Genomic DNA, 72089 nt, shown 5'->3' with positions numbered 1-72089 from the left:
TCCAGTGTCCATACCGTCCACTATCCTTGAAGGATAATGATGATGTAGACAACAAAAACGACAACGACAACAACGATGTGCTGGATTGACTTTCAGAAAGCATATGCTTCTGTCTCTTTGGGAATGTTTGGACATGTAGAAATTATCGTCAGTGTCCACATCGTCCACTATCCTGGAAGGTGTATCTTGCCACATATGTTTTCGGGTAGAGACACAAAACCAAATACAGACATGACACATGTGTATGCATACAATTTGGAATGATATGGACAGTTTACAATCCTAGACACATTCCACAGTAAGCCATGTTAGATCATGTTTTCACTGATGTTTAATGTATGAGAACACAAGAAAGTAGGTATTTGTCAGTCATTCAAATCTCGGGTTCAGCAAAAGTTTTCGTATCTATTTTAAGTAAAAATCGTTAGGAGTTTTGCGATCAGGGTGTTAGTTGTCAATTTTAGGTGCTTAAAATGCACTTTAATGAATCCTATCACTATCATCCACAACATGAGAGATATTGACCACGAATGTGTGTACCGAACTCTCGAACCTATTCTCCGATCACGACCGCCTCACCATAAAAATACATATAGATTTGGACCTGTGAAGATCAGGGTTAGAACAGATCTTCAGCAACCAATGCTTGTATTAAAAGGTGACTATGGTTGTCGTTAGAAGCGATTAATGGGATCGGGTTGGTTGTCAGGCTTGCTGACTTGGTTGATTGGATGCATGTCATCTTATCCCAATTGTGTGGATTGATGCTCGTGATATCAATCACTGGATTGTCATGTCAAGACTTAATCATTTGCATGACCTCCGTCATATAGCTGGCATATTGCTGAGTGTGGCGTTAAACAAAAAAACAAACAAACAAAACATATAAATTTAACCGCTTATTTCAAATTCGAGATAAAAATACATAGCGCCATGTCGAACTCCCAATCTGACTTGACCGCCTTCCGGAGAGCGGAAGGTCCGGGGTTCGATCCCCGGCCGCGTCATACCAAAAGACGTTAAAAGATGGTACTTGTTGTTACCCTGTCTGGCGCTCGGCGACGTTAAACCCCATTTCACCACATTCACCACCCAATCTGACTTTACAATAAAACTGTGTACTATGATATGGAAGTTTGAATTTGCCACCGTGACAGCTTTAAGAAATCTTTAATGAAGTCAAAGAAAGTGATCATTTGCAACATTGTCAAACTTAGTTTCATCCACAGAAACCACGGACCTTTTTCGCAAAACTAAAATTCAACTCAATCTCTCACTTGTTTTTCTGTCACAATGTTTATTGATTATAACCTGCGAAATACATTTCATAAGTCATCGAGATACATTTCAATTAGCCACACCTTACACCTGTTGTATTCTGAATTGATCGTCTATGCAATCGTATTTCTATGGATCTATAATACACAGTCTGTTACTCAGTTTTATTTCGCTTATTGACTTTCAATATAGGTGAACAGTGACATTTATTTTAAATGCAAACAACATGTTATTCAGGAAAATATAATTACATGATAGGGGTTTGTGAACACACACATAATTATTTATTCAAAAACCTCTTCCTTTAAAAAACATATATATTAACACACACAAATGTTTTTTACAAACAATAGTTGATTTTATGCTTCCAGACAAACCACATGCAAGCTATTGTTGAATTTTAAAATATAGCCAAGGTAAATGTATCCACAATCATATTTAATCACAAATATCGTTCTGTTATATATAAATGTAACAAGTGAACTAACCATTTCAGTGGATCTCAACATGGATAAAACTGTTGGAGATACTCAATGAGTGAATGTTTATTTAATGAAGTAAAAACGTAGATTCTTTCTTTTGGTACATACATGTAGCTGTACATCTTATAGATGTTCCAAGAGAAAATAATATAATATCTGCCTATATACCACTTTATAGTGTCTCAGATCGCGGTATGTAAAGAAAACTTGGTGCTCAAAGTGAAGCCCTTTTCCCTCTACATTGATGATACATCTGTATGTTTAAAGTTGATTTTGACAGCTCGGGCCAAGTCGGACCAAACGCTTCTGACAGAGATTTTCTTAAGAAAATATAGTAAAAGTGTTTGACTTTAACGGTTCTGTTTTCTTTAAATGCGGTACACTATGGCATTATAAAGTGGTATATAGTAGATATCACACTGAACTATAGATGTAAATACATTTCATGTTACATCTGTAAGTTTAAAGTTGATTTTGACAGCCCGGACCAAGTCGGACCGAGCACAGGCCAAACACCTCTGATAAGAGACTATGTTGAGAATGTAGAGGGAAAAGGGCTTCACTTTGAACACCCTGTTTTCCCTAAAAATCGCGATCTGAGGCACTATAAAGAGATATCTAGGTAGATATAATACTAATCGATAGGTGTGAATCCATTTCATGTTACATCTGTGAGGTTTAAGTTGATTTTGACAGCCCGGGCCAAGTCGGACCCAACACTTGTGAGACTGTTGAGAGTATGGGGAGAAGAGGTCTACTTTAACCAACGTGTCTGCTTTATACACGATGAACAGTGACATTATTCAGTGGTATTTACATAGACGTAGTACTATCCTATAAATATAAACGCTATGCCGACAGATGGAAATTTGTATCGCGATAGTTAGAAGTATTTGATAGGTTTCAAATCTTATTTCGTTTAACGATTGCTCTTTTACATGTTACCTAGATCAGCGACGCTTACACACAGCTCCACTATCTGGGTTTTCAAGCGATTTACTTCGAAATACCTTATTATGTTGTACGTTTTTGGTTGGTAATTGTTCATTAATGACATGTGTGTATGTTGCATCAATAATATGTAGGTATGAACGCCGATAATTAAATAATTAGCTAATAACACTTTGGCCCGTCTTGGCCCGGCCTCGGTCCGACTTTTAGGGAATGCCCGGATGAATTCCTTTGTGGTGGTGATAGACTGATCAAGTACAGTGACATACACAGAAGGATTGTTGTATTGGACACATTATTTAGTTTAGTGTAAGCTATTGACTGCAAGGGGGGTTATGATATGACTGGAAATGGAGAAACAGGAAAAGCGAGCTGTTATCAAATACCTTTAAAAGAAAGGCTTAACACCCAATGCCATATATGAGAATATGTTATCCTAACTAGGGGAAGATGCCCCGTCATATGCAACAGTGAAAAGATGGGTGGCAGAGTGTAAACGTGGGCGATCGAGCACTGATGATGAACCCCGTCCTGGTTGGTCCACCTGTTGTGTCTTCAACACCTGAAATGGTACAGCGAATCCTGGACATAGTCATGGACGACCGACGAGTGACACAGCGACAGATAGCCAACTAAGTGGACATCTCCCAGGAGCGAGTGCATTTCATTCTGACAGATATTCTAGGAATGCACAAGGTTTCTGCTCGATGGGTCCCCAAACTGTTGACAGCTGATCAGAAACGTCGAAGAGAGAATCTCTCAAGGGAGAACCCCAAGCTTTTTGAAGGTGATCCAGATAACTTTCTCAAACGGACAATGGACGAAACGTGGGTCCTCCACTTTGAACCTGAATCAAAACAACAGTCTAAACAGTGGAAACATGTCACATCTCCTACTCCAAAGAAAGCAGCTGGGAAAGTCATGGCATCCGTGTTTTGGGATTCTGAAGGTGTGATCATGGTGGACTGGCTTCCTAAAGGCCGTTCTGTTACAGGGGCTTACTATGTGGAACTTCTGAGACAGTTAAGAGAGCAAATCAAAGTTACGCGACGTGGAAAGTTGACGAAAGGTGTGCTTTATCATCACGACAATGCTCCAGCACACACAACACTGATAGCAATGGCCAAAATCCATGAGTGTAGCTTTGAACTTCTCCAACATCCACCTTATTCACCTGATTTGGCCCCGTCGGACTATCATCTGTTCCCACAGTCAGATGATGACGTCATTACAGCGGTCAACAACTTTTTGAGTGACCAAGAAGTTGACCTCTACAAATGTGGCATAATGGCATTGCAACATCGCTGGCAGAAGTGTGTTGACCTTAAGGGGGACTTTGGTATCAAACTGACTTTGTTTTCTTTGTTAGGCTTAGAACTTATCAATCACCCTCGTATGTATACTGAAACACAAAGGTTAACCTGTAAATCTGTTCGTACAGAACAAAATTGTGAAATCTGTAAAGGAACTCAAAAGACCTTTGAATAATTAAAAGTTGTAGGCTGAGAATCACAGAAGGCAAAAGGATAAAAAATGTGGCGGCAGCAATAAATAACCTTACATCACGTGCACTCACGAATGTCCTGAATTTGTCACGGTCAAATTTCTTGAAAGAGGTTTGTTTCGTTCTTGAATCTGGTGTATTGTTGGATGCTGGCGCAGGAATTCAATGTTTTCAGATTAGGTATGCCATTTGCACTTGGCAAGTAGACAAGACGCAAGTCAGGTCCTTAAAGGCCTCGAATCCCCTCCTTGTCACTCTTATATAGGTCTCATATACAGAGCCTCCAAGAAACCGCCACGTCACGAAAAGTCTCGAACGATGAAGCTGACCTGTTTATCAACAACCAAGAGAGGCAACTCACAATCAATCTGGCCACAACACTTGCTATTTTATGAGCGTTTCACTCATTTGCTGCCACTCACAATCACTAGACATACTCTTACAACAATCTCACATAACAATACAGAAACCCATCTCATTTCAGTTTCTTCCGTTGAGGCGTTCTGGTTGGTGGGTGGGCACGGGTGGCCCAGTCGCCTAAGGCGCTGCGATTCGCTGTGCAGAGTTGCGTCCCTTGGGCACGCCAGAAACCTATGATTGTGGGTTCGAATCCCGGTTCGCCCCGATTATGTTTCTAAGTTTGTCAGCACCATACCCGTGCTCGTGGGTTTCACCGAAATGGTAAACGTCTGAGACCTGCATCACTTCGGGCTTTCCTCCCACATTAAGCTGACAGGCCGCGATATAATTGGAATACTGTTAAAAGCGGCGTTAAACCCAACTCACTCACTCACTCTGGTTGGGTGGACGCTACAGGGGAGGCTGGAAGAGGGTGGACGGGTCTCCCTTTAATTACACTGCCTGGTTCTCTGGGGAGCAGAGTACAGGCGAGAGTGGGAGTCAGTACCATGTGTACCTGGTTAACCCACACTACTCTTCTGCCTACAGCACAGCTTGTTGGTCGGTCTGGCCTGAAGGAAAGTTCGGCTACATCTGTGAAATGCAATAGTCAATAAACTATTGGCGATACTACCATGTTTTCTGTGACCCTGCAGATTCACCCTGAAGAAAACCTACATGTGCTAGATGGGTGTGTTAAAATGAGAGAAAAACCTAATGAAAACCTCGGACCTCTTTTATATACGAAATGAGCCAACACCTGGCCATGGTGTCATCACTGATTGTCAGTGATCCATCCAATATATTTTTCACCGCTATTTTGTTTTTTAAGGCCAAATGGAAACTATTTCGTTGGAAAACCGAGACTGGGTATTCTAGAGATGACGTTTTATGTATTAACAAATAATAGTCCAATTGAAATGAATAAGACAAATTACAATGTCACTCTAGATGATAACACATACCCTTTGTTCGTGCACTAGGACACATCATACAATGCAGTTGCAATAAGGATAGCCACTCAATATAATTTTTACCGCAATTTTGTTTTTTACGCCAAATGGTATCTATTTCGTTTGATAATCGAGACTGGGTATTCTCTAGGGATGGCTTTTTAAGTATTAAACGAGAGAAAAATAATATAATTTCTACCGCTATTATGAATGTATTTTACGCCAAATGGTATCTATTTCGTTGGATAATCGAGGGTGGCTTTTTATGTATTAAACGAGAGAAAAATAATACAGTAAAGTACGATTATAACGAACTCAAAGGGACTACTATTTTTAATTCGTTATAACCTTAGTTCGTTATAAGCATATATACAGCATAACAGCAGCAAATAGTCGGGACCAAAAGTAAGTTCGTTATATCTGTCAGTTCGATATAAGCGTGTTCGTTATAACCGTAGTTGACTGTATTCCAATTGAAATGAATAAGACACATTACAATGTCACTCTAGATTACAACACAGATAAAGTTATTGCACTAGGACACATCATACAGTGTAGCTACAAAAAAGAATAAGACATAGAGCTGAAAGCTGCGATGTGGGAATTTAAGCCAGCCATCTGACGTTAAATTCAAAACACTTCCTTCTGAACTATCAGTACATTGTCACAAAGTACAGTAAACTACGGTTATAACGAACACGCTTATAACGAACTGACGGATATAACGAACTACCTTTTTCGTCCCGACTCTTTGCTGTAGTTATGCTGTATATATGCTTATAACGAATTACGGTTATAACGAACTAAAATGAGCAGTCCCTTTGAGTTCGTTATAACCGTAGTTTACTGTACATGCTTTCTGCGGTAGAACCTCGCACCTTGTCTTCACATGTTACAGTCAATGTGTAAAATGTGATTCACCTAGTCAGTCTACATATTTCAGCCATTTCAGTAATAGACTGATGATTCTGTGAATTTATATGGCAGACAAGCCTTGTTGTGAGCTGGTTTTAAAGCTGATTTCAACAATATTCCAGGTATATCACGGCATGTCAGTTTGGTTTCGGAGAAAAGCCTGAAGAAGTTTATATGGCAGACAAGCCTTGTTGTGAGCTGGTTTTAAAGCTGATTTCAACAATATTCCAGGTATATCACGGCATGTCAGTTTGGTTTCGGAGAAAAGTCTGAAGAAGTTTATCACTTTTGTCAAACCCACGTGCACTGGTCTTGGTGCTGACAAGTCAGGACACATAATCTGGGCGAACCGGGATTCAAACACACGATCAAAGGTTTCTAGCGTGCCCAAGGGACGCAACTCTGCACAGCAAATTGCGGCGCCTTGTACGACTGGGCCACCTCTGCGCCCCGAATCGTTTGAAAATTTGACGTGAGTGGAAATCATGAAGTTATGCATGTCTCAGATGTTTACCACGTGGTGAAACCCACGAGCACGGGTATAAAACCCGACAAAGATTTTGACAAATCTACTTCGAGTTTCTGATATATCACTGAGACTGTATAAAGGGTTGTCATTCAAACAAAACGAATTATAAGTTTATTTTATAAGTATTACTATTGTGTTCTTACGACAACGTGAGACACATTGAATCAAGAGGTGCAACAAGCGTCCATCACAAGTAGTTAAGTGATTACTAAAGGTCGCAAGGGAGGGTCACGTGGGTAGCTTCTACGCAAGTAGCACCGCAGGTAGCATCTGCCTAATCCAGGAGCCCCATAAGAAGGACACCCGTCATCAGCGCCATGATGTTAAGTAGACGGGCGCAAGACGATCTTAGACTGGCGTTCGTGCAGGGGGCGGTGGACGCTGGTGTCATGTCTACAAAAGAGGGTATATCTTTAGATAATAATAAGTGTAACGCATTGTTGCAAGTCTACACACATATGAATCATGCAAGAGGTTGTTTTGTTTGTTTGTTGTTTAACGCCGCACTCAGCATATTCCAGCTATATGACGGCGGTCGGTAAATAATCGAGTCTGGACCAGACAATCCAGTGATTGACATCATGAGCATCGATCCACGCAATTGAGATCGATGACATGCATCAACCAAGTCAGCGAGCCTGACCACCCGATCATGTTAGTCGACAAGCATAGTCGCCTTTTCCGGCAAGTATGGGTTGCTGAAGACCTATTCTACCCAGGAATCTTCACGGGCCTCATGCAAGATGTAGCTTCTTATAGTTGAGTACTTTAATCGACACGGATACATTGTATTTAAGTACGCCTGGAAGTTCTTTAATTAAGAAAGAAAGTTTGCTCTACTCCCCATGTGAAGTGTCATGAAGTTTAGTTTTGACCTGAACTATAATAAATTAGTTCAAGCAAGAGGAAAAGCTTTCAAGCTTTGCAAAAATAAACTTTATTACACTACACATAGGGGTAGAGCAAAATTTATTTATTTTCTAAGATGCCGAACTTCAGGTTAACTGGTCAAATCCGTAATGACGTAAATTAAAAATCCTCGAACAAGCCTAACTGACGACTCTTCCACATCCTTGCCCGCATCCTTATGTTAAGGGACATATGTACATTTCGAACATTATACAACACCACTAAAATGAGTAGTCTGTTATAATTGTTTAAATTTTGTCATATTTCATTATCCGGTTATCCATGTTCCCATGCAGCAATGAGTAGGATTTTTAAATTTAAGTTTCTATATTAATTTGTTTCTCATTAATCACGTGACTCGAAACATTCCACAAGTGCATTGTTGGGCCGAGCTAAGAAATGTAGAAAAATGTAGACAGAGCTGTGTTGAGGTGTTGCAACTACTTTTTCCAGCACTAATGTTACAGACTGCAGCAACTGCAAGCTATGAAGTTGTGTGCTTACTGAGTTGGTTGCACTGCATGATACTGTAACCGACGTGAATTTACGTGATATGGCGTGATATGGCGTCGCCGTGAGACGAACATGGCGGGGGAAGAGCAACAGCGATTGTTTTGTTAGACTGCAATATATTGCTAAATGCCGAACGATGAGGAACAGGTGAACAGGTGCACAGGCTTGGCTTAACATTCAAATTGTACCCGATATTTCTATGATAGTGAGCTTAATGGTCGTAGGTGGGATTATGCTTAAAATGTGGGTGTGGCCTCAGTTGCAATACAACATGCTTATTTTGAATTAAGGAGATGTCTGAAGACTTGGAACTACACATACCTTTATCTTTACTGTTGTCTTCTTGTACCAGAGACAATATGTTGTTGATGAAGTTACACCGTTGATGGTGTAGACGCTGCCTGGTTGCAAGGTTGTCACCAACGTCAAGGGCCATGTATTGTGCCCTTGGTTGCTTAAACGCTGCCCACTTACTCCTCACAGCAACAGGCTTGTTGGGGTTTCTGCAGTGAATCAGAATATGAGACGATCACCTTTTGAACTAAAATTTACTAAATAAAGTTAAATGTTGAATATGCTTTGAGCGCTTGATGCAAAACCTGTAAGGAGCCGATGCTGAAATCTTTGAATGTTGCCTTGATATCTGTAATTAAGTCAGGTGCAAAACGCTATCAAAGCAAGATTATATTGAAAATTATGTATTGCTTTGGAAACACATTACTGAAACACAGTATTATAGATTATTATCAGAAGAAAATCTCCTCCACTCTAAGGGGGCGGTCGGGTAGCCTAGTGGTTAAAGCGTTCGCTGGTCACGCCGAAGATCCGAGTTCGATTCCCGACATGGGTACCACATGTGAAGCCATGTGATATTGTTGGGATATTGCTAAAAGCGGCGTAAAACCATAATCACTCACTCACTCACTCCACTCTAACAGTGAAAACGTGTTTTTTTAAGTATCTTTGGGTCTAGATCTTAAAGACTGGGATTTACTTGAATTACGTTGAAACAAATCACTAGATCTCTGACAAGATGTTTAGATGTTTCAATTAAACTTTCAAACAATGATTTTACTAATATCTATGAAACCCGAATTACAATTCTGAGACGACTTGCAGCAAATAAACCTGTTATATAAAACTAACATCTTCGGAATTTTAATGGAGTACGGCTGGTTGAGTGTGATAGCCATATCATAGACACTGAGTGGAACACACGCATTGTACCAATGTGGGGAAAACCTGTCAAGATTTCAGCATGACGAGTGAAAGGTGTAACCACTAGCCTACTCTACAATGCCATAAGCTGTAAGACCTGTTATAGTAATCACTGGAAATAGGTAAATAATGAACTAGCTCTACTCACCCTGTTTTGGCGAAGTTAGTCCAGTATGTCATGATGGTCCTACTGAGTTCCACCTCGTCTTGTTGGAATCCCAATGACCTGTCAAGAGGCAGGCCAAACACCATCTCCAGTTCGTACGTGTGAGTCGCTCCTATCCACGAGGGATATCTGCTGGTGGAGAGACGATGGTTGAAGCTGTACATATATGTATCATTGTGTTCAGCGTAGTACGAAGAGAAGGCCACAGCTCGACATGTGAACTCCAAGTCATCACGGATATTATTGAGGACCTGTATATAGTTCATAGGTTCTACGGGATCCTGCATCTCCTCATAAAATAGCCTCAGAGCTTCTGTTTTAGACTCCGGTCCAGAAAATCGTGTGTATGATTTCATGATTTCCAGATATTTCTCTCTGGTCAGTCCATCACGAGTGAAGTTTGTCATTAATGGCAACACGAGGACAGTCGATTCATCCTTGTTGCATCCCTGTAATATGTTCGTCTTCTTGTATTGTCCAGTTTTCATCAACGTCAGAGGATCATCTAGCATAAAGTACTTGTCTGTGACTGGTGAATGAGCTCGTCCGTGTTCGAGGCCCTTCACAAAGGCAGGCGTGATCGCATCAGCCTCCACCTTCTGCAGACATGTGAAGAGGTCAGCATCTGTAGAGCCAGTGCAGCCTACAATGGCGCCAAATGTTCTTACATATGACCGCGCCGTATCGTGATCCTGATACACTTGCCGGCTCACTGGTTGATTCGGAGACCCACTTTCCAGGACACCATATTTGAACAGATCACGTGACAGAGGCGACAGAAGATGGAGACCGACTGACACTGCACCAGCACTTTCTCCAAATATGGTTATCCTGTTGACGTCACCACCAAACCTGGCTATGTTATCGTTGACCCATTTCAAGGCCATCCGCTGGTCCATCAAACCCATGTTACCAGGTATTGTATCCGGACCCAAGTACCCGAACCCCAAAGGTCCAAGTCTGTAGTTGATGGACACAAGGATAATGTCATTCTCAGCAGCAAGGTACTGTCCGTTATATAAACCCAATCTAATAGATCCCATGCCCCATCCTCCGCCGTAGATGAACACCATGACGGCCAGGTTAGACGCCTGTGAAATGTTGGAAGGCCTCCATAAACTCAAGTACAGACAGTCCTCACTTAGGTTGCCTGGGGTCTTGCGGTAGTCTTCGGGGAAGCTGAAGATGTCCCTTGGTTGAAGGCAGGAAGGCTTCTCTTCGGTGGCGTTCCGGATCTCTGGAGCCCAGGAATCGGGAGGAGTGGGGTGTTTGAAGCGGAGGTTTCCGACAGGGGGTTTGGCAAACGGTATACCATGGAAAACGTCCACGTGTTTGCCACGAACAGATAGAGTTGTTCCCCGCAAACGGCCTTGGCTGGTGTTCACTTCTTGCCCATCAGTGATGTAAACACAGCACAAGATCAGCACAACACTCTCCACATGTATTCGATGTCGTAGCATCTTGTTACTGGCGTAGATAGCGTTGTATTACTGAAACCAGAAGGAACAGTAAGCGGGATAGTTTAACGTCTTAAAAGCCTAAATTTCTGTTGCATGTCAGTTACAAAATATCATTACAAGATTGTACCTGCATCAGTTCAAGGAACCGCCTCCGTGGTCTAGTGGTACAGCGTCCGCCCGGAGAGCGGAAGGTTCGGGGTTCGATCCCCGGCCGCGTCATACCAAAAGACGTTTAAAGATGATACTTGTTGTTACCCTGTCTGGCGCTCGGCATTAATGGGCTAAAACAAGGACTGGTCGGCTCGGAGTCAGTATACTATGTCTGAGTGGGGTATTCATGTTAAACTGCGGTATGGTATCTCAGTGAGCTAGCACTATAAATCGGCATCAGTTCTGACTAGTACAAGCAGCCACACAAACACACACACGTACATGCACTTCGCTTTATAAGTGCAATGATCTTGGACGCGACGTTAAACCCCACTTCACCTCACCTCACCTCACCTCAGTTCAAAGACGATCAAAGGCAAGAATAACCCCACACTACCATCCCTCTAAGTATTGACAACGTTTCTTTGACAACAATGCACCAGGCTAAATAAGGACTACGTATATGCGTTAGCCTGGGTATACTATCGAGTTTGAACATGTAAAATCGACAGTTACATTTCCTGATGTAGATTATTTCTGATGCAATTGTCTCAAAGTCACACACAAGTTAATCTCCCTAGCAACTGCCGTAAACTGAAATTATATTAATTTAAGAATAAGTATCGAACATCGTAAGGTCAGTAAGAGATTATTTTACCTGTAAAACGCAAGGATACAGTCTTCATGGGATGGACTTTGTCCCTGTAAACAGGAGGGTGTGTACTTCATACGTTCCGCTGGGGACGGGAAAATACCGCAACACCTGTGGACAAAGGAATGTGATGACAGCCATACTGTCACCAACTGGCCGGACGATAGCGTGACCTTTTTACAGCTGAGACAGGCCAGCTTTTGGTGATATCAAATCATGTAACTCATATCAGATAGATTAATTTTCAAAATGCATAGCTAATATATAATGTCGATAAATGAACGCTACCCCTCTATAACATCACCTATCCTTCCTAACTGATACTGTTTGGAACTGAAATTGTGATTGACGGAAGCTGCAGATTAGGGCACCCGATGTCACGAGTGATCAATTCAAACCTTTTCCATGATTATTTTGACTTGTAACGCTCTATCGAATCTGCTCGTTTGATTATTCTCTGACGTTTCGAATTTGCGGGATTTTATATTCCTGATACTTAAACTCATCGAACATCAACAAGGCTCAGAGGTGAGGCGATCTGAAATGGGGTTTAACGTCGCGTTGAGGATTATTGACCTAATCTACGACATGTCTAGTTGTACAAGTTCCGACCGGTGCCGGTTTCATAGTGATATAATGAGATGCCGTGCCGCAGTTGGACCTTGCTACCCTATTCTGTGAGTGAGTGAATGGGTATGGTTTTACGCCGCTTACAGCAATATTTTAGCAATATCACAGCGGGGGATAAAGGAAAATGGACTTCACTAATTGTACCCATGTGGGGTATCGAGCCCGGCCTACCCCATTCAGACGCAATGTACTGACTCAAATCAACACGTCCTTGTTACATTCTTTTCATGCTGATCGCCAAGCAGGATAAAGAGTACTATCCTTTTATAAGGCAAGTTCACACGAAAATGAACCTTTTTTTGTTGTACTTTTTCAAAATGAAACGTATTTACCTAGTACTTTCAGAAGCAAAACAATACAAATATCACAAGTAACTAATTTATTTTATTCATTAAATCGATTCATGCTTTTCACAGTTGCCGAGAGGTCTATTTCCATAATAAACACGCCATGGCTTATGACGTCATTGGTGCCAACTGATAAAGAAATGACGTCATTTTGTCAAAGTGGTTAGCATATTCGTGAAAATTAAGTACATTTTAGAAACGAATAACCCTTTGACTTTTTTACATTAAAACAAACCAGTTTTGTTTTTATTTAACAGATCCGACATGTATAGCTATTTTATTTCTTTTATTTCCAACCCTGACCGAAACGCAAACGACGTGACTACAGAGAACATAATTCAAAGTAAAGTCTTCTGATGAAAAAACCCCTGGGGATTTAGGGTTAGAAAGTAGTTCCCGAGATGATGGCAAGTCAAGGTTGGTTGGTACCCAGGAATATTCCAGCTATATCGACGGCGGTCTGTAAATAATCGAGTCTGGACCAGACAATCCAGTGACTGACATCATGACATAGAAAGAGCATGCTCCATTGTATCTCAAAAGTTGTGAAATTTATGACACCAAAGGCTGGAGCTGCTGGAATATTACTCGACAAAAAGGGAAAGTTAATTATCGTAAAGTTGAAGTCATCCCTCTTGTCATACAATCGTTTTTGTCACGCTGAATCCTTATGCATATGTAAAGTTATGTTCGGTTGAGAGATGTTTGGAGTGTTACGGAGGGTTGAACCGATGTATGCCTGCTATTCTCACGATTTCACAGCTGACCTATATATACGTCGAATATATGTACATATTGTTACATCCTGTTTTCCCTGTGTAATTCCTACACATTGATCTAAATAAGTAACAGATGCGGCGGTCTCATTGCTCTGGTATATTTCTAGTTCAAGTGGGTAAATCATTTGAAGGGAATTGGCTATGTTATGGTTATTGAATGAAATCAGATCATCAATATACCTTAAGCCTAAGTTAAACTTCTTATTTTGACTTTGCCACTTCGAGCAGAAACTGCGATTCATATGCATAACGAAACAGATCCGCAAGAAGGGGAGCACAATAGGTGCCCATGAGGATGCCTACTTCTGGCCTTAATGTCTCAGCCCAGATCTTTTTATCAGTAAGGATAGTCATAGTCAAAAATATGTATTAAGACTTCCGGCCATATGCAAATGAGGTACATATGAGTAGTTTTACATATTCGGATATATACTAATGTTTAACAATTCGTTTCTAAGAGAAAGTTTTAAAATATATGGACAGTTTTAATATGACAGGATCGTCTATTGAAGAGGGAAGAGATAGAAAGCAGGTCTAAGATAATTTGACAGATAGTGTTCTGGCATAAACCTGTTTCTTAGATCCAAATAATAAGGACATGCCAAGGAAAATGAATTTCATTTTCTATAGCTGAAAGACATAATTATCATAACCTCTTTGATTTTGCAGTGAACATTTTGCTTCCTTCATTTATCATGACCTCTAACAATCCATGCCTGAATTGAATAAATTGAAGTTTAAGGGTTCATGTAGATAATTATCTTTCTGGTCGAATAAGACTCTTAAACGTTCTATAAAAGTCATACATGAATTGTTTTCTAGTGTGAAATGCCATTCTTGGTAAAACATATTTATATATTGGTCAAGAAATTGTTTCCAAAACAAATTACATCACCAACTGTTTGGTTCCAAAATGCAAAGACGCAGCCATGAGAGGACAATAAGTAAGTTTGGAGATTCGGCGTTCATGCATTCCAAGAATATCAAACTAGTATTTCAAACAACTAATTTGGAAGTTGATGTAAACCGGGTATCTGATAGATAATCCCCATATTTCTGATGTATACAACAGAATTGGTTTGTTTTGGGCATCAAATAATACAAAAAAATATTCGGTATAAAAACTCCCACTTTCTGAGAGATAGACATTACATTAATTTAGATCTTCTTTTGCCCGTGATCTTAAATCCGAGACATTTTTCTTGCAGTTCATTGCATTGGTAAACATAACACCAAGATATGTATGATGACTCAGAACCACCTTTCATTTAATGCCACCTGACCCCTTCTTCTGGAAATGACAATATTTGTTTTATGACTGATAATTTCCACTCTTTGTTGTAACATTCTAATATGTTAAGTTGTGTTTGTAGTCCAACAACAGAATCTGATACTAAACTGAAATCATCGGCAAAAAGAAGCATTTCTATAACATCTTGAACATTTGAAAACCATGTTTACCGTTAGCCATAATCTCATACAATTCACTAAAAAACAATATTGGGCTCAAGAGACATCCTTGTCGTAAGCCAACAGGACAGTCAAAGAAATCGGTTACATTGTCACCACATCGTACACATGATTTGATATTCAAATACATAGCTTTTGATACAGAATACATTTTCCCCTGTAGACCAGTAGTTCTTTAACAGTGCCATAGTTTTTACAATCAGCTTAGTCAAAGCTTTTTAACGCTGACAACACTGACAAGGGCTACATACACTTTGTGTTTTACGACGTGATAGACATTTTTGGATTTATGCATATAATGTAAACATATGATCTGACGTTGAGTATTTATTTCTGAAGCAGCTCACAAATAAGCCCAATTCGTAATCCTAGAATTAAGCACTGATGTTAATATCTTCACAAGAATACTCATTAATTATAATGATAGTTGGCCCAACGTCTGACTGCTATCTGGAAAGTGACCCATAGATAAAGGAGTGAAGTTTTTGCCTTAAGTTTGTTATGTGGGGTAGTGGTGTACAAAGTGAAAGAATCAAATGTTTTACAAACTTGAACTTGGTTCTTTTCTGACATTGGAGATATTCAAGCAAATTCTTAGAGTTTTTGAGAATCCACATGGTACTAATCCCACTTGTCTCAAATACTTTCTGTTAATTCAAAGATTCTGAAATATTAATTGTCAACGCAAAATTATATAAAGAAAGTCCCTCCTTTGATAGTATTAAGGACCATGGTTAATCTTTGAGATAGGGATTTCATGGTACATGTGCCTGACCCAGCAATATATCACTTTTTGTACGGAGTTTTATGGAGCTTTAGGAGCCAGTACATAGAGGAATGACATGTCTTCAGGTTGCTCCAAAGTTGATGGTACATGGTTTAGGTCATCTTCCCGAGGCAAGCGTGTCCACTAACCTAAATCAGAGCCTAGTTTCTACCCTTTCAACATCAAGGCCACTTTTCTTGGTTCGGCTCTGGTACACCTCGCGTAGATCACGAGTTGTGCCCCCTGTAATGAAAACGAGATATCCAATCAGATCGCTGTTCATATCTCGTATAGCTTCACAAAGATTGCGACAACAATAGGCGAAGACTCAGTTGATCAGACAACGAAAACATGCTATTTCGTCCCTGACACAAACACACTGGCAATAGTTGGGGGTTTAAAAGATGAAAACGACAAGCAGCGGTCAATTACTTTCATACGAAGGCGAACCAGTCATAGATGTTGATTTTATGAAACGTTCCCTGATTGGACTATAGATATATGCGATAGTCAGATCATATTTAGCATAGGGAAATGGGCTTCATATGGCAAGGGTGGAAACAAGACTTTTAAGAAAGGCTAGTGGATGCTCGTGCCACGAGAAGATGGGTTAAGGCTGATTTCTTCCTCTGTTAGTATTAAATGCCTTATATGTAGGCAACTCAGGATTGTGATTATGAGTGAGAGGGTTAATGAGGAAGAGGTGGGGTGGGTTCTGGGGGTGGAAGGTGGGAATTTGGTGGAGGGGGCTGAGGGGTGAATAAGCTGGCATTAACGCTGTGAAATGTTAAAAGTTATTTAATAAATATAACGTGATAATGGAACTTTGGTATGGGGTATACCTTTGTATTATCTCCAACTCAGACCAGACAGCTGTCACGTACAGGATCCCAGGACGGCTGAGAGAGATAAGAACTCCCGGTATGGACTCCAGTGTAAGTAGCTTTATATACGTATTTACTTCTTTATTTTGTTACTTTTCATTCCTGATGTCAGGGAGTGGTAGGATTTCATGTCGTACATTATCGGTTCATCTGTGCAACAAGTGTGTGCGCCTATGTGTCGACTTTTCTGTGTTCCTTGCTGTCTGGCATTTTGCTTATGGCTTCTAAGATAGAACGACCTGAGTTGAGTGAATCACTACGTTCTGCCGATAGCCAGATCATATTTACACTGTCTGCGTGGTCGAGAGTGAGAGAGTATGTTATTGAATGAGTTGGATTTTTACGTCACTTTGAATACAATGTCTGTTGTCTACGACGGGAAAGGCGACGTAAGGCAGGTCGTCAGACGACCATATAAGTGCCTAAATTAGAGTTATACTCGTATTTATAGAAGGGAACACTCGAGTGTGGAAGGACACTTAAGTTGTTAAATAATCTGGGTTTCGAACCCTCGGGCAGCTTCTAAAAGATGCAACTCGGCAAGGAAGCCTCAAACGACAGCTAGGGATTCTCCATGCCAAGCAAACGGAAACTACGTTAATAGAGTACTATCATTTAGTATCAATCTGTTCTAATATATCTTAGAAATAGTAAAATATTGAACCATGTTGGAATCTCTCCTTACAGTGAATAGTTGGTTGGTTGGTTTGTTGTTAAATGCTGCACTCAGCAATATTCCAGCTACATGACGGCGGACTGTAAATAATCGAGTCTGGACCAGACAATCCAGTGATTGACGTCATGAACATGGATCCACGCAATTGGGATACGATGACATGCATCAACCAAGTCAGCGAGCCTGACCACCCGATCCCGTTAGTCGCCTCTTACGACAAACATAGTCGCCTTTTACGGCAAGCATAGTCGCCTTTTACGGCAATATGAATGTACACAGATACACACAACTTGATTGACTCTTGTTAGTGCATGACTCTTCTACATAGAATATACCTTTGTACATGTTCTAGCATGCATTATGATGTAAAAGGTGATAAAGGTGGCACAGTTGTCTAAGGCGCCTCGATTCGCTGTGCAGAGTTGCGTCCCTTGGGTACACCAGAAACCTATAACTGGTTCGACTACCGGTTCGCCTTGTCAGCACCATACCCGTGCTCTTGGGTTTCATCTAAGTGGTAAACGTCTGAGACATACATCACTTCGGGCTTTCCTCCCACATTAAACTGACACGCCGCTGATAAGGTAACTTCAGTGTAAAATGGTATGTTGCTGATAAGGTAACTTCAGTGCAATATAGTCTGTTGCTGATAAGGTAACTTTAGTTCAATATAGTATGTTGCTGATAATGTAACCTCAGTGCAATACAGTCTGTTGCTGATAAGGTAACTTCAGTGCAATACAGTATGTTGCTGATAAGGTAACTTCAGTGCAATACAGCCCGTTGCTGATAAGGTACCTTCAATGCAATATAGTATGTTGCTGATAAGGTAACTTCAATGCAATACAGTCTGTTGCTGATAAGGTAACTTCAATGCAATATAGTATGTTGCTGATAAGGTAACTTCAATGCAATACAGTCTGTTGCTGATAAGGTAACTTCAGTGCAATATACTCCGTTGCTGATAAGGTAACTTCAGTGCAATATAGTCTGTTGCTGATAAGGTAACTTCAATGCAATATAGTATGTTGCTGATAAGGTAACTTCAATGCAATACAGTCTGTTGCTGATAAGGTAACTTCAATGCAATACAGTCTGTTGCTGATAAGGTAACTTCAGTGCAATATACTCCGTTGCTGATAAGGTAACTTCAATGCAATATAGTATGTTGCTGATAAGGTAACTTCAATGCAATACAGTCTGTTGCTGATAAGGTAACTTCAATGCAATATAGTATGTTGCTGATAAGGTAACTTCAATGCAATATAGTCTGTTGCTGATAAGGTAACTTCAATGCAATACAGTCGGTTGCTGATAAGGTAACTTCAATGCAATATAGTATGTTGCTGATAAGGTAACTTCAATGCAATACAGTCTGTTGCTGATAAGGTAACTTCAGTGCAATATACTCCGTTGCTGATAAGGTAACTTCAATGCAATATAGTATGTTGCTGATAAGGTAACTTCAATGCAATACAGTCTGTTGCTGATAAGGTAACTTCAGTGCAATATAGTATGTTGCTGATAAGGTAACTTCAATGCAATACAATCTGTTGCTGATAAGGTAACTTCAATGCAATATAGGATGTTGCTGATAAGGTAACTTCAATGCAATACAGTCTGTTGCTGATAAGGTAACTTCAATGCAATACAGTCTGTTGCTGATAAGGTAACTTCAATGCAATATAGTATGTTGTTGATAAGGTAACTTCAATGCAATATAGGATGTTGCTGATAAGGTAACTTCAATGCAATACAGTCTGTTGCTGATAAGGTAACTTCAATGCAATACAGTCTGTTGCTGATAAGGTAACTTCAATGCAATATAGTATGTTGTTGATAAGGTAACTTCAATGCAATACAGTCTGTTGCTGATAAGGTAACTTCAGTGCAATATACTCCGTTGCTGATAAGGTAACTTCAATGCAATATAGTATGTTGCTGATAAGGTAACTTCAGTGCAATACAGTCTGTTGCTGATAATGTAACTTCAGTGCAATACAGTCTGTTACTGATAAGGTAACTTCAGTGCAATACAGTCTGTTGTTTACAATGTAACTTTAGTTTAACAAAGTCTGTTATGGATAATGTAACTTCAGGACAATATAGTTTGTTGCTGATAAGGTAACTTTAGTTCAACAAAGTCTGTTCTTGATAATATAACTTCAGTGCAATACAGTCTGTTGCTGATAATGTAACTTCAGGACAATATAGTCCGTTGCTGATAAGGTAACTTTAGTTCAACAAAGTCTGTTCTTGATAATGTAACTTCAGGGCAATATAGCCCGTTGCAGATAATGTAACTGTGGTGTAGTTTAGTCCGTTGGAATCCATCACGTTATTATTCCCGGTTCTTCTCTCCTCAGATGAAGCTGGTGGTGGTGCTTGTGGTGTTGCTGCACCAGACATCAGCTGTGGTGAGACGAGATGACAGTAAGTGTCACACATGCATATGATGTTTGGTTTAGATTTTTTTACGGGAACGGCAAAGGAGCACCCGGTGTCTTTCAGTGAAATACCCCATGCGTTACACATTGCAGCTTACTATTCATCGATATCATATTGAGAATTGCTGATGAAAACACGTGTCATCATTGTCCCCAGGTCTGCGGTGTTTGGAGTGTCACGGAGCCAAGTCTCCCCTCGCCTGTAACCAATGGGCAATATGCGGACAGGGAGAGGTAACATCTAATGTGTCTGGTACCTGGTCCAATCTAAATTATTATTCTTAGTCACTCGTTTAATCATAACACAACCATTTTGTCCTGGAAGTGCGGGCGAGTGAACTAGGGTGAACGCCGTTGTTTTAACATTGTTCCAGTTACATCACGGCGTATTAGCTTAATGTTGAAGGTTCACTGTGCAGAGTTGCGTCCCTTGGGCACGCCAGAAACCTGTGATTGTGGGTTCGAATCCCGGTTCGCCCCGATTATGTTTCTAAGGTTTTTCAGCACCATACCCGTGCTCGTGGGTTTAACCGAAGTGGTTAACGTCTGAGACATTCATCACTTCGGGCTTTCCTCCCACATTAAGCTGACACGCCGTGATATAACTGGAATAATGTTAAAAGCGGCGTTAAACCCAACTCACTCACTCACTAATGTTGAAGGAAAGCCCGAAGTGATGACGTTTAACACTTCAGTGAAATCCACGAGCACGGGTATGGTGCTGACAAACCTAGAAACATAATCGGGGCGAATCGGGATCCGAACCCACAGTCATAGTTTTCTGGCATACCCAAGGGACGCAACTCTGCATAGCGAATCGCGACGCCTTAGACGACTGAGCCACCCATGCCCCGTCTTCCTGGAAGTAACATGTAGAGCACATGCCTCTGTATATGTGATACGACATGATGGTAGAACCTAAGTGTACACTGTAAACGTCATTGTCATGTCCACAACAGACCCTATTGTAGGCATGCATGAAAAGGCATACATATTCAACATTTTATTGGGATATATGAGTGTCCAGATAGGGAATGAATGTAATAGATAATTGGAGATAAATGATATTTAATATTACAGTCGGATTGGCACATGTTCAGTACCCCTGGATGTTAGAATCGCCATATCCATGAACATGAGCTGTTGTCTTTGGTTGTGTAACAGTGTGAACTGTATGGGTATTCCTATCAAACAGTACATCACCAAGCAGTCCTGGCATGATAGTGTACCAGTCGAGACAGCCCACTCTCTGATCGGGGTGATGTGTCGAGTCACCTCCTTTGACCGCCTCCGGGGTCTAGTGGTAGAGCGTCCGCCCGGAGAGCGGGCCCCGGCCGCGTCATACCAAAAGACGTTAAAAGATGGTATTTGTTGTTACCCTGTCTGGCGCTCGGCATTAAGGGGCTAAAACAAGGACTGGTCGGCTCGGAGTCAGTATACTGTGTCTGAGTGGGGTATTCTCGGCATGGTATCTCAGTGAGCTAGCACTATAAATCGGGATCATTAAACCCAATTTTACCTCACCTCACCATGGCATCATTATCATCATCCCCAGATCTGCTACACTCGGGAATACACTGACAGCAACGGAGAACGGGAGTTTCACATGGGATGTGAGGACAAGACGGTATGTGTACATCCTCCATAGGTCTGTGTTTCATAAACTGCCGGGCAACAGAAAGTAGAAGGTGGCTAGAAATGAAACAACAATTGCTTATTCGATGGTTTTTGTTTGTTTGTTGTTTAACGCCGCACTCAGCAATATTCCAGCTATATGACGGCGGTCTGTAAATAATCGGATCCAGTGATTGACAACATAAACTTCGAGCCACGCAATTGGGATACGATGACATGCATCAACCAAGTCAGCGAGCCTGACACCCGATCCCGTTAGTCGCCTTTTACGACAAGCATAGTCGCCTTTTCCGGCAAGTATGGGTTGCTGAAGACCTGTTCTACCCCGGATCTTCACGAGGCCGCGTGATGGTGATGTAGTTGATATGATATTCGTAGTTGTGTTTTGTAATTCAAGCGTGTAGTGTTTCGTAGGCTGTTATCGTCCTTGTAATGTTTTGATAATGTTTGTAATTTGTTGGTTAAATCCAATTTTCCAGTGTATACATACTTCCATTTTTTAGATTGTCAAATTGTGTTTTTAGGATGTTTCTTCTCTATATGAATTTTGATTAATAAAGAATGTGCAAATTATATTTTGTTCACTGACTGTAGCGTATATCATATTACATCTAACGTATTTTTCAAATATATACTTCGGAATTCTCTTTCAACAGAGATGTGATTTGTACCTGAATGCTCAATCCGTCCTCGGTATCCTTGGGCGAAGGGAGGTCGATGACTTGGACCTAGATAATGAGCCTTCACCACCCAGCCCCTGCTACCAGTGTTGTTCAGAGAGTGACTGCAACAATCGCCTGTGTCTAGATTCTCTGGGGACACAGCCAGGGGCGGGTAACTCCGGAACCGGTTCCCAAAGTGAGTGTACAGACGTGGGTCTGGTGGGAGGGGGGGGGGGGGGGGGGGGGTCAGGGCATTAACTCTGCCTTACGTGTGCCATAACATTGTCCATATATTCTGGAAACTCACATCCTTACAGAAGCAGTGGCTCGTGTTGTGTCCTTTCGGGGAAGCCTAATGACATTGTGCACAAAGCACCCAGCGCGTTTGGTTACATATTTTGGTCTTATTGCAGGCAAAGTTTGTTGAGGTGAGGTGAAATGGGGTTTAACGTCGCGTCCAAGATTATTGCACTTATTGCATGCACGTGTGTGTGTGTGTCTGCTTGTACTAGATCGGACTGATGCCGATTTATAGTGCTAGCTCACTGAGATACCATGCCGCAGTTTAACATGAATGCCCCACTCAGACACAGTATACAGACTCCGAGCCGACCATTCCTTGCTTTAGCCCCTTCATGCCGAGCGCCAGACAGGGTAACAACAAATACCATCTTTTAACGTCTTTTGGTATGACTCCGGGCGGACGCTCTACCACTAGACCACGGAGGCGGTCCAAAGTTTATTGAACTACTTGCGACACGACTGTACATTTATTAAGGACAGTTTGTTAATAACACAGTTTATAATCACTTGGATCTTTTTGAAATAGCTACATGATCAGTTGAGTTACAAAATTTGGAGTGAGTGAGTGAGTATGGTTTTACGCCGCTTTTAGCAGTATTCCAGCAATAACACGGCTGGGGACACTAGAAATGGGCTTCACACATTGTACCCATGTCGGGATTCGAACCCGGGTCTTCGGCGTGACGAGCGAACGCTTAAACCACTAGGCTACCCGACCGCCCCACAAAATTAAGAAGGATGATTTTGATAGCATGAAGCCATACAGAACCCAAACAAGGTGAAGTGATTTTGGGATAACGTCCGCCATTGCCTACTTCAAATCTCACTCGAGCTTTATTCATTTGTTCCTTCTCCAAGTTAATACAAAGCTTAAGAATTAAAAAATTGGACCGGCAAGATATCTTAATGAACCAAACCCTCTGTCGTGTATACTTGGTCACACAAGTTGTTGAAGGGTGGTTTTATTTGGTGTTATTTATTGGAAACTGCACGACTAGGTGGCCTGGCGATTTTGGCAATTGTGGCGTATACTAACATTTTTGGTTGGTATGTTCACGGGACCCGAATACATTACATATCATGGTATCCATGTGATCACTATAAGTACAGATGATGCAAGAGACGAAGAGATGGGGGGTTTGTTTCATGTTACAGACAAGAATGCCTCGTTACGAGAGACTTGGTTTCCAGGTTGTCTTTATGAACAAAATATCTATCTCTGGACAACTTCATCGGTTGTGGTCCAGAGACAGATATACCCAACTTCATCGGTTGTGGACCCGTGAAGATTCCGGGGTAGAATAGGTCTTCATCAACCCATGCTTGCCGTAAAAGGCGACTATGCCTGTCGTAAAAGGCGACTAACGGGATCAGGAGGTCGGGCTCGCTGACTTGGTTGATGCATGTCATTGATCCCAATTGTGTGGATCGATGCTCATGATATCAATCACTGGATTGTGTGGACCAGACTCGATTATTTACAGACCGCCGTCATATAGCTGGAATATTGCTGAGTGCGGCGTTAAACAACAAACCAACCAACCAATCAACCAGTCATCGGTTGTGTACGAATATTCTTTGATTGACAGCATAATGTAACCGTCAGGGTTTTTCAAGAGGTATAAATGCCCGTTTGTCATGTTACCAGCTTGTCCCCCAACGTTCATCAGCGGCCCCCACAGCTGCTACTACATCGCCAGCTGGTCACTCACGTGGACGAAGGCCAGGGAGGACTGTCAGAGAAGGGGGGCAGACCTCGTGTCGGTCAACTCACAGCAGGAACAAGCCTTCATCGTCACCCAACTCACGCTTATCAACTGTGAGTGTACACTATTGAGATGGGTGGGTGAGGTAGTTGGGTTTGACGCTGCAGACATTATTGTTGTTCGATCACGGTGTGCAGGTTTATTCACTTAATCTCAGTTTCTTGGAGTTAAGGGACGGACATCCATGCTATCATCCGTGCCTGTTTTCGGTGCTGAAACAATGCACCATTTTTTAAAGTGTTGTTCTTTTTTTGTAGTCACTCGTACTACCAGCATCATCAAGTAGCAGATATTTCATTTGCGCTAACATTTTCACGTGTGTTACTTTCGCACTGATGTGTACACCTTCTGGTAAACTGGAAGGATGACTCTATCTGTACACGATCTTCAGTATGCTCTGGTTCATACGACATGCGTGTGCGTAACTGTCTCCGATTTTCACACGTTTTTTGTTTGTCTGTTTGTTTGTTGTTTAACGCCGCACTCAGTAATTCTCCAGCTATATGACGGCGGTCTGTAAATAATCGAGTCTGGACCAGAAAATACAGTGATTGATATCATGAGCATCGATCCACGCAGATGACATGCATCAACCAAGACAACGAGCCTGACCCTCCGATCCCGTAAGTCGCCTTTACCAGCAAGCATGGGTTGCTGAATCATTTTTCCAACCGGATCTTCACGGGTCTTTTCGCCTGTATTGATTGTAAGAGGCGATCAGATGGATCGTGTGGTCCGGCTCGTGGACTTGGTTGATGGCGTGTTATTGCAACTTGACGGCGTGGAACGTTGTTTATGTAGGAGGGCGTGGAGTCATCCCACAGATGACACCCTTACCTTGTCAGGTTGCTGACGGCGTTAACCTCTTTGGTTAACTTCTTTGGTCATGTGAACAAGGCGTCCGACCTCTGATCAGAAGGTCCGTGGTTCGAATCCCATCACTATGGCTGCTACATTGGCACCCAACTTGGTGCTGAACACGTTCATATTATATTTGAGAAAAATAAGCCTCAGTACCCAACTAAGCGGCCCGGGACGTGCCTTCTGTTGACGGGGTAGTATGTAACAGGGCGTGGAGTCATCCCACAGATGACATCCTTACCTTGTCAGCTTGCTGACGGGGTTAACCTCTTTGGTCTTGTGGACAAGGCGCCCGACCTCTGATCAGAAAGTCCGTGGTTCGAATCCCATCACGGGACTCGGAAATGTTATAGCCACTACATTTACAATATCAATTAATGGATGCTCATGTCCAGATTCGATTATGTACAAGCCTTCATTTACTGGAGTATTGCTGAGTGGGGCGTTAAACAACCAGCCAGCCACCAAACAACAATAACATTTGGCGTGTTTCAGCAACGTCCTACCCTTCTAACGGCTACTGGACTGGGGGCTACTACGTCATGGCGCTAGCAGAGTGGCACTGGGTCGACCTCACCACCACCTCTTCTTTCACGACATGGGGGCCGGGGCAACCTACCTCCCCCTCCTACCCCTACAGCTACAGAATAGTCATGGTGAACCCTATCAAGTACCCGACATTCTCCGGTTGGGCCTGGGAAAACTTGAGCTCTTCCACGGCAATGGGATTTATTTGTGAACGTAGTTTCATATGAAGTCTTTATATAACAAGTGCTGAAATTGTGTGGATAAACAGGGATTTTTTAAAATGGCGATATTGTTGAATAAAATCAAAGTGATAAAGCCCTTTCCATATTCATAAAAAAATCTCTACAAAACGCAAAGTCGTGTTTATGAATCACTATCAAATAGTGATGGTACCAGGTGTTCGCGAATGGGTGAGTGCATCCTGCCCCTCCGGTAGCACGTAACAAACACATGCAACGGCAATTCAATTGTATAAATAAAAAAAACCTCTGAAATATTTGGTACAAGGCAAAATGGGAATTGCATCGGATATTAATCTTGCCACTGATGCGTCAAACTTGGAAATGTCCTCCAGATACCCAACATAAAACTTTTTGAAATTTTTGCTGAGGCCTTGAATGTTGTAACATTGATCAAACAACTTCTGAGCAAGAGTCGTATAGGCGCTCTTTGAGTGAGTGAGTGAGTTTGGTTTTACGCCGCTTTTAGCAATGTTCCAGCAATATCACGGCGGGGACACCAGAAATGGGCTTCACACATTGTACCCATGTCGGGATTCGAACCCGGGTCTTCGCCGTGACGAGCGAACGCATTAACCACTAGGCTACCCGACCGACCCAGGCGCTCTTTGAAATCGTGGTAGCAAAAGCATGCTTGATTGTACCTTAAAAGGCAGGTTGGCACGAAGCTAAAACGCCGTTCAATAGACTAATGAAGCTGTTTCAGCTGCAGACAGAACAAACCACAATAATTATAACGAGCATAGTGCATTTATTATACACGTGTAAAGCACCAGCGCACCAGCCTCCGCCATGGTAGTACTACCGTAATCAATGTACTTAACGCCCCTACCCTAAAACCCTCGACTACCACGATAACAAGCCCTACATCTATCACAATGGTATCTGAACACTATCACTACCATGATCCAACACGGGACAATCTGGCTCCTGATGTGATGAATCTCTGGGCGCTAATTACAGAGATGAAGGTAGAACTAAACATGTGTGTCTGTAACGTCAGTCAAAATGTACGAGAACTAGAGAGAGAAGAACTTCATTTCATTGAGATGTTACTGAGACGTCTGTGGACAACGGGTGAGATGGTGAGATGGTGAGATGACATACAACAAAATGCTGGAGTCACGGGATGGTCTTTACTATTTTCTAGTTATACATCCACGTAGAAGCGTCTTGGACAATCCCAAAACAAGACATGATACGGACAAAGAACAAAGATATGATATTCAAACAGGCTGGCTCAGGTAAATTCATCACATTTCGAACTTTAATATGATAACATGAAATGACACCTATCACAAGATGGAGATTTGCTTTTGTTGATGGTTTGGTTGGTGTTAATGCCAAAGAGTACCTCTTCCAATGTTCCAACCTCTTCATTCGACTCATTTTTCTCTAAGGGAATTATTCCTTGGAACAGTTTTTACTGGGAAAATGTTTCCACGCTACATTTTCCCTGGCAATATTTGTTCCGGGTGGAAAAAAATCCATGGAACTGATTATCGTTGATATTAGCATTCTCCAAACTGACATGGAAATAACGGTTTGACATTTTTTCAATGTCATGTCTACCATTAATATGAATAATTACCCAACTATGTCAAGAGCTAGGCGACATCTTGTTAAGATATGAACTTGAAACTTCATTTATGTTTCGATGAACTTTAACCTTCATTTATGCTTCGAAAGAGCTCCTAACCCTGTCAGAAAAAAAACTGGAACTCTATTACCCTTTTCTCAAACTAACCATTATTTTGTCTAGGCTTGGTAAAAGTATAATAAGGATTAAGTACCACGTGTGAACTGTATTACGCTTTGGCTAGGTCAGGGAAAGTAGACTTGTTATTTATGTATGGACATTATTCATTATTAATTACACATTGTTGCATCCACATCGACACAATTTTATCAGCGTGGAATACAATTAAAACTTTGATTTCCTTTTCCTGGATCAAACGTTTATCAATATAGGTAGCCAAATAAACACTTACCTTTTTATTGAAATATCACGTTTACAAACTCGAACGACAATTCCATGGTATAAAACGGCTCTTATTTCGTTTTCCGAACATCGACTCTACAACTTTGGTGGAAACTCCGTAAAGATGGTTAAGGTCAAGCGGTGGTGCCATAGATTGACCCAGCACGATGACCCATTATGTACGGGATGTGACAGTCATGTTTCTTCTCAACGACGGTCACGTACTTGATGTACCGTATTCGGCGTAATAAGCGCTCCGCTCTAATAAGCGCCCACGTCGAGATTTGCTAATATATTGGCTCGTGAACAAACCCAATTAGCACCCCTTCCGACCATTATTCGCATATAATACGCACCGCTTCCTTCCCCTATTCGCGTATAATACGCACTCGTGTGATATATGCACCCTTTATTATTGGCAATTAAATTCTGGAAAAATATATCTGTCGTCCATAAACATTTCAGGCTGTCAGTATAAACCACGAAATTTATCTTTCAATTTTTTTTTCACCAAAATAATATTCTAATAAGAGCCCCCTATTTCTAATTTTGTGAGCGCCCTGGGCGCGTATTACGTCGAATACGGTATATGTAAACCATCACAACACTAGAAGTGTGCCATTATATGCAAAGTCATATGATCTACAAATGTTGACATAAGTTTAAGGTGACTACAATAAACAACCATTATACAAAATCTACTGTTCATTTTAAAACACGTCCGCATGACTACCAATGTGTGATGTTGGGTTCAAAGACATCTTCTGAACTTTCAAATGCATCTATATAACCCATCTTGCTTAACACATTCGCTTTAGATGAGCCTTCTGAACAAAAACATAACATTATGTTACTATTGAAATATAGCTCTATATAACCCTTCCTGCATATCACATTCGCTTCAGTTTAGCCTTCTAAACAAAACCATCATGTTTAGACTTTACTTTTGTTTCTCTATGAAATATAACTCTGTATAACTCTTCTTGCATATCACATTCGCTTCAGTGAGCCTTCTAAACAAAACCATTATGTTTAGATCTATTTTTGTTTCCTATGAAATATAACTCTACACCACCCATTCTGCAAACCAAATTTGCTACAGAATGTTTAGATTATAGTTTTGCTTGTCGATGAAATAAAGTTCTATATAACTCATCTTGCAGGAACTTTCATTTTAGTTAAGCCATCTAAACAAAACCTAACACGTTTAGATTTACTTTTGTCTTTCTATTAAAGATAGCTCTATATAACCAATCCTGCATAACACATTGGCAACAGAATGTTTAAATTATATTTTTGTTTTTATGAAATATAGTTCTATTTAACACATCTTGCAGGAACTTTCATTTTAGTTAAGCCATCTTTACAAAACTTAACACGATCAGATTTACTTTTGGTTTTCTATTAGATATAGCTTTGTATAACCCATCCTGCATACCACATTCATTTGAGAAGAGCCTTCTAAACAAAACCGAACACTTTTAGATTTACTTTTGTTTTTCTATTAAATATAGCTTTGTATAACCCATCCTGCATAACACATTCGCTTGAGCAGAGCACAATGTTTAGATTTACTTTTGATTTATTGTTTTAGTCAGTTTAGTTAAACATAACATGTTTCAATTTTACTTTCGTTTTTCTATTAAATATAGCTCTGTATAACCCATCCTGCATCACATTCGCCTTACTTAGTTTAGATTTTACTTCCGTTTTCCTAAATGATTATTTATGCTTAATGAATCGTCCATTGGTTCTGGGGTTCAGGTTCAACGCTCGTCTCTATGAGTGGGCGTGGCGTAACGCCGCCTTTAGCAATATCCCAGCAAGATCATAGCGGGGAACACCAGAAATGGGTTCCACACATTGGATCTATGTACGAAATCCAACCTGGGCCTTCGGCGAGACGTCCGAACACTTTCCCTCTGAGCTACCCAATCACACCTTATCACTATGCAAGCTACTTATACACAAGGGCTCTGATGGCCAAGTCGGAACAGTTACTTAAGGTAATGTAACACTATCTCTGGAGACCATCAGCTGCCAACGTGACCTAGGCTTCATCACCATCCTGGTCGAGTGAGTGAGTGAGTGAGTGAGTTTGGTTTTACGCCGCTTTTAGCAATATTCCAGCAATATCACGACCGGGGAACCAGAAATGGGCTTCACACATTGTACCCATGTCGGGAATCGAACACGGGTCTTCGGCTTGACGGGCTAACGCTTTAACCACTAGGCTTCCCGACCGCTCCCATCCTGTTCGAGACGGCATCACCCAATGTAACAACATACAGCACCACCGGCATGTTGATGGCAGACATGTGATTCGTCGACTACATTCCGGTCGAGGAACGACGACAATCGAGTTTCGTGAATCTGACTGCGTTTTGTCTGTCATCAGTGAGGGAGACCTCAGGTAATGGATATCACCGACAGCAGGTTTTGTGGAGTCCAATACAGTAAACTACGGTTATAACGAACTCAAAGGGACTACTAATTTTAGTTCGTTATAACCGCAGTTCGTTATAAGCATATATACAGCATAACTACAGCAAATAGTCGGGACTAAAAAGTAAATTCGTTATATCCGTCAGTTTGTTATAAGCGTGTTCGTTATAACCGTAGTTTACTGTACATTCAAATACGTCAGAAGTAATCAAATACATATCACATGTGAGGACGACACAAAAAGCACTTGTAAAACTACTCATGTTAAATATTTTTGAGCAAGCATGAATCATGAACTGTCGTCATCACAGCCAGAATACAGCCAGAATACAGCCAGAATACAGTCAGAGTACAGTCAGAGACTGAAAGGTAAAACACAGGTATTACATTGGTGGCGGCTGTTTTGCATACGTCTATAACCATTCTATGCATATATTTCTTGACGATGTCCAATATGTCCAGTGGTGTCACGGAGTGAATATCGATTGATTATCTATATGTCGTCGGCATATGTACCAAACACCAGGTGATTCTCATATATATATACAAAGTCCTCGTCAGTTTCAGGCACAACATCATGATGATGAAATTAAGATAGAATTACTGAAATGGTTTGGCCCCTTCAGAACGCGTGATCTTGTGACTCTGTCTGCATATTGTGGCTACCATCACAGCTCCTGGTAATCCTGGGGTTGAAATACGACAGCCCCGGGAATGGCGCCAGTGACAACGATGGTCACCGTTATCACGTTCCTGGCCGCGGCGTCAGGTACGACCGTGACCACACTAGACTTGCTGCAGCAACAACTGCAATGTTGGCGTGTACTACCGGCCGTTCTCCCCCAACAACCACCACGTGATGATCTCGCCTTTTCCCTGTAAGTACATATGGTATGTTTGAGTTCCTAGCTAAAATCATATCGTTACTTACTGATGCTTAGAAAAGTATCGTTGGAACAATATATCAACATTTATCTCACCTTACATTACAATACTCGGTTATGATTGGTTAAGGAGCGGGCAACTATTTTTCATGTTTCCCGCTCAGGTAACTTGCTTAGCTCGCATAAGTATCTTTGAGCTGAAATGAACCGATGTTTATACGAATGCATTGAGTAACGGGAAGCAACTCGGTTCGTTTGTGTCGTCTGCCAGCTGTCAAAATGGCTGAATCAAGGAACTTTACTCAGGGAAATATCCGGGTCTGTATGAATAAATAGCGGTGAAATAAGTTCGCTGTCAACAAAAACCCTCGGGTAACATCACACCATATCCCATCGAGATCGGTTAACAACTTATGTTGGCCCTTACCGTCACCGAGTTACCCATGCCAGATAATACTAGCTGTAAAATGTGCTGACACCTCTTTCTCTCTCACCTCGGAGTTCTAGGTACAACTATCTGGATAACTAGTCCTGTGCTCGGACATTTAGCTACTACAGCCTGTACAACTAGCTCTCAACTTCATTTCTAATGGGCCTCTCTGTTCTATCTACTACTGTATGTACAAGTACGCATGTCTCTCACCTTCATTTCTACGGGGCCTCGTAGTTCTGTCTACTTCTTACGTTCTAGTACGTATGTCTCTCACCTTTATTTCTACTGGGCCTCGTAGTTGTGTCTACTACTTACGTTCTAGTACGTATGTCTCTCACCTTTATTTCTACTGGGCCTCGTAGTTATGTCTACTACTTACGTTCTAGTACGTATGTCTCTCACCTTCATTTCTACTGGGCCTCGTAGTTCTGTCTACTACACTACGTGTAATTACGTATGTCTCTCACCTTCATTTCTACTGGACCTCTCTGTTGTATCTACTACACTACATGTAATTACGTATGTCTCTCACCTTCATTTCTAAGGGGCCTCGTAGTTCTGTCTACTGCACTACGTATAATAACGTATGTCTCTCACCTTCATTTCTACTGGACCTTTCTGTTCTATCTACCATACTACGTATGATTACGTATGTCTCTCACCTTCATTTCTACTGGGCCTCGTAGTTCGAGCTGGAATGTATGGAAAGTATCAAGCACCTCTTTCGTTTGCGGACTCACGTGGATCTTCAGAGCTGTGAGAACAATAATACATCTGTGAATAGGCAGCAGGTACAATGACATGACACCGTCACTGATAGACGACAAAGTATTTGTTTTGATCAGGAAAGTGTGAAACGATTATTGAATGAAACGGTAATTATTCTAGCAACTCAGTAAATATGACAGCAACGACTGGCTTCAGAAACTATACTGAAACTCACGTAGTCCGTTCGACTCCATCCTTGAGGTCGTGTTGACGGTGTCCCCAAACAGACAGTACCTTGGCATCTTCTGCCCCACCACCCCCGCACACACCGACCCTGGGGACAAACAAGAACACTGTACACGGTCATGACAAATCTATGTTAAATCATTTTACTCTGTCACTCTCTCATTTCCTCTCTCACTCTCTCTGTCTCTCTCCCTCGCTCTGTCTCTGTCTATCTATCTATCTCTCACCCTCTCTCATTCTCTCTCACTCTCTCACACACTTTCTCACTCTCACTCACGCTCTCACGTTCTCTCAATCGCATACATACTTTCTCACTCTCGCTCTATCAGTCTCCTTCTCCCTCACTATCTCTGTGTCTCTCCATCGCTCTCTCACTCTCTCTATCTCTCAACTTCTATCATTCTCATACACACTTTCTCCCTCTCTCCCTCTATCACTCTCCTTCTTACTCACTCTCTCATTCTCTCTCAGTGTCGCTCTCTCTCCCTCGCTCTTTCTCTTCCTCTCACTCGCCCTCTCACACACTTTCTCACTCACTCTCTCGCTCTCTCTCTCACCCACCTGTGTGTAAGCCTATGCGGAGTTTAAGCTGCCTGTTTGGCATATGACCTATTTTGAAAGACAGTACAGCGTCTAGGATTGACAGCGACATCCGACATATCTCCCGGGCGTGCAGGTTGCCGTTCCGTATCGGGAGACCAGACACCACCATGTAGGCATCACCTATTGTCTCCACCTGAAGCGACACGGTACACAATAATATTCATAATGCACCAACTCCACACCCTGAAGCATGCTCAAAGTGCTACATTAATACCCCGGCCAATGGTTTAGTGTGCGCTAGATTTTCATTCTCAGCTCCCTGGGGAGTGTCCAACACAAGCTGCATCCCGCCGTGTTCCATGCACTGCTGGGTTGCCACATGCGTGACACAAAACGGTTCCTTCATAACGGACAGTGTGTTTACACTTAGCTCATGGCCTCACAGATTATTTTATGACCAGCAATATTTACAGTTGTGTTTACGATTTATATGTTTAATAAGCCAAGTATTTTTCGCCTTAGACGACTGGGCCCCCCGTGCCCCCGTAACACCTACTGAACAAAACTCTGCACACCCAATTACAGCGCCTGTGAATACTGCCCCCACCAATACCTCCAGCAAACCGAGAAAAACATCGTTAACATGAACACGACGTCCTTTAATGACTCGATCAAGATGATGCAACCTTATGGTCATCGTAGAAACTTAATTAAAGTAAACTACGGTTATATCGAGCTCAAGGGGACCACTAGTTCGTTTAAGGCATATATACAGCATAACTACAGCAAAAAGTTGGGACTAAGAAGAACGTTCGTCATATCCGTCAGTTCGTTCTAAGCGTGTTCGTTATAAACGTAGTTTACTGTACTGCCAAATATCCGCTTATCTCTAAGTGCGGGTAAGTCGACATGTCGAGTTGTTCTCTGGACTTCGACTTAACAATGATTTTCAGTTATGGTTACATGAAGTTAATGTGATTTTAAGCCATTTTTAACAACATTCCACCAATATAACTGATGAGGACACCGAAGATAGTTTCTACTTTGTACTCAAGTTGGGAATCGAACCCGGATTTCTGCAGAGAAAAGAAGAGCAACTGTTTCATCAACGTGGCTACATGAGGGTGAAAAAAGCCATTAACGAGGGAAGCCAGAAAATATAACAGTGAATAAAGAGATGAGTATGAACGTCTGGAAAGCCGTCTTACCTTATAAACATCGAAGTTTTCAATGATTGAATCGAATGTGGTGTAGAGATCGTTGAGCAGTGCTATAACCTGAGTGGGAAACAAAAACAGTGATTTAGGCTGAGAACAGGGGCGGGGCGGGGCGTGGAGGGGCGGGGCTGGGCACTTTAATGTAACCAAGTTACATCTTGAGTTTTGAGTCTTTTATATATCCATAAAGGCAATCATAAGTGGTACAAGAGTAAATAAAAAAGTAGAACATCATATCATATGAAACAATGGCTAATATAATTTGTGAGTTTGTAACATATTGAACATTTTCTGATAAACTTTTCAATTCTTTAGAATTGGAAGTACAAAATAGGCGTTTATATGTAAATAGGTTTGAAAGATTTAAATATTTGTGTGGTATATACCATAATCATTAATAATGAAATCCTTCGTAGCGGAAAATATAATGAAACCCGTCCGCACTATTTTAGTATAGGAAGGACAATAGTTTTGGGCCAAAATACGTAGCTGCTAAAAGAAGGTATTTGTTTAAATTTAGATTTTGGAAATATATACCTTTAAAACTTGACATGGTGTCATTTCACCATTTTGGAATATAATGATCTTTCAGTATTCTTTCCTTAGTTGACACAAGCAAACGGCTTTCAAAATTAAAAGTCAATTAAAATACTTCCGAGATATTCCACAGCTCTTTGATACTGACTGTATGTGACTTAACCAAGGATATACATGAGCGTTCTTTGTTTTATCAGTTATATTACACTCGCAAGTTACTGCCACTGACCTGCATAGGCGTGCTCTCTGCAGACATAGCTGTGAAGCCGCAGATGTCGCTGAAGTAGATGGTCACCTGCTCGTAGGATTCCGCTGCCACAGACTCCCCCTTCACCAACTGGTTGGCGACGCTCCTGTGGGATATACAGACCGTAGCATCATTCACGTACTATACATCTGTGTATTGTTGTCTCGCAGAATGTAAATGCATGCAAAGAGCGTTAACATCCATATCTGAATATATTCAACGTATCTGAAAAAAACAATCGCACATGGTCGGAGTATCAAACAGAAACACATATTCTCTATACTCATAGATAAAGGCAACAACAACACAGCGGGAACTTGTGGTTATATGAGTTGCTTCGGATAGACCCTCCAAGACACAGCCGTCTCCGTCTCCACCAAGACTGAGTAACAGAGACCCTTCAGGACACAACCGTCTCCCTGACAACCAGCACTGAGTAACAGAGACCCTCCAGGACACAACCGTCTCCCTGACAAACAGCACTGAGTAACAGAGACCCTCCAGGACACAACCGTCTCCCTGACAACCAGCACTGAGTTATAGAGACCATCCTGGACACAACCGTCTCCCTGACAACCAGCACTGAGTAACAGAGACCCTTCAGGACACAACCGTCTCCCTGACAACCAGCACTGAGTAACAGAGACCCTCCAGGACACAACCGTCTCCCTGACAACCAGCACTGAGTTATAGAGACCCTCCTGGACACAACCGTCTCCCTGACAACCAGCACTGAGTAACAGAGACCCTCCAGGACACACCCATCTCCGTCTCAACCAGCACTGAGTAACAGAGACCCTCCAGGATACATCCATCTCTGTCTCCACCAGCACTGAGTATCAGAGACCCTCCTGGACACAACCGTCTCCGTCTCAACCAGCACTGAGTAACAGAGACCCTCCTGGACACAACCGTCTCCGTCTCAACCAGCACTGAGTAACAGAGACCCTCCAGGACACATCCATCTCTGTCTCAACCAGCACTGAGTAACAGAGACCCTCCAGGACACAACTGTCTCCGTCTCCACCAGCACTGAGTAACAGAGACCCTCCAGGACACTGCCATCTCCGTCTCAACCAGCACTGAGTAACAGAGACCCTCCAGGATGCATCCATCTCTGTCTCAACCAGCACTGAGTAACAGAGACCCTCCTGGACACAGCTGTCTCCGTCTCAACCAGCACTGAGTAACAGAGACCCTCCAGGACACATCCATCTCCGTCTCCACCAGCACTGAGTAACAGAGACCCTCCAGGACACATCCATCTCCGTCTCAACCAGCACTGAGTAACAGAGACCCTCCAGGACACAACTGTCTCTGTCTCCACCAGCACTGAGTAACAGAGACCCTCCAGGACACCGCCCTCTCCGTCTCAACCAGCACTGAGTAACAGAGACCCTCCAGGATACATCCATCTCTGTCTCAACCAGCACTGAGTAACAGAGACCCTCCAGGACACCGCCATCTCCGTCTCCACCAGCACTGAGTAACAGAGACCCTCCAGGACACATCCATCTCCGTCTCAACCAGCACTGAGTAACAGAGACCCACCAGGACACAACTGTCTCTGTCTCCACCAGCACTGAGTAACAGAGACCCTCCAGGACACAACTATCTCCGTCTCAACCAGCACTGAGTAACAGAGACCCACCACGACGAAACCGTCTCTGTATCACCCAGCACTGAGTAACAGAGACCCACCAAGACACAACCGTCTCCGTCTGACCCCGCACTGAGTAACAGAGACCCACCAAGACACAACCGTCTCCGTCTCACCCAGCACTGAGTAACAAAGACCCACCAGAACACAACTGTCTCCTTCTCACCCCGCACTGAGTAACAGAGACCGTGAAGAACACAACCGTCTTCTTTTCAACCAGCACTGAGTAACAGAGACCCTCCAGGACACAACCGTGTCCGCCTCACACTGCAATGAGTAAAACAGAGACCCACAGTGGTCTCCGGCTCACCTCGGCAACATCATGTACAGTAGATCCTCCGCCCGCTTCTTCTGTTCCAGGTAGTCCGATGTCCTCTCCTCAACCAGCGCCTCCAGGTTGTTGGCGTACTGCTCCATCCGGGACAGCAGGTTGTCAAGGATGTCGCCCTTGTCACCCTCCCTGGTAACAGCCAATCACATATCATGTTACATCCAATCATACATGTACATCGACCCTGCGGGACAGCAAGTTGTCAAGGATGTCGCCCTTGTCACCCTCCCTGGTAACAGCCAATCACATATCATGTTACATCCAATCATACATGTACATCGACCCTGCGGGACAGCAGGTTGTCAAGGATGTCGCCCTTGTCACCCTCCCTGGTAACAGCCAATCACATATCATGTTACATCCAACCATACATGTACATCGACCCTGCGGGACAGCAGGTTGTCAAGGATGTCGCCCTTGTCACCCTCCCTGGTAACAGCCAATCAAATATGTTACATCCAATCATACATCGACCCATCCGGGACAGCAGGTTGTCAAGGATGTCGCCCTTGTCACTCTCCAAGTAAACAGCCAATCAAATATCATTTTCAGTCACCTGGTGATGAAATTAAAAATTGAAATGTTTGGAATTCGTAACTTATTATAACCCAATAAATTGACATATTTTTCAGTCAATTTGTAAAAATCATTGAAATATTTTGGTGTTTTGTAAATAATTTATTGCCCAAATCAAAATTTCAGTCATTTTACACACTGTCTGATTGCACACACTGACTTTAACATATACACCGTTTCAACTATCAAGTAAAACGTCAATATCTGACTGTCCGTCATCTCCGTGTCCCATGCCATGATGGGACATTTATTACACGTCATAGTCTGTTCAGGTTTATATTCTGCCTGTATAATACAAGCTGGCCATCTGCAGCACTTACTTGTTTAGCTTCCTAATGATAGTCTTAAGAGACTGGAAGTCGGGTCTCTCGGCCGGATCCTCTGCCCAGCACCGTTTGATGACTTCAGCAAGCTCGTCACAGGGGCAGTCAAACTCCTCGATTGTCGGCCGGAAGTACGGCCTAAGACCGCTTTTTAACTTCTCAATGACTTCTGCAAATATAGTGTTCACACAGATCATGGACAGTAGGAATGTGACACTTGTAATCGGAGTATGTTGTGTCACACACGCACCTGGTTGAACCTTTCATAACATGTCAGAGAAAAGTCTTGAGTTCAGAATAAGTAAAGCGAAGAAGTTAGCGTACCATGCCCCATCGGTGGCAACGTCACAAACACATGCAAAGGCAAGGCAAGCAAGCGTGGATACAAATCAGCGACTGCTTGACTACATAACTGTTTCAACGGTGAGATGTGTAAAATTGGGTTTAACGACGCGTTCGGGATTATTTCATCTATTTAGTGACGTGCATAAGTGTATGTGTGTCTGATTCTTGTGTATATGGGCTTTACAGGAGCTAGTCCACTGAGATACTAAGCCGCAGTGTAAAAACAAATGTTGTACTCAGGCAAATACTGGCTCCGAGCCGACCATTCCTTGTTTTATCCTGTAATGCCGACTGTCAGGCAGGGTAACAACATCGTTTAACATTTTTTGGCATGACGCGGCCAGGAGAATATTTGGAACGGCTAATAAACGGAGAATGTTAAAAACATCGGAACCTAAACTGGTGTTAATAGTTGAAAGCATGTAGCGTGTATTCAAGTTACATCAATATATGACCGACCATGTAAAAGTAATGAATCTCGTGGCATTTATGAAATGATCCGTGTGCGATATTAACGAAAACGTAACGCAGTGTAAACGCGGTATCCCCGCGATATTCACGCGGCCTTCACAAGGCTGATGACCATCCGACGCGCACATGATCCACGTGATTGACGCGAAATACATCCGAGCTGGAAACAAGATTCACACCCGCTGCACATGATACAGGATACATCATAGTTACACCCTTAGTACACACCAGATACACACATGATACAGGATGTGCACACAGGATACACCCTGAATACACACAGGGTACACACTGGATACACCATAGTTACACCCTTTATACACACCGGATACACACTGGATACACCATGGATACACCCTGAATACACACAGGATACACACTGAATACACCATAGATGCAAGAAACACAGAGAATCTACACCTACCCTGCGGTCCTACATCCAGGTTATGTAGGTAGAAGACCCCGTTCCTGTAGACAATCTCTTGACAGATGATGGCGAAACTGTACACGTCACCTTTGGTGGTGCCCTCTGGTGGCCGACTGTTCATGCGCAGTAACTCCGGCGCCGACCACAGTTTACCTGCAATGGATGGTACCAGGTTTACTCCATTGTCCAGCACTTTAGAATTATGTTATCCTGAGTTAATCCTGTTCTGTTTCTGAAGTTTCATTACTGAACTGGTGGTTATTGGCGCCGATATTAGCATTTATTCCAGTTGCGTCAATGAAAAAATTGGCTTCACACAATACACCATGGGGAGCATGAAAATAACACTTTGAATTTTTTTTATTATCAATTCCTGGAATCACACCATCATATTGTTATACACCCCTGCTCATAAATATTGTCAACCCCAAGTTATATGTGTCTTAGGATATAGGGCATTCTAAGAATGAGTATGACTATACTTTTTAAGAACATCGTACTGAATGACACAGATTGTACAATACAAAACAATCTACAATAATCCAATGCAATCCAATACAATCCACATCTGGACACATGTTTCAGGGGGGTCATTGAACTCGATGGTGATAACAGGGAAGTTGGGAATCTTGCATACAAGAAAGAGAAACATTTAATTGTGAAAGTAGCACGCAGCATAGTGAATTTTGGCACAGATCTAGATCTCTCATACTTATCAAGGTTGGAAAACCATTTTGATTTCGAGTGGTGACATCAATAGAGAAACATTCAGAAGACACATGTGTTTTAGGTTTGTTTGTTTGATGGCTGTTTAACGCCGCAATATTTCATCTATGTGACGGCGCTTTTGTAAAACAATGTAATCGATGTCTGGATCAAACAATCCAGTGTTCAGACATGTCGCCTCGCATGGCAAGCAGATATTACTTAGGACAGATTCTGTGTTGACGGTGACTACACGATGCTACACGTGAGATCCACGTGTATGTTCTCACTTCTGTAGTAGGCGTACGTATCCTCCGCCATGTCGTCATCGGTCTCCCGGAAGTAGTGGAGGCCGAAGTCTGTGATCTTCACCACGAACCTGCTGTCCACCACACAGTTGGTGCTCTTCAGGTTGCCATGGCAATGGACATCTGTACTGTGCAAGTAGGCCATGCCCTAGTAACAAATGGTGAGTGTCATCAGAGAATCACAGTGTGTTAAAACAGACAACAGCTGCTCGGAGATTTTTATCATTTGTAACTTCCGACTAAATTTATGAGGCAATATGTAAGTAGAATGCTCGACATAAAACCACATAATGTATAGTTATCTCATAAGGGAAACAGATTCAATAAAAAATGCAGCAAAGAGGGTTTGGGTGATCCTGGTACTATCAGGCTTGATAGGCTGTCTACGGGGCTATTCCAAAGAATTTTGCATTGATCATTTTATTTTTATTATTTTTATTATTATTATTTTTATTACACTTACCCTAACGATGTCCTGCATTATAGAGTAGCGGAACATCCAGTCTAGCTTGATCTGCTCATTCTCCAGGACATCCTGTAGGTAGTTATTGTGTTCATTAACGTGATTGTAAGTGGATGAATGAGTAAGGGACACAACCCTTCACGGTGAGTTGTCAAGGACGCCCTGATGGCAATAACTGTTTTCATAGTGAGTGAAAGAATAAGGGACGTAACTCCGCACAGTGAGTTGTCAATGACGCCCTTAAGGCAATAACTGTTTTCATAGTGAGTGAAAGAGTAAGGGACGTAACTCCGCACAGTGGGTTGTCAAGGACATACTGAAGACAATTACTGTTTTCATAGTGAGTGAAAAAGTAAGGGACGTAACTCCGCACAGTGGGTTGCCAAGGACATACTGAAGACAATAACTGTTTTCATAGTGAGTGAAAGAGTAAGGGACGTAACTCCGCACAGTGGGTTGCCAAGGACATACTGAAGACAATAACTGTTTTCATAGTGAGTGAAAGAGTAAGGGACGTAACTCCGCACAGTGGGTTGTCAATGAGATACTGAAGGCAATAACTGTTTTCATAGTGAGTGAAGGAGTAAGGGACGTAACTCCGCACAGTGAGTTGTCAAGGACGCCCTGAAGACAATAACTGTTTTCATAGTGAATGAAAGAGTAAGGGACATAACTCCGCACAGTGAGTTGCCAAGGACGCCCTTAAGACAATAACTGTTTTCATAGTGAGTGAAAGAGTAAGGGACGTAACTCTGCACAGTGAGCTGTGGCGCCTCAGATCGCGCCCGCGGCAGATGTACTGTTACTGCAGTGTTAAACTTGCCCCATAACATGTGCATTAATCAGGTTTGATCTGCTGCATTGCAGCGTCATGGATTTCAACTGCTTGTCAATATTCAGAAACGTAAAATATAACTTAAAAATTAACAGAACATGTCCTTTCTAACATTGGAACTGGGGATTGTTTCTTCCAGTACCTCAATTGTAGAATTAATACCCATTTTACTGAAGTAAACATCATCTTTGACAAGGGTGTTATTAACTCAAAGTAAATCCTCGTTAGAACGGACAGAAAAGCTCCCAATGTCCTTATTTGGATAACAAACATACCCACTGTAACGAAACATGGCTTCGGAGAAATATTGGATAGATAATATAGACATTCAGACAGGATTGTCCGGCGATTCCGGACAACTGGTCCAAACTATGGAAGCGTGACGAGTTCATGGGCGACCGGACACACCTGCAGGCTTCCTTTAGGGCAGTACTCTGTGAGGATGCACTGGTGCGGAGGGTCGATACAGGCGCCTATAAACCTCACGAGGTGGTCGTTCTGCAAGTCCTTGATCTGAAAAGGAAATGTGGAATACCATTGTGTCTTGTGAGTCAACTGAAGCCGTGACATATTGACAAGTACACCTCATACGTGATTTACTTTTGTTTGTTTGTTGTTTAACGCTGCACTCAACAATATTCTAGCTATAGGGCGACGGTCTGTAAATAATCGTGTCTGGACTTGACAATCCAGTGATTGACATCGTGAGCATCGATATATGCAAATGGGATACGATGACATATATTAACCAAGTCTTCGAGTCTGAGCATCCGATCCCGTCAGTCGCCTCTTACGACAAGCATAGTCACCTTTTACGCCCAGCATCGGTTGCTGAAGTCGGACAACTTGGTACTTGGGATGCAAGCGTGACATTTAGAAAGCGAGGTCTGCATGTTTTCCCTCAATCTTGTCAATCACATTAGTCTCTAAACCACTGCCCCCAATTATGATTGGTAAATATAAGCGATTGAGGGAAGAGCGAGGGTGTTGGGATCTATTGACATGATTCTAGTAGAAGTAGTAGTGGTGGTAGTATTGCTGCTACTGCTGCTGCGCTACTGCTACAACTACTACTACTACTACTCCGACTTCTTCTACTATTAATAATTTCAAATCTGCAACTGATAATACTACTACTGCTTCTGCTACTGCAAACTGTGACATTGTCGTGTTTGCCCATGGGTACAATGTGTGAAGCTCATTTCTAGTGTCCCCCGCCGTAATATTGCTGGAATATTGCTAAAAGCGGCATAAAACAATACTCACTCACTCACTCACTCTCTGTAGCTTACCTTCTTCACCTCCAGCAGCAGGGGTTTATGAATGGTAATGTGTTGTCTAGCTATGGTCTTGATAGCTATAATCGCTCCCTGAAAATACCAACAATGAATTTGTTCATTCAATGGTTTAAACCAACTCATTCACTCAAACATATTGTACGTCAGGTACCGGGATATCATTCAAAGGATTATTTTATAACACTCACTCAGAATGCAGGTCTTAGTTAAAAAAAAAAAAACATTGCAGAAACACACTATATGTTTTCGCTAATATTTTGAAATCATATTCATGCAGATATGCTTTATTGTCATAAACAGTACGATTTGTCTGTTTTCTTGTTTGTTTGTTGTTAAACGCCGCAGTACTCCAGCTATATGACGGCAGTCATAAATAATCGAGTCTGGACCAGACAATCCAGTGATTGACATCATGCGCATCGATCAGCACAATTGGGATAGGATGAAATGCATCAACCAAGTCAGCGAGCCTGACCACCCGACCCCGTTAGTCACCTCTTACGACAAGGCTGGGTTCCTGAAGACCAACGCTACCCCGGAATCTTCACGGGAAAATAAGAGTACGATTTCAACCTGATATGAAATGTGTCATAGCATTAAAGCACAGACCAGATTGGCTCGTCCGTCAAAATACATAAGTGACATACACCAACTGTGAATCTACTTCTACATAACTCATGGTATTTGCAATCACTTTAAGATAAGATCTTAGTGCTCACTACCGCTAAACAGAGATCTAGGGATATCCTATTACGGAATTACGGGCTCCGCAAATAGTTGTCTCTTTAGGTACCTAAAAGTATACGGTCTTTCTAAACAGTTGTCTGTTGACATACCTTAAAGTGTCCGGTCTTTCTAAACAGTTTTCTGTGACGAACATTAAAGAATCTCGGCTTTGTAAACAGTTGTCTGTTGACATACCTTAAAGTGTAAGGTCTTTCTAAACAGTTGACTGTGAAGAACATTAAAATATCCGATCTATGTAAACAGTTGTATATTGGCGTACCCTAAAGTATCCGGGCTGTGTAAACAGTTGTCTGTTTATATACCTTAAAGTGTCCAGTTTTTCTAAACAGTTGTCTTTGAAGAACATGAAAATATCCGGTCTGTGTAAACAGTTGTCTGTTGACATACCCTAAAGTATCCGGTCTTTGTAAACCATTGTCTGTGACTTACATAAAAATATCCGATCTATGTAAACAGTTGTCTATTGACATACCCTAAAGTATCCGGTCTTTGTAAACCATTGTCTGTGACTTACATAAAAATATCCGATCTATGTAAACATTTGTTTATTGACGTACCCTAAAGTATCCGGTCTTTGTAAACAGCTGTCTGTTGACATCCCCCAGCTGTACTGCTATTGTATCCCTGGAACAGTCACTGACGTAGGAATACCTCTGCAACAGGACGGAAGTGGATTGTAGGAACCACGATGAGACGTGTGGAGAATGCGATACAATGTGTGTTATTGTTACAATCGTTTAGTTCCGAGGCATAGCTAGTATGGTTGTGAAAGATGAGAAGCCAAAGATGCAATGTTCTTTTGTTTAAGGCCGCACTCAGCAATATTCCAGCTATATGACGGCAGTCTGTAAAAATAAAAAATCGAGTCTGGACCAGACAATCCAGTGATTGACATCATGAGCATCGATCCACGACTTTGGGATACGATGACATGCATCAACCAAGTCAGCGAGCCTGATCACCCAATCCCGTTAGTCGCCTCTTATGACAAGCACAGTCGCCTTTTACGGCAAGCATGGGTTTCTGAAGACCAATTGTACCCCGGATCTACACGGGTCAGAAGCAAAAGAGCAGTCATGTTATCTGCAAATGTAATCGTATTTGAAAGAAATTTCGTCGAACGAGCAGCACGGGGTATTTAATTTTGAAAATGTATTCCAAAGTCATGATGAATCATGAGTGTATGGCTGCAGTCTTGAATACAGTAGTCGTGTTTGCCTTTCCACAAATTCATCCTAATCCTGTTGTAAGTTTGTGTTAGAGTGTGGGAGTTACGATCAGTTTGTGGCCCCGCGATTGTGCGTAATGACGTCAAGTGTCTGAATGTCAAGGTCAGCTCACCCTGTTGAGGCTATACCGACTTCCCTGTCTCTCCAACTTCCGGTTCTTCTCCGGAGCTCCGAACATGATGTCATCCCACCTCACTCTCCAGTTCATCTCCGCTAGTTCCGCCTCCAGTCGGATATGCCTGTCACACAAACCGGTATATTAGCACACGCACGTGCATTAGCACACACACACACACATGTACACACACACACACACACACACACACACACACACACACACACACACACACACACGTATATGACCACACACACACGTATATTATCACACACACACCCCTATATTACCACACACTGTATATTATCACACACAAAACCCGTATATATCAACACACACACGTATATTTCCTCACACACATGTATATATCCACACACACCCCTATATTACCACATACACACGTATATTACCACACACACACCCCTATATTACCACATACACTGTATATTATGACAAACAAACCCGTATATATCCAAACACACCTGTATATTTCCTCACACACATGTATATATCCACACACACCTGTATATTACCACACACAGAAACCCTATACTACCACAAACCCGTATACTACTTCACACACACGTACATATCCACACACATGCGTACATTGTCCCCCACACACGCATATATCCACACCCGTATATTACCACACACACACGTTATCCACACACACACACACACGTATATATCCACACACACACACATGCATATTACCTCACAAACCCGTATATTACCTCTCTCTCTCACACACACACACACACCCGTATATTACCTCTCACACACACACACACACACACACACATATTACCTCTCTCTCTCTCACACACACACACCTATATTACCTCTCTCTCTCACACAGATACACACACACACACACGTATATTACCTCTCACACACACACGTATATTACCCCTCTCTCTCACACACACACACACACACACACACGTATATTACCTCACACACACACCCGTATATCTCACACACACACACACACACACACACACACACACACACACACACACACACACACACACGCGTATATTACCACACACACACATATATTGTACAACACATATCCACTCTCAAAATGCACGTATTAGATATCGCTTTGTCAATCCTGAAACTCTGAATACCCATAGGGAGTCAGTAAAGGATTGGCACCTCTTCACATCGAGGCGTGTCAGCTTAATGTGGGTTGAAGGGAAGAAGTGATCCTAATTGAGATCGTGGACCTTCCAACCGAAATGAAAAAGAGCGCACTGCTGTGGTAGTTAGAATCAGGGTCAAATCTGTGACTCCACCACCCGATCCGTCAGCTTACCCACGACACACGCATGCTTAACTGACAAGCGAGATCCTTCATACTTCATAATGTTTCAATTTAAATACGAGACGATTCTGATACACTGCATCACTGTCACTTGTTCTAAAATATGGATGACAGTGAATGGATGATGCAGTTGGGTAACAGGCAAAGTGCACCTGGCTACAGAGGCATAGTTCAGAACATGTTGCAGAGGGAGAATTCTTCCGCTTCGTTAAACCAGCTTAGATGTACAGTAATGTATCGAAATCGTCAATCGATAGTGATGTAAACGGGGTTTTGGACCTAAGGTTTGCAGTGTTTCGGTAACTGTATGGAATTTGAATAGGATTCTTCTTAGTTATCTCCCTCGGATAGAGTGATCTCCCTTGACTCACCTGTACACAAAGAATGGGATTTTGGACCTTAGGTTTGCAGTCTTTCGGTAACTGTGTATTGAATTGGAATAGGATTCTTCCTAGTTATCTCCCTTGGATAGAGTGATCTCCCTTTACTCACCTGTACACAAAGAATGTGACGATGAGGACCACGAGGAGGACGGAGCCGAGTACAATGATGACGATACCATATTCTGGGAAGGGTTCTGTAACAGATGACAACGCTTGCCAGTAATCTTCCCTTGGCCCATGTTCTAATTATCTCAACGTTGTTTTGTATAATGACGGTAAGACATGAATATATCATTTCGCATTTTCTAACTCAACTATCGCCCACGTGACCTTGTGAATAGCGCGTGTGGCCAAAGATCAGACGGTCAGCGGTTCGATCCCCGGCCGAGTCATACCAAATGACTTTGGAGGATGGTGCTTGTTGTTTCCCTGCCTGGCGGTCGGCACTACGGGGTCAGTATACTAACGCAACTGACATGATGAAACATATATAGTGAGTGAATGTTGTTTTATGTCGTATTTGGCAATATTCAGGCTTTATCTCGAAAAGTTTTAAATTCAGTTATATGGGCGAGGTACACTAGTGGTTGATACCCCAATCTACAAGGTCAGGCATAGTGTCCACCTGATCCTCATTTCTCTTACGAAACCCTTGCATTCCTTGGGGTCTGTCTTGTCCCGCAATCGCACCAATGGAATGACGCAAAAAGCAATGTGTAATTGATTGTTTGTTTGACGCCTTATTCAGCAATAGTCCAACAACAGGACGGCGGTCTGTATGTAATCGAGTCTGGACCAAACAATCTAGTGATTGACATTATGAGCATCGATCCACGCAATTGGGATACGATGACATGCATCAACCACGTCAGCGAGCCTGATCACCCGATCCCGTTAGTTGCCTCTTACGACAAGCATAGTCGCCTTTTAAGGCAAGCATGGGTTGCTGAAGACCTATTCTACCCTGGATGTTCACGGGTGTGGTTCGTAATTTGGATTGTCTTCCCAGATGAACATGTATAAATGTTACTGTATGTTTTGGAATATTTACGTCCATGTTTCGCACAACATCATCGCCCGGCAATTCATGAGTGTATTTATTAAAATTTTGTTTGTTGTCTTTTTGACGCCTCTCTCAGCAATATTCCAACATGATGGCGGTCTGTATATAATCGAGTCGACCACACAATCCAGTGATTGATATCATGAACACGTCCAACCCCGCCGGGTACGATGATATGCTATCAATCGAGCCTGATTTCCCGACCAAATAAATTGTTTTTTGGTTTTTTTTTGACGACAAGCTGGACCCAATCTGATCGTTTACACCAAAGACATGGTAACTTTAAATAAATTTATCTGTTAATTTCACAGAAGAACATCTTACCGTCAGGGGGACATTTCGACCCGTCAAAGCCGCATTCAGGGGTGTCGGCAGGGGGAGAGTCCAGTCCCCCCGCCCAGTACACCCTCTTGCCAGCTACAGGCTCATAGCGTCGTCGGTTGCCATAGTAATTAGCCACTACCTGTAACGTAAACATCACATTAAGATTTTTATATACTTTGCAGTCATAATATAATAATTATTTATTTCCATAGCGAAAGATCTTTGAATTGCACCAAAATAAATAATTATATAATATTGCAAAATTTGTTTCAGAATTTTATTATATTTGTTCAACGCCACTCTTTCAATTATATATCTATCTTCTTTATTCATAAAGTAGTGGAGGCCATTGGCCCATTCTACAGTTACATCAATTCTTGAGTGAGTGAGTGAGTGAGTGAGTGAGCGAGTTGGGTTTAACGCCGCTTTTAACAGTATTCCAGTTATATCACGGCGTGTCAGCCTAATGTGGGAGGAGAGCCCGAAGTGATGCAGGTCTCAGAAACCCACCAGCAAGGGTATGGTGCTGACAAACCTAGAAACATAATCGGGGCGAACCGGGATTCGAGCCCACAATCATAGGTTTCTGGCGTGCCCAAGGGACGCAACTCTGCACAGCGAATCGCGGCGCCTTAGACGACTGGGCCACCCGTGCCCCCTCATTGCTTGAAAGAGTAACAGCATATATACATTGGTACATTCATATACATTGTTCACCAAAATGATTGTCTAAGTTACATTGAATTATATACAAACGTTGCAAGATTTTTAACAGCTTCTTGATTTTTTGAAGACATTAATAAGTTTAATTTATGTAATGTTGGATATAAGTAGTATTTAGGGGGTTTATACAAATACCTGAGATTGTCATGAGCATAACAGATAAAGTGCAATCATGATATTAATCTTATAAGTATCTTTGTTTGCATACATGACATATTCTATCTGACTTTACTTCTATAACTAATTGACACCAGCTCGAGGATATACGTGTTAGTACTGTGAAATAAGCCATGATGGCTTCGGGTTTGTTTCCTTAGAAGGTGACGCCGTCTAGTGGACAGCGTGTCTGCCAGGAGGGAGGAAGGTCACAGGTTCGATCCCCGGCCGCACGACATTACACATGCATGCACGCACGCACGCGAGCGCGCGCCGGTTAGCCCTGACTGTTTCTAGGTTTGTGAGCGCCATACCCGTGCTTGTGAGTTTCACCAAAGAGGCAAACGTCTGTGACCTGCATTACATCGGGCTTTTCTCCCACATGAATTTGACAAGCTGACCCCCAAGCATACTATTCAAAGCTGTGTTAAGTCACTCACTCACTAACTCTACCGTTACGAGGTGCACACCTGCACACCTGCACCTGCATATATTTATATGTGCACCACCATATATACTGAACCACAAAAGAAACGTCACCATGGATAGATATATGAGAAACCTAATTTGTCCAAACACTGGAAACACACTTTGAGACATATTAAAAAGATGAGCCTTGGCAAAACTGATTATCAAGGTTGAAATTAAATTGTCAAATGTTCTTAAAATGAAACACAACACTAATCTCTGAGAAAATGGCATCACAAGTCAGTATCTCGTGTGTCCGCCATGTGCATTGATGACTGCCGTGCAACGTCGATACATGGAATATATGGGGCGGTTGATGAAGGCCATAGGCACTTGAGCCCACACTCTGAGGAACGCCTGACGCAGTTTAGCTGCAGTTGTCGTCCTTGGTCAGACGTCATTCAGCCGTCTTTGAATCTAGTCCCACAGGGGCTCAATGGGATTTAAATCGGGACTGAGTGCAGGTGACAGCATGGTTCTAATACCATTCTGCTGGAGGAAGCATCTCGCAGTGCGGGCACGGGCATTATTATTCTGAAACTCGTGGTTGCGGCGACGTGCCAAATGAGGTATGGTGTGTGGTCTCAAGCCTTGATCAATGTACCGAGCTGCTGTGACGCCATTGCCCCTTCCTGGATCGATATTCTGGAAGACCACAGAGCCGACCATCTGTGCAAGACCAATTCCACCCCACACCATGATGCTCTCGCAGTGTGGGCACGGGCATTATCATGCTGAAACTCGAGGTTGCGTCGACGTGCCAAATGAGGTATGGCGTGTGGTCTCAAGCCTTGATCAATGTACCGAGCTGCTGTGACACCATTGCCTCTTCCTGGACCGATGTTCTGGAAGACCACAGGGCCGACCCTCTGTGCAAGACCAATTCCACTCCACACCATGATGCTCGGAAAACTCAACTACAAAAGCATCCGAATACAGTGTCCCACGGCGTTGCCAGACACTCTCTCTGCTGTTGAGATATAGTAACGGCTCTCGTCTGGGAAGAGGCCTCTTCTCCACTGCCTATGGCGCCAATGCTGGTGCTGTGTTGCCCACTGAAGAATATCCGGCGATGACGTGGTGTCAGAACGGGTCCTCGGTGTGGCTTGTGACAATGGAGGTGTGTGCTCGTCAATCGTCGACGCACGGTGTCCGCACAAATGTGTCGCTGGTGTGTTCCCATGGTCTGTCGAGCAGTTTCAGTTACAAAGCGATCTTGAAGATACTGTCGCACAATCTGATGATCCTGACGTCGTGTGGTGACCCTTGGTCTTCCACTACGTGGTCGGTCATCTGTAGTGTTGGTGGTCTGGTACCGTTGCTGGATGCTGTATATGATCCTTACGTGGACTTGAAATGCATTGGCTACTTGCCGGGCGGTTTGTCCAGCTTGCAATCGTCCTAGGCATTGGTGTCGCTGATTTCTTGTCAATCTTGGCAGGTGGAAGCAATTCAATAACGAATGAATGTTATCCGATCTGGGTGGATATTCATTGGGCAAGAAATGGGGGAACGCATGTGCATTTCAATTTTCACGGAACTCTCGCGCATCGGGTTACCATGGCCGTTGCCGTGATGCGTTTGGGCGATCGGTTTTATTGTCATCTGCTTTGTTTTTTTATCATCAAATTTCATTTTTCAGGACAAGGTAAAGTTACATTTTAGAAACTTACACAAAAATTGCCCAGATATTTAAATGACAACTTTTCATGCAATCTTACTTGGGGTGACGTTTCTTTTGCGGTTCAGTATATGTTTCGCTTATATTCCAGAAATACGTTCGAGTTGAGCCACCTCGACAGTTCTGGCATTAACACTGTGATAACTGGTTTAACGAAGACGTCACGACCAGTAAGCTGCAACAGCATATCTTCATTACGATCCCAGCGGTAGACGCGTCTAGACATTCATTGGCAGTCGTATACATCATGGACGTAAATTCCAGCTCTTATCGTTATGCCCCGAGATTTAAACACGGTTATAATTAGCAGACATCTACTTTAGCATGTGTTTATAATAATGATAATAAAGCATCGTTGTCCTTATCATCATCATCATCATTCTCTTGCCAGTCTTCCTTACAGAATGGGAGCTACGACTATGGTAAGTCTGTGTTAACGAATACGAACTGCGACTTTGGCCAATCTACCTTACAGAATGGGAGCTACGACTGTGGTAAGTCTGTGTTAACGAAAGCGAACAGCGACTGTTGCCAGTCTACCTTACAGAATGGGAGCTACGACTGTGGTAAGTCTGTGTTAACGAATTCGATCTACGACTGTTGCCAGTTTACCTTACAGAATGGGAGCTACGACTGTTGTAAGTCTGTGTTAACGAATGCGAACTGCGACTTTTGCCAGTCTACCTTACAGAATGGGAACTGCGACTGTGGTAAGTCTGTGTTAACGAATGCAAACTGCGACTTTTGCCAGTCTACCTTACAGAATCGGAGCTGCGACTGTGGTAAGTCTGTGTTAACGAATACGAACTGCGACTTTTGCCAGTCTACCTTACAGAATGGGAGCTACGACTGATGCCAATCTACCTTACAGAATGCGAACTACGACTGTTGCCAGTCTACCTTACAGAATGGGAGCTATGCCTGTGAGTAGTCTGTGACCACGACCGTTCCCTTATAGTATGGGAGATACGCCATAACCCAGTCAGGATAGAAACGGTGGAATAAAACGATACCAGATGAGACAAGCGCGCTGTTTGTCAACGTACGATATATCTGTATAACAGTCAAGATGACACATCGACGTATCCTGTACATCCGCCATACCTCATACTTCTCTGACTCGGGGTTGAGATCCAGCAGCGAGTAGTCAGCGTTCCTATCTCCGTTAGCGTCAATGCTAACAGTGCCGGTGATGCCTGCAGTCAGATATATAGGACAATTAGTATACAGTAGGATGAAGACAATCGCCAGGAAGAAGTATTGGCGTTTTATCATATACACAGTGTAACGTATATCACGCCGCTTGTCAGTTGACGAACTAACAAGATCATGGTTACTCGTCAGCATCGTTTTGCGCTGTAAATCGGTGTGAGGAGTTTCATCGCGGTTTTTCGAAACTCGGTCCGCCCCGACTACAGTATGTGTCTAGGTTGGTCAGCACCATACCTATGCTTGTGGGTCTCAGTAAATTAGTAAACGTCTGAGACCGGGCTTTCCTCCCACGTTAAACTGACATGCCGTGATATAACGGTAATCCTGTTTAAAGTGGCGTTAAACCCCCAACTCACTCACGCAGCATAGTTTTCGCATAACGCCATTCAGCTATTCTTTTATCAAAGAGACGGGTGAAGTTTCGGCGTAGAATAGGTCTTCAGCAACCCATGCTTGCCGTAAAAGGCGACTGTGCTTGTCGTAAGATGCGACTAACGGGATCGGGTGGTCAGGCTCGCTGACTTGGTTGATGCATGTCATTGTATCCCAATTGCGTGGATCGATGCTCATAATGTCAATCACTGGATTGTCTGGTCCAGACTCGATTATTTATATCTATAGCATGAATATTGCTGATTGCGGCGTTAAACACGAAACAAACAAATGGATTTTATCAAAGACGTTTAACAATCAACTGATCGATGCGTTCGTAAAATAGTACTTATAACCATCTGTGTAGCAATATAATGGCAACGACGGTTTGACTTATGATGCTGAAAGGCTAAAGTAGCGACGTGTATGCGTGTGTGTGTGTGTGTGTGTGTGTGTGTGGCTGCTTGTACTAGTCCGGACTGATGCCGATTTATAGCGCTAGCTCAATGAGATACCATGCCGCAATTTAACATGAACACCCCACTCAGACACAGTATACTGACTCCGAGCCGACCAGTCCTTGTTTTAGCCCCTTAATGCCGAGCGCCTGACAAGCACCATCAACGTCTTTTGGTATGACGCGGTCGGGGACCAAGTAAATCTATGAATTCACTGAAAATTAATAGTATTAGAAAAGCAACATTGTGGCTTAACATTCTGATCTCACTTCGTAATATACGTACCACTTGATCCCGTTAGTCGCCTCTTACAACAAGCCTTTATCGCACTTCCAAATTCATTGTGACCCGTGAAGATCCAGGGTAGAATAGGTCTTCAGCAACCCATGCCTGCCGTAAAAGGCGACTATGCTTGTCGTAAAAGGCGACTAACGGGATCGGGTGGTCAGGCTGGCTAACTTGGTTGATGCATCGATCGCCATCGATCCCAATTGCGTGGATCGCTGCTCATGATATTAATCACTGGATTGTCTGGTCCAGACTCGATTATTTACAGATCGCCGTCATATAGCTGGAATATTGCTTAGTGCGGCGTTAAACAACAAACCAACCAACCAACCTAACCCGTGAAGATCCGGGGTGGAATTGGCCTTCATCAACCTATGCTTGCTGTTTAAAGATGACTAACTGGATCGAGTGGTCTGATTCGCTGACTTGGTTGATGCATGTCATCTTGTCCCAACTGCGTAGATCGCGATGCTCATGATATCAATCACTGGATTGTCTGGTCCAGACTCGATTTGTTACAGACCGCCGTCATATAGCTGTAATATTGGTGAGTGTAGCGTTAAACAACAAACAAACAAACTTTCTTGAAGTATACACTTGTTGAACGCTGCATTATTGAAGTGTAAATAATCGAGATTGGATCAGTCCATCCGGTGACTAATAGTTTCAATAACCATCCACGCCGTCGGCGATCGATCAACGATCAACCATGTCACTGGGCCTAACCACCCGATCCATTAAGGCGCCTATACGACCAGTATAGATTGCTGGGCACCTATCCTATCCCAACAAAAAACCAAAAAGAACTGATGGGCAAAAGAAAATATACCAAGTATGTGTTTAATGTAATTGAAAAACTGAAAGAACTTTTGTTAAATTTGATTATCTTTCTAACCATTACTCGTTCCTGCAACAGCTCGTAAAAAGTAATCTGTGACTTGGTACATTTTATCTAAAAATAACTGTTACTTTGTTCAATAGAGAGTGGAGTCAGAAATGAATCTGTAACCACATGACCCCTATTATGCCACAAAGTAGAAAAAAAAGTCACATTTATTGATGTCTTTTCAGATGAGGTTTTCCAGATGTATTAGGCGAATAAAAATAACAAAATTTAATCAAATTATATTTTAAGGAATAAAAAACATTTGGAGTTATTGTTTGAGTGTATACGTTGCGCCAGTGCAAGTATATTATCTCTATTGGAAATTAAACATGTCATAAAATTAACTGAGAGGTATAGTTACTTTTGCTCATCAGTATAAATGGTTACTGGAAAATTCATATATGATTATAGTTATTGACTGATTGAGTACGGTTTTACGCCGCTTTTAACATTACGCCAGCAATGCCAGGGCGGGGTATACGATAAATTCACACATTGTACCCATATGGGAAATCAAACCCAAGAATTCAGCTTGACGAGCGAACGCTTTAACCACTAGGCTACCCCGTAGGCCATATATAGATAGGGTGAGTGAGTGTGAGTGAGTTGGCAATATTCCAGCAATATCACGGCGGGGGACACCACAAATGGGCTTCACACATTGTACCCATGTCAGGAATCGAACCCGGGTCTTCGGCGTGACGAGCGAATGCTTTAACCACTAGGCTACCCCGCCGGCCATATATAGATGGGGACTTACCTTCAAATGTCCTGTTCCACATGCGACGTGTGATGGCGGCACCGTCGGAGATGGAGCCGTTAGCTTCCAGCGTCTCGTTGAGAGCCAGGGCGTACAGTATCACTGCATCATGGAACGCCCCCACGAAACTGTTTACCTGGAGTGAGTGAGTGAAGAAGGTTTAAGTCCATTTTGAACAGTATTTATTAATATCTATCATGGCACCTACATTTTGGAGAAGAACCCGAAGAGATACAGATCGCAGACGTTTACCACTTTGGTGGAACCCGACAGCACGGCTATGACGCTAACAAACGATCATCGGATTCTGGTAAGCATAAGGGAGGCAACTCTGAATTGGGAATTGTTGTGCCTCAGACGAATGGGCCACCCGTGTCCCCCGTTTACCTCGAACCAACAATGAACATGATCAAATAAAAAAGCAAACCAGTGACACGTCAATCTGCAATGGCTTTAACATAACATGGGACAGATGTCTCACGGGTCGGTACAAAGGGTGTGGTGTGGACGTGGTGAGGACGGTGAGTTGATGGTCGTAACGACGGTTTTGGTTTGCTGGGTGGGGATAAACGGGGGTAGTTGTGTTGATGACAGTATGGTGGGGATGGATGATGTTGGGTGAGATGAAAATGCCGAGGTAGTGGGTAGGTGTGGATAGTGAGGTAGTGACGGGGTGGCTCATGATCGAGTTAGTGAGTTGGGTTTAACGCCGTTTTTAACAGTTTTAGTTATATCGTGGCGTGTCAGATTAATATGGGAGGAAAGCCCGAGGTGATTCAGGTCTCAGACGTTTACCACTTTGATGAAACCCACGAGCACGGGTATGGTGCTGACAAACCCAGAAACATAATCGTAGCGAACCGGGATTCGAACCCACAATCATAGGTTTCCGGCGTACCCAAGGGACGCAACTCTGCACAGCGAATAGCGGCGCCTTAGACGACTGGGCCACCCGTGACACCGCTGATGATGGAGATGGGGATGGATGATGCAGGGTAAGATGAGAATGTCGGTTTTGTTTGAATTTCGGGGATAGGACTAAGGGTGAATGCTAGGAGTCTGTTGTGAGAGACCTTTTCATTATTGGAAACAGCCTTCAACGCAAATTGCAGACGTCACGTACTGAAACGTACAAGATCGATTATAGTCGTCTAAAAGAGCCGCCACTTAAATCGCCCGCCTTTTCGACTAATGAATCCCGTCACTGGGGAATGTGTATCGAACGATGAAGCAAAGAGTATCTGTACTGCTTGATTTAGCGTAAAACTCATTTCCATGAGTAATAAACACGGGGCGCATGCAGCTACCGCAGGTTCGGAATAATCTCACGCCACAGTCATTTGTTCCCAACTGCTAAAACAAACGGTTCCGTTTAATTTCGTTTTATGGAAAAAAATATGTTACAGCTTTAACAAGAGTTTGGACTTCCAATAATCAGGGTTATAATGTGTAATCCCGGCACTGTGTCGGTATATGGCGTCTTGTCTTTTACTGTTATTGATTCCCAGTGTATTGAAGTTGTAAAGAAACTTTAACTAACTTTAGTCTAATCTTGAAAAAAGTGGACGACATTTATAACGCAGTCTTTTACACGACGCAGATATGTGCTTCCATAAAAAGTCTAGAATGGACGCAGAACAAATATATATTGCATCCAGAGGCGCGCACATTAAACTTCACTGTACCACATTCTTGACACGAAATATTGAGGTCTTGTAATTAGTGTAAATCTTACAGTATAGTACACTTCACTATTTCAATACTTTACAGGACCCTCATCTATCCTTGAAATTAACTATTAGGTATCCCCTAGTTGTGTATGTCAAGGTCAGACACTGATAACGTGTTTGAAAGTTTTATCTTTTGAGGTGAGGTGAGGTGAAATGGGATTGAATGTCGCCTCCAAGACTATTGCACTTATATAGCGACGTGCATGTACGTGTGTGTGTGGCTGCTTTTACTAGTCCAGACTGATACCGATTTATAGTGCTAGCCCACTGAGATACCATGCCGCAGTTTAACATTGATACCCCACTTAGACACAGTATACTGACTCCGAGCCGACCAGTCCTTGTTTTCACCTCTTTAGGGCCAGGTAGGGTAACAACAAGTACCGTCTTTTGACGTCTTTTAGTATGAACGCTCAGGGCGGACGCTCTACCACTAGACTATGGAGTCGGTCCTTATCTTTTGAAGATCGAGCTGTAATTATGCGACAAAGTTCATATGCACGCTCATCATCCCTTCATTGACAGATCTTACCTCCTCCTCCCCGTACGTAAAGTTCTTGTACATCTGAGCAGCTCTTCTTTTCACCTCCTCCGAGAAACGTCTGTACTCTGGGCTCGTCGGCTTCCTCAAAGTGACGGTCATCAACGCTTCGTACGCCAGCCTTGCCTTCTTGTTGCGAGCTTCCGTGTCGTTCTCACGGTACCACGGCCTCTCGCTGGCGTTCTTACTGTCAAGCAAGAGTTATGAGTGAGTGAGTGTGTTGGGTTTAACGCTGTTTTAAGCAGTATTTCAGTTTTATCATATACTTCAGTGTGAAAGACTGAGTTTTCTGAGTGATATATTCATTGCAGTGAACATAACACTTAATGTTTCACTGCAGTGAACTTGACACTTTGTCAGAACTATTATCATACAAGGGTTACCTCCCCTTAAATTGTCTCCCTTTATCGTAAGTGTCGGGCCCGTATACAAACTATTGACGTCCTTTTTACGTTAGTTCCACATTGACAAGGCACAAATATCACTTCTTGCCTTTTGTTATTTTCTCAAAAATGCTTCTTTATTAACTGTAAATTTCTCATTTAACAGTTTTCTTACTTGACCAGCGTGTATTCTTTCGCTTCAAACAGCGCTCTCCTTGTATGATACAGAATGTTCGTGACCCTAAATATTTTTATACTTTTGTTTATATTTTTAAGATATTGCAAACACGAAACTACTTTTTAAGTCGCAAATACAAGGGGTGGTGAAACGTCCCTGTGTGTTAGGTAGGGAGAATTTACGTTTCAAGGTTTTACATTTGTAATGACATCATTTAATTTTTCGATAGAAAACTACAAAAAAAAAATATATAATAAATTGGATATTTCATGTGTCGAGTGAAATATCATGTTTCTCTCATATATATGCCACTCAAGAAAATATCTCCTTTCCCCCCGTCACGAGATGAGAGAAACATGATATTTCACTCGACACATGAAATATCCTCTATATATCAAGGCGTGTCAGCTTGATTTTGGGGGTAAGCCCAAAGGGATTCAGATCTTTGACGCTTTCACTTTGCGTATAAGATATATATTTAACTATGTGAGGCGATTTAATCATGTTTTTGTTCAACGAAGGCGAATACGTCTTACCAAGTCTACGGATACGAACGCATCTCGTTTACGTGCACGACTAACATACACCGTATGTGTAACTGGCCCGATTTACGCAACAAAAGTTAATCCCAAACATGTCGTTATATTCAAGAGTTAAAAAATCTCAAAAGAAGTTTCCAACCTCTCAATCAGACATATTAATCTGCTGAGATTGAAAAGGAGATTGTAACTGAGAATGGATTCGTTATTAAAGAGGACGGAGCCAACTAAATCCAATATCAACTATTTCAATCTCACCGGCATGCCATAGGGTGGCGTAATTTAATTGTTTATCTTTAAACATACTCGAATCATCAAAGGCTCGAAAAGAGATTGCATCAACGATACACCAATACTCATGCAAATTATCTAAAAAACTTTCTATTTCACCTGCTCTTGTGGACCTCATCTCAGACCTACTCTCACCTATCTTACTCAACTAATCGATTTACTCGAGAATAAATATTCTTCTAAAGAATAACAAATTACGCGAAAGGCGTCCCGCAATTATCTCAAGAAAGAGCAATGTCCTTGACAAAAAGCAAGTTAATGTACTTTGTAACTAATCCAGATAAGACGAGGGATGTGGAGACACACGGCCAAACAACGATCCTCTTATATCCCGGAAAATTGAGGAAATCAGAGACTTGAATATATTCATTGGCAGCTATGTGTAGCAGGTTTTGATGTTAACGAATGAGGCTGTCGGAGCAAGGGGTTATCTGAAGGCGAGGAAAGGGGAAATGGCGAGCGTTTTATTACAAACACCGAAGCCTTGATGACCAGTAAGAGCGATAGACGCTTGTTGAAGCATTCCTGTACGGATCTGAATAGAACGAGTGGATCTCACGACAGACCTAAACTCCAACTGTCTCCGTCAGCTTAAGGGTTAGTATAGACTGTGGACTGTAATTTAGACGTATATGAGAACAGCGAAACTTGGTTAATCCAGAAACTTGGCATTCTGAAGGAACGATATTATTGTATTGAGCTGATTATTTCGCACTGTTTTGATGTGTGAGAGTGGGAAGTCAACTTACAAGCAGATGTGGTAAGGCATTGATAGTCCGAAAGCCGGTTAAACTAAAAATCTCCACTATCCGGACAGATACTTTTGTTGGTCATGATCGTTGATTTCGTCATCCTACAAATCGCCAATCCGGGGAATTTCATTGAGGTCGCTATCGTTCAGATTAACAGGTTTCCCTGAACATTTACACATATTTTACTCCGTTATATGGGGTTAGTTTATCTTGATACTCCTGACAATCGATATTGATTATGTACCGAGGGTCAGGGTGTACGGAGGCACGCTTAACACTGTGCCAACATAATTCTGATCAAAGGGACATTGATCTGGGCAGATCTGCTTCTTGGCGAGATGTGTGTTACCATCACAAAACATTCAGATTGATTCAACACGTCGTGAGAGGCGACTTCTAGGCTCAGGTCATCATGACTTGGTTGATGCATGTCATCGTATCCCAAATGCATAGATCAATGGTCATAATGTCAATCACTGGATTGTCTGGATCAGACACGGTTATTTACAGACCGACGTCTTATAGAATATTGATGCGGCGTTAAAGAACAAACAAACAAACAAACAAACTTCCTTGGAGTATATACACTTGTTGAACGCCGCACTCAGCATTATTCAAATGTAAATTATCCAGTCTGGACCAGACCATCCAGTGACTGATAGTTTGAATAACGATCCACGACGTCGACGTCGACGTCGACGTCGGCGACCGATCACCGGTTTCATTTGGCTAGCATATAGTTCAGTACAGCGTTTGACAACAAGCAAATTCGTGAGTGACTGAGTGAGTGAGTGGGTGAGTTGGGTTGAACGCCGCTTTCAACAGTATTCCAGTTATATCATTGCACAAGCCAGTCAGTGAGTGAGTGGGATAGGTTGAACGCCGCTTTTAACAGTATTTCAGTTACATCACGGCACAAGCAAATCAGTGAGTGAGTGAGTGAGTGAGTGAGTGAGGGAGGGAGTGAGTTGGGTTGAACGCTGCTTTTAACAGTATTCCAGTTATATCACGACACAAGCAAATAAAGAAAACGTCAACGAGTGAAAGGATCTTTCAAAACTGCATTTTTTCAAAGTTCGTCCTTTGACTTCGGAGCAGGATCTGCTTAGATTCCCATGCCTGTAGTAGTAGAAGACAAACAAGGATCGGCTCGTTACAACGTGTACCATGACTGATTGCGGGTCATCCCGTCCTGTCTACGGACCAGTGCTCATGTTATCATCCACCAGTTTTCCTGATTAGATTTGATTATTTTAATGGAGCTGGAATAATGCTGACTGACATTCTTAACAACCCAAACAGGCCAACCTAATTGGCCATCTCCATAAAAGTAACCATTTCGCGCGTTCCATGTTCCAATGCTACAGAACCATATGATAATATAACCACACAACTGTACACCTGAACTAACAGTGCCCCGTTCCACAAAGAGGTCGTAGCGCTATGACTGTAGTAAGTCTGTTAAAGTATGGGAGTTACGATTACCTTAGCATTATGATCGCTTTGTGGAATGGGGCGGCCAGATCCGTCAAGACGAATGGTGGACGTAAAGACCATACCAATCTGACCAGTCACCGTCAAGGATCACGCGCACGTGATCGCGTGATCGCGAGGCTACGTGTTGACATAGAATCAAACTATAACAAATATGACTTTTAACAAGTCAAAGAATGGCATTTATGATAAATGTATCCATTATCTGTCAACAAATGTTCGTTTCAAGGTGTCAATAGCGGTAATCTGACCGTGGTTGCTGTTAATAACGGTGAGTTGTGCGATCTTCCGATCGCTTCACATACGATTTCGCCGAAATTAATTAACACAATATTAAAAGGAATTTTGAATACAATTAATGAAAGAAGTTACATTCATAAGTCCAGATATACAAAAAACACTTTTTATAGCCAGACAGTGTAATTACATGATTAATTTGCGTACTTCAGTATGGATTTGTTGACATGGTATTTCCGGTGTTACGTGCTCACGGTAATATCTTTCCATGGGGAAAAAACATCAAAACTCATTATTTCGTGTATAATGCGCACCCTCTTCTACACAGCTGTGCTTTTTGGGAAAAAAGTGCGCACTATCCTCAAGAAATACGGTAATCAGACACCGTCTCCATTGGTAGAGTAGTCAAATGCCATGTTGGGAATTCGGGAACTCTAACTCAGTGTCTATGACTGGGGTAGGTTGTGATGGAGAATCCCGTGGGGGTTGTACCTTCGAGGTGGTCGCCCGCCCATGTACCCGACTACCAATAACACTAGCATAAAAGCAAAAAACACTCTCACAATATAAATATAATCCAACACTAAGCTTATACACACACAAAGCACCGCCAATACACTAACATACCACACTCACCATATACTCAGATCCATCATCTACCCTCCACCCACTCTACCCTCGACATTAAACCACCTTCAACTACCCACAACTGCACCCAACTACAGTACCACGCACGCTCACCAACAGGGATACTAGGACATCGCCATTCCCCCTAAAAAGGCCCACTTCGAACCCATTTTCTTCGCATCTCCTCTCAAGTAATGTGTAACATTCCAAATATCCTCATGAACGAAATTGCCCATGGCCAGTTTGATAAATATTTGACAATAAGACACAGCTACTCGATAAATCGCAAAGAACAATAAAGAACGAAGCACGGTTTATTTCACGATTAAATATTGTTCGATAATGACGTCATTTCTGAAGATTCGAACATGCGCTCGTAACTTAATGACGTTGCAAGTAGGACAACGTTATTTTATAGAGGGAAGTTGCTCCCCATAGATGTATCTGGACAACGCAGGTGAACGCAATGGCCGAGCGATCGCGCCCAAAATTGGGAGACATATGACAATCGTTATTTGGGGAAAAGGTGCAGATAATCGACGCGGAAATTGTGAGAATACCAAACGTAACCCCCCTGTACGTAAAATGGAGTTGTCCGACATTGCCAAGGTCGGGTTGGTTTCGAGGAGTCATCATTATTCAAACGCGGGTAAATGTTTTCAAAGTTTCTACAATTAATCGACACCCGTAAAAAGGCTGTACAAAAAGTTCATATTTCAAATAAGAAATAAACGACTCGTGGTCGTTGTTAATCGTACGATAAAACATTGCAGGGAGAATAAATTAAACCACTCGGGACTGCGCCCCTAATGGTTTATTCTCCCTGTGATGTTTTATTTCACGACAAAACCCTTTCCATATCCAATAGAAATCTCTGCATAAAGCAGAGTCGAATGAGGTGAGGTGAAATTGGGTTTAACATCGCGTCCAAGATTATTGCACTTATATAGCGACGTGCATGCACGTGTATGTGTGTGTGTGGCTGCTTGTACTAGTCCGGACTGATGCCGATTTATAGTGCTAGCCCACTGAGATACCATGCAGTTTAACATGAATACCCCACTCAGACACAGTATACTGACTCCGAGCCGATCAGTCCTTGTTTTAGCCCCTAAATGCCGAGCGCCAGACAGGGTAACAACAAGTACCATCTATTAACGTCTTTTGGTATGACGCGGCCGGGGATCGAACCCCGGACCTTCCGCTCTCCGGGCGGACGCTCTACTACTAGGCCACGGAGGCGGTCAGAGTCGAATGAACGATTCCGACAATGAACATGTGTTTATGAAGCGCTATAAAATAGTTAGGATACCAGGTGTTCGAGAAAAGGTGAGCGTATCCTTCCCCACCGGTGGCACCCGTCACAAACACATGCAAATACAAGTCAATTGTTCACCTGAAAAAACACGGGAACACATGGTACAAGTCAAAATAGGGAACTCCCACTCGTCGTTTATTTCTTAATTTAATAGTTAATACTTTTTATGTCTGCTTTTAACAAGGTGTTTTTTCTGTGTTTGCATGTCGTAGATGAACACTAATCACCACTGTGAAGACTCTTCATGCGTGTATCTGCCAGGCAAAGATTTCTGAAGTGATCATGAACCAACCAATGCCCGACAAGACATATGTTGAAACAAGCTCCTCACAGCGTTAGCCCGTTCGCGGAGCTCTCAAAACTATTGCAGCCACCGTTCAAAGCTCCCCACTGTGATAGGTGGTCACAACCATGCTTGGAGTTGAACTCGCAACCGAAGGACCCTTATGTTTACAAACAAGCGCTGACTGTCATGACGCCGAATACTCTTACCCTAACTAAATTATTTTCTTTGTTTGTCAATTTGAATATATCTTTCATTTCAACATATAACTGGTATAGTAAGAATGTAACGGGGAATTTGAGTGATTTTCCGTTCGTCTGCAATCTCGAACCAGTCTGATCCAACAAACAAAAAGTTAAATCCATCTGGGAATATCATCAGTCGTAAACTATTTTAAAAATATAACTCTATTGGCATTCCCAAAGACAAAAAAAGGATGAACGTTACTACATTTGGGGTTAGAGGGTATATTTCAGGATCTTGTAATGGCCGCGCCCACTAGTCATTGGTGGCAGCGATGTTACCGAGTGTGTAACGAAGGTGTCACGCGCTGGGACGGAGCTTGATGCTAGCAGGGATATAAGAAGAAGTCTGTTTTCGCCTTTCGTATTTTGATTGGACAAATGATGGAATGGTTTCAGTGACACAAAAAGTGTTAATGAATTTTTGTCCTCTGCAAATTCACCGGAGCTTCATAACCGCTATCTGTTTTACTGTTAGACGTAGATATAAAACTTCAAAGCCAGAGAATAACCAGTCTCGATTATCAAACAAAACAGATTCTATCCTGCGTAACAGGCAAAAGAGCGGTGACAATTACAGTAAAGTACGGTTATAACGAACACGCTTATAACGAACTGACGGATATAACGAACTTACTTTTTTGTCCCGACTATTTGCTGTAGCTATGCTGTATATATGCATATAACGAACCACGGCTACAACGAACTAAAATTAGTGGTCCCTTTGAGTTCGTTACAACCGTAGTTTACTGTATACGAATGGAATGGACACCGGGGGGTTGAGAAAAGGGTAAGCATGTGAGGCCCTACCAGTAGAACCCACCACTCATACAATTAGCATGAAAAAAACCGCATCTGTATGTTACCTGATACTGTAATAAACCTCAACGCACAGCATCATTTTCGCCGGAACAAAAAAGGTACACCTAATATCTAAACCTCATCGAACACTTCAAAAGTCTCGGAACAGAATACCTCGATTTTCAGGACTGGAAGGATAACAGCTGATGACCAAGCATCATTACCCGATTAAACATAGCATCTGAGTCCGAACCACACTCCAGAAGGATGTTTAAGCGAATGATCCTTCCGCACACAAATCTACAGGCAAAGGCACCAATGCTGAACACTCCTCTTAAAGAACACGAGAAGACAATTGTACTGATGAACTGGATGAAGTAATACTCAACACCTGCAAGGTCTTTGGCCATTAAAGGTGAGGTGAAATGGTGTTTAACGTCGCGTCCAAGATTATTGCACTTCTCGTATATAGCGACATGCATGTACGTACGTGTGTGTGTGTGTGTGGCTGCTTGTACACAGTACACACTAAGACACAGTATACTGACTCCGAGCCGACCAGTCCTTGTTTTAGCCCCTTAATGCCGAGCGTCAGACAGGGTAACAACAAGTACCATCATTTCACGTCTTTGGGTATGACGCGGTCGGGAATCGAACCGTGGACCTTCCGCTCTCCGGGCGGACACTCTACCACTAGACCACGGAGGCGGTCTTTGACCATTAAAGCGAAGCTGAGTCATGTAGTATAAGGCGACTGAATATAGACTTAAATAGATTTCAGTGATTGTTACATATCAATAATGTTAAACCGTTATATATAATGCGAGATTCCATATTTGCTTATATAATGTTATTATCGTACGTACTACGTCCCCGCAGGGTGGCGAGATTGTCTATAGGTTCGCCCGTCACACGAAAGTCCAGGGTTCGATCCTCTACCAAGGTATAAAGGGTGAAGCCCATTCTGGTGTCCCTAGATATTAATGGAATATTGCTAGAAGCGGCGTAAAATCATACTCACTAACGTCTCCTCAAGAGACATATATTTTAGCTTCCCTTTGGTGCCATTCTACAGAGAAAGGGCAATTCATCTTATTTAATGACTCTATGAGTGCGGACTTATGTTTTAGTTTCCCTGGAGACTTGCTTTACAGCTTAACGTCCCCGTATGAGGGCCAGGGCGTGGATGTGATTGACGTTGATGTCGTCGCCTTCACGGACGTAGCCCTTTGTTCTCATCACCGTATGCAGTGAGCAGATGGGAAGTCTATCACAGGGGTCTGCGGTCAGGCTAATTAGGAAGCACCATGCGTGAAGTGTTCAAAAGATATGGGTTTATTGTGATTTAATTGCCTCGGATTGACTAATCAGAATCGAGTAATTTCCAAATTCATGGTAGAATGTTCCATGTACTTCATCCCCCGTTATACTGTCATAACTGGTTGGAAGTGTCTCAGATGCGGCCAGGAAGCACTACCATTCATCGGTTCTGTTTGTTTGTTTGTTTGTTTGTTTGTGTGTTTGTCTGTTGTTTAACGCCGCACTGAACATTATTCCAGCTTTATGACGGCGGTCTGTAAATAATCGAGTCTGGAAAGACAATCCAGTGATTGACATCATGAGCATCGATCCACACAATTGGGATAAGATGACATGCATCAACCAAGTCAGTGGGCCTGACCACCTCATCCCGTTAGTCGCCTCTTACTCCAAGCACAATCCCCTTTTACGGCAAGCATGGGTTGCTGAAGACCTATTCTACCCCGGATCTTCAGGGGTCTCTGAACATATAACCTCTGACGAAAGTTTTCGATTACTTTGTACGATTGGGTTGGGTCTGTTCTGCTTACCAATTATCAGTTCTAGCTCAGGTCTATATAATATGAAGGAACAGCCGAAAAGAACGACCTGATACTGCAACGCTGTGGGGTAGCCCAGTGGGTCCGGGTTCGGATGCCTACATTGGTATAATTTCTGAAGCCCATTTCTGGAGTTCCCCGTCGTGATATTGCTGGAAAGTTGCTAAACTTTAAGCTTTACGCACTCACTCACTCACTAACTCACAGTACACTCTTTGTTTGTTTTTTTGTTTTATCTTTTTATGTGAAACAAGATCGAGCAGCATACCTTAATATCTTGACATGAAGTCTATTGTTTACATCATGTCAGGTTTACTCATACGTTACAATACTAAAATGCATCTGCTGCTGCTACTGCTACTGCTGTTACTACTGCTACCGTCACCATTACGTCTGCTGCTGCTACCGTTATCACTACCGCTTCTACTTCTACTACGACTACTACTACTACTACTAATAATAATAATACTGTTGCTGCTTCTGCTACTGCTGGGTCGGTGGGTAGCCTAGTGGTTAAAGCGTTTCACTCTTCACCCCCAAGACCCGGGGTTCGATTCTCAAAAAGGGTACAATATGTAAAAAAAAAAAACATTTCTGCCGTGGTATTGCTGGAATATTGCCAAAAGCAGCATACAAACATAATCACTCACTCTGCCACTGCTGATGCTGATGCTGATGCTGATGCTGAAGCTATTTTGGAGCCTGTTGTTACTTACTACTAGTTTTGTTTTGTTTGTTTGTTGTTTATTGCCACACTCACCAATATTCCAGCTATATGACGGACTGTGGATAATCGAGTCTGAACCAGACAATCCAGTGATCCAGTGATTATCGGATACAATGACATGACATGTCTGCGAGTCTGATCACCCGATCCCGTTAGTCGCATCTGACTACTGGTACAGCTGCACTTACCTCGAGAACAGGTCGATGTTGAAGAAGACGTATTCGCCGTTGTCGAAGTTGAGTTCATGAGCCTTTATCATAATCTCCCTGACGGAATCCGGGGATGCACAGAGGACGATGACTGAAACAGAGAATACACCATACAGAACCATAGTATATACACACAGCGAGGGTACATGTATATCTACAACGTTACGTTGATATATGGAGAATCTCACCAAAGTGTCTTTTGATACCAAATATATCTACACGGGTCGATAAAAGATTAAAACTCGGAGGGTGAGATTCTATATATCATCCAACATCATTCTTCTAACTTTTTCAGTCTGTAAACAGTAATACTAGTAAGCAGTGTTTAGTGTAAAAAGTACTGCTAACAGCTTCAGTGGGAGAGCCTTTAGTGATGTCATTTGATTATGACAGCATGGTAACCAATTACGTCACAGTGGTCTGCAAAGCATTGTGATGCAATTTCATAGCAGCGATATCTACAACGTAGATATCATTTATTTCACCCAAGCGATATCTCCTGTGGGAGCCAGTTTGGGGTGATAAAAGAAACGTAACAGTCAATGTGTACAAAGACTGAACTCGTCCCGAAGGCAATTTACAAAAAAACCTTAATATTTGAGTCAGTTTATATATTAACTGAAACGTCCGTTCATTATTATACAAGTACTATGACCACGAAATCCAAATTTGTATGTGCTGAATTTCTTCACCCAATGACTGAAAATGATAGACTGAAAGAAACGAAAGTCAATATATATTTTTAAAATATATTTTTTCGCTTCTACTCCTTGCATAATAAGTCTTTTGTAATGCTTTTCAAGCCCTTTTAACTTCTTAATAGCTTTAACATACTCTTTAGTCAATTTGTAAAGTAACTGAAAAATAAAGGCGTTTTTCAAATATTTAGGCATTGATATTAAATTGCCTAGTGAATCACATTTTACACTTTGACTGACAGTACACATGGACTGTAACAACCATACGTTGGTGTTTTATTACTTGCCCGTGAAGAGATCACCCGTTTAATAAACATACAGCTGTATTACACTTTGAGTAATAGCAAAACGCGTGCTTGTGTACTCTCGGAACACGTTTCACGAACAAATATTGGAAGCTCTCAACATCCCTTGGCTTATTCAACGACATTGCGTGTGGAGTTGATAGATCACTGTGAGGAGCTTGTTGATAGGGTGACGTCACATGGCATTGTTTCGCCGATGGATCTTGCAACAAAATTCCACAAATTACGTATTGTGACGTTATTGTAAACTTTGAGGTGCAAGGCCCGTTTCACAAGGCTATCGTATTGTAACGCAACGACAGTCCTTAGTCTAAGTTAAAGTATGTGAGTTGCGATTGTCTTAGCCCTACGATAATTTTGTGAATTCTAAAGGTGGACCGTTGTATGGTATTAAATTCATACGTTTCAACTTTTGACGTGTTTGAAGTATTATTCTGTTAAACTCTGCCGTGGATCGTGAAGGTGTCAGCCTATTCATACTCAACAATATAATTCTAAAAACGTTATAAATGGCAAGTAATAAATAAAATACTAAACTCGCTCCCGTGTAAAACCAGTTTTATGAAACTCGTATTTCGCTCGTCAGATACCACAACTATTCACTCGTTTCATAAAATTGGTATTACACGGGAGCTCGTTAAATATTCTATATTTATCACACATACACAGAATAGGACGCACAAACAAGGATATATAGTAACTGTAGAAACAAGCTTACAACCTGTCATTATGCCTGTATATGTGAAAGGTTTTTAAATCATGATCCAGCTATATGATGGCGTGGCGGCTCGGACAAGGGTCGTCATCTTGTCATTAAGTATGCTACACGGCTATACAACAAATGTCAAGGGGCATGGCTGGACGGTTTGATTACATTAGGTTTGGAACAAGGATTTCATTTGTCTAAATCACACATCAGTGAGCTATCCAGGAATCTTGTAGGAGATAGTGAAGGACAGACGGATCGCAGGTCAAGGTCACGCATTCGAGTAACCTTGTTAAATATATTCTCGTCTAGGTCACACAGTGACTGATGGCCTGGGCGTGGTCATATCACCTGTCTGCATCGATACAACTCGACTTTCCTTCCAAATATTGATATTCGCCAGGTTCGCAGAATCGTGCATTATTTGTAACGAATATCCAGCTGCCCGTGCGTCCTTAAAAGAAATATGAGTGTAAATGGTCTAGAATTCCCATATCGATCCCTCTGACATTTTTAAAATAGGTCTTCAGCAACCCATGCTTGTCGTAAAAGGCGACTATGCTTTTTGTAAGAGGCAACTAAAGGGATCGGGTGGTCAGGCTCGCTGACTTGGTTGATTAATGTCATCGATACCTACTGCGTGGATCAAAACTCAATGTGTCAATCACTGAATTGTCTGGTCCAGACTCGATTCTTTACAGACCGCCGTCATATAGCTGGGATATATTGCTGAATGTGGCGTTAAACAACAAACAAACAAACATCCGACATGTGTGTCCGCAGATATATCATTACTCAGACAAAACTAGGAAATATATAAATATATATACGTGCGATAACGTTGAAACTGTATATGATGGTGCGCATGCGTGTTGGCATTGGCCATTCCACACATATAGCGAAATCAATGGAGAGCTCGTGTGCGAAATACGCATCAGTCGGAAAGCGCACGTTAAATCTCCAAAGTAAGTATGAGAGCTCGTGGTGTCCCGAGAATCGTTAGTTAAAGCACCATTCAGTTTGGAATAGAAACCCTGGCACAGACATTAAGGATTTAATTATTTCCTGTATTTCATAAGCTGGTAATTATAGGTGATACCACACTTAACTCGCTTCCGTCTCACTGTAGTAACACATTTGTGGTCGGAGATAGATTGAAAGTCTTATTGATCTTACAATCCATCGCCATCTCCTGGCCTTAGGAAAACACATGGTCGTGCGTCTAAAGCACGTTACAGACATGTCGACATCTCTGTTCATCCCAGTCATGACCCACAACGTCGGTGATGTTGCATAGCGGCAACGACGTCGCAGGAAGCATCGCGTGTTTATATCCCAGTCGATGGAGATTTTAATATCAAACAATTTTCTCGTGAAAAACATTTCTTTAAAAATGATATGAATTTCCTTTTCTTCTTTTTTAATGCATCAGAAGTAATAATCTTTAAGTCAAAGGATCCAGTAGAAAATGGATGTGTTTAGAAAACAGATGTTTTATAGGGCGAGATTTTAATGCGGTTTGACAGACTGATTTAACGTTTTTGTTTAGTCAATTTCTGACTGACGTGCAGCGTCAAACTAGGGATTATGTGGGAATTGCTGCGCATTATCCCGTCATGGTGGGAGATACGACAGGAACAGAATGGTTAGTTGCTGATACAGAGGACATCCTCAGTTAACCGACACTAAACATGTAGATTGACGTATTGTCATAGATTGTTAGAGTGTCTCTCTTCCCATTCTCTTCCCTCTCTCACTCAATAATCTCTCTTTCCACTATCCCTCTCACATCAGACCTCTCCTTCCTCATCTGTCCTCCATCTCTCTCGTCCCCCTCTCTCACCTCTCTCTCCTTTCTCTCTCCTCTAATACTTCTGCTGCTACAACTACCAACGGTACTACTACCTCTTCTTAATCTTATGGAAGCCTTTTAGTACGGAAGCCTTTTAGGGCCATTTGCTTTTCTTTTTTTTTTCGATACTATCTTGACATTTCAAGATACAAAGTTGAAATTTCAAGTCATTATCTTGAAATATCTTGATGATTATCTTGAAATTTCTACTTTGTATGTATCTTGAAATTTCAACTTACTAAGTTGAAATTTCAAGATACTAAGTTGAAATTTCAAGTTAATATCTTGAAATTTCAACTTAGTATCTTGAAATTTCAACTTATGTATCTTGAAATTTCAACTTATGTATCTAAAAAATCCCAAGTTGTCATCTTGAAATTTCAACTTAGTATTTCAAGATACTTACTAAGTTGAAATTTCAAGATACAAAGTTGAAATTTCAAGTTATAATCTTGAAATATCTTGATGATTATCTTGAAATTTCAACATGGAATTTGAACTAATTATCTTGAAATTTGAACTAATTATCTTGAAATTTTGAACTAATTATCTTGAAATTTCAACATAATATCTTGAAATTTCAAGGAAAAGAATGGCCCTAAAAGGCTTCCTTTTATTAGTACCACGGTCAAATAAATACTTTCATCTACTGAGATGATATTATATGTGATATTATCATCGTACGTATCATCACTCAGACAGTGATATTGTCATGTGAAGTTACGATGCTAGAAGGATACTAGTTTATACAAACATGTATATTTTAAATGAAGATGATAACTTAATTACTGTTATTTTAAATGAATGTTTGGGAACATGCTGGTCTTTTTTTCATTTATCCCTTTCCGTATTTTTAGAAAATACTGAGGTGATTGTCAAACTATCAAACTTAAAAGTTGGTTGGTTGGTTGGTTGGCTGGTTGGTTGGTTGTTTAACGCCGCATTCAGCAATATGACAGCGGTCTGTAAATAATCTAGTCTGGACCAGACAATCCAGTGATTGATATAATCAGCACCGATCCACGCAATTAGGATCGATGTCATGCATCAACCAAGTCAGCGAG

At 42.2% G+C, this 72089-nt stretch overlaps 4 protein-coding genes across 4 annotated transcripts; 2 read left to right on the top strand and 2 right to left on the bottom strand.

The window, feature by feature from the left end:
- The first annotated feature begins 3398 nt into the window (after positions 1–3398).
- Positions 3399–5281, top strand: LOC139444474 (histone-lysine N-methyltransferase SETMAR-like). The gene is made up of 2 exons (XM_071225432.1): positions 3399–4050; positions 5271–5281. The coding sequence occupies exons 1-2, from the start codon at positions 3399–3401 to the stop codon at positions 5279–5281; spliced, it is 663 nt and encodes a 220-aa protein (XP_071081533.1).
- Positions 5282–7285: 2004 nt separating this feature from the next.
- Positions 7286–11277, bottom strand: LOC139444472 (cholinesterase-like). Its single transcript, XM_071225430.1, has 3 exons — positions 9800–11277; positions 8755–8936; positions 7286–7404 (listed from the first exon to the last, which is right to left on the bottom strand). Exons 1-3 carry the CDS (start codon positions 11275–11277, stop codon positions 7286–7288), a joined length of 1779 nt encoding a protein of 592 aa, XP_071081531.1.
- Positions 11278–16936: 5659 nt separating this feature from the next.
- Positions 16937–26152, top strand: LOC139444478 (C-type lectin domain family 4 member D-like). Its single transcript, XM_071225436.1, has 7 exons — positions 16937–17006; positions 19998–20064; positions 20236–20312; positions 21634–21705; positions 22370–22571; positions 24327–24497; positions 25801–26152. The coding sequence occupies exons 1-7, from the start codon at positions 16995–16997 to the stop codon at positions 26058–26060; spliced, it is 861 nt and encodes a 286-aa protein (XP_071081537.1). The 5' UTR covers positions 16937–16994; the 3' UTR covers positions 26061–26152.
- A 3985-nt stretch (positions 26153–30137) lies between these two features.
- Positions 30138–67586, bottom strand: LOC139444473 (atrial natriuretic peptide receptor 1-like). Its single transcript, XM_071225431.1, has 21 exons — positions 67444–67586; positions 57516–57711; positions 55254–55389; positions 52382–52473; positions 48250–48388; positions 46972–47056; positions 45144–45270; positions 44360–44455; positions 43050–43127; positions 42166–42270; positions 40923–40994; positions 40442–40607; positions 39444–39599; positions 38201–38372; positions 37284–37433; positions 35296–35419; positions 34521–34589; positions 33331–33505; positions 32759–32857; positions 32478–32569; positions 30138–31374 (listed from the first exon to the last, which is right to left on the bottom strand). The coding sequence occupies exons 1-21, from the start codon at positions 67584–67586 to the stop codon at positions 31324–31326; spliced, it is 2523 nt and encodes an 840-aa protein (XP_071081532.1). The 3' UTR covers positions 30138–31323.
- Positions 67587–72089: the final 4503 nt, after the last annotated feature.

Source organism: Haliotis cracherodii, unplaced genomic scaffold (genome assembly GCF_022045235.1).
Source record: "Haliotis cracherodii isolate W230 unplaced genomic scaffold, xgHalCrac1.p SCAF_54, whole genome shotgun sequence".
NCBI lineage: Eukaryota > Metazoa > Mollusca > Gastropoda > Lepetellida > Haliotidae > Haliotis > Haliotis cracherodii.
Note: the sequence above shows the minus strand (reverse complement) of the source record. Positions and strands in the feature narration are given on the sequence as shown.

Excerpts from the sequence above, each read along its gene's own strand:
- LOC139444474 (XM_071225432.1), top strand. The coding sequence starts at position 3,399 with ATGCACAAGGTTTCTGCTCGATGGGTCCCCAAACTGTTGACAGCTGAT.
- LOC139444472 (XM_071225430.1), bottom strand. The coding sequence starts at position 11,277 with ATGCTACGACATCGAATACATGTGGAGAGTGTTGTGCTGATCTTGTGC. Across the intron at positions 8,937-9,799 it reads ACTAACTTCGCCAAAACAGG|AAACCCCAACAAGCCTGTTG; the intron begins GTGAGTAGAGCT and ends GATTCACTGCAG. Across the intron at positions 7,405-8,754 it reads AGACAACAGTAAAGATAAAG|ACATGACACCAGCGTCCACC; the intron begins GTATGTGTAGTT and ends CCTCTTTTGTAG.
- LOC139444478 (XM_071225436.1), top strand. Across the intron at positions 20,065-20,235 it reads TGTGGTGAGACGAGATGACA|GTCTGCGGTGTTTGGAGTGT; the intron begins GTAAGTGTCACA and ends CATTGTCCCCAG. Across the intron at positions 21,706-22,369 it reads TGGGATGTGAGGACAAGACG|AGATGTGATTTGTACCTGAA; the intron begins GTATGTGTACAT and ends CTCTTTCAACAG.
- LOC139444473 (XM_071225431.1), bottom strand. The coding sequence starts at position 67,586 with ATGGTTCTGTATGGTGTATTCTCTGTTTCAGTCATCGTCCTCTGTGCA. Across the intron at positions 43,128-44,359 it reads CAAAGACCGGATACTTTAGG|GGAGCGATTATAGCTATCAA; the intron begins GTACGTCAATAA and ends TGGTATTTTCAG. Across the intron at positions 40,995-42,165 it reads GCCCTAAAGGAAGCCTGCAG|GATGTCCTGGAGAATGAGCA; the intron begins GTGTGTCCGGTC and ends AACTACCTACAG.